The sequence below is a fragment of the Pipistrellus kuhlii genome, unplaced genomic scaffold, assembly GCF_014108245.1.
Source record: "Pipistrellus kuhlii isolate mPipKuh1 unplaced genomic scaffold, mPipKuh1.p scaffold_m20_p_55, whole genome shotgun sequence".
Classification (NCBI taxonomy): Eukaryota; Metazoa; Chordata; class Mammalia; order Chiroptera; family Vespertilionidae; genus Pipistrellus; species Pipistrellus kuhlii.
In genome coordinates, this window is record NW_023425557.1 from 1,937,732 (window position 1) to 2,003,861 (window position 66,130).

At 55.5% G+C, this 66,130-nt stretch overlaps 4 protein-coding genes and 1 long non-coding RNA gene across 9 annotated transcripts in view; 4 read left to right on the forward strand and 1 right to left on the reverse strand.

Annotated features, from left to right (window-relative positions):
- The first annotated feature begins 6,378 nt into the window (after nt 1–6,378).
- On the forward strand, nt 6,379–26,413 carry ERCC1 (ERCC excision repair 1, endonuclease non-catalytic subunit). 3 transcript variants are annotated; one of them, XM_045573720.1, is made up of 10 exons: nt 6,379–6,522; nt 7,024–7,135; nt 8,741–8,956; nt 13,287–13,390; nt 14,083–14,182; nt 15,625–15,701; nt 24,405–24,504; nt 25,708–25,779; nt 25,898–26,065; nt 26,308–26,413. In XM_045573720.1, exons 2-10 carry the CDS (start codon nt 7,043–7,045, stop codon nt 26,359–26,361), a joined length of 984 nt encoding a protein of 327 aa, XP_045429676.1. In that variant the 5' UTR covers nt 6,379–6,522; nt 7,024–7,042; the 3' UTR covers nt 26,362–26,413. The 3 variants fall into 3 exon arrangements, with proteins under 3 accessions (XP_045429676.1, XP_036272370.1, XP_036272368.1); XM_036416475.2 differs by having other exon boundaries at nt 6,385–6,522; nt 25,997–26,065; XM_036416477.2 differs by lacking the exon at nt 25,708–25,779 and having other exon boundaries at nt 6,380–6,522; nt 25,997–26,065.
- POLR1G (RNA polymerase I subunit G) lies at nt 26,264–28,870 on the reverse strand. The gene is made up of 3 exons (XM_036416449.2): nt 28,727–28,870; nt 28,028–28,169; nt 26,264–27,862 (listed from the first exon to the last, which is right to left on the reverse strand). Exons 1-3 carry the CDS (start codon nt 28,746–28,748, stop codon nt 26,518–26,520), a joined length of 1,509 nt encoding a protein of 502 aa, XP_036272342.1. The 5' UTR covers nt 28,749–28,870; the 3' UTR covers nt 26,264–26,517.
- A 2,324-nt stretch (nt 28,871–31,194) lies between these two features.
- Nucleotides 31,195–47,023, forward strand: PPP1R13L (protein phosphatase 1 regulatory subunit 13 like). Its single transcript, XM_036416429.2, has 13 exons — nt 31,195–31,321; nt 36,431–36,507; nt 36,599–36,741; nt 37,378–37,885; nt 37,985–38,083; nt 38,180–38,271; nt 38,565–39,048; nt 40,324–40,778; nt 43,081–43,212; nt 43,389–43,522; nt 43,609–43,775; nt 45,315–45,514; nt 46,453–47,023. The coding sequence occupies exons 2-13, from the start codon at nt 36,453–36,455 to the stop codon at nt 46,489–46,491; spliced, it is 2,508 nt and encodes an 835-aa protein (XP_036272322.1). The 5' UTR covers nt 31,195–31,321; nt 36,431–36,452; the 3' UTR covers nt 46,492–47,023.
- A 757-nt stretch (nt 47,024–47,780) lies between these two features.
- On the forward strand, nt 47,781–48,860 carry LOC118706843. Its single transcript, XR_004984134.2, has 2 exons — nt 47,781–47,855; nt 48,084–48,860. It is a non-coding gene; the product is annotated as an uncharacterized LOC118706843 (long non-coding RNA).
- Nucleotides 48,861–53,579: 4,719 nt separating this feature from the next.
- The window catches only part of ERCC2 (ERCC excision repair 2, TFIIH core complex helicase subunit), a 15,560-nt gene continuing 3,009 nt past the window's right edge, over nt 53,580–66,130 (forward strand). For 2 of the 3 annotated variants that reach the window (XM_045573678.1, XM_036416426.2), the window contains exons 1-17: nt 53,830–53,920; nt 54,001–54,100; nt 55,721–55,798; nt 55,868–55,930; nt 56,109–56,222; nt 58,287–58,403; nt 58,497–58,613; nt 58,904–59,027; nt 59,117–59,213; nt 59,338–59,471; nt 59,551–59,719; nt 60,887–61,005; nt 63,383–63,452; nt 63,535–63,604; nt 63,696–63,797; nt 64,979–65,042; nt 65,573–65,694. In XM_045573678.1, coding sequence (XP_045429634.1) covers nt 53,832–53,920; nt 54,001–54,100; nt 55,721–55,798; nt 55,868–55,930; nt 56,109–56,222; nt 58,287–58,403; nt 58,497–58,613; nt 58,904–59,027; nt 59,117–59,213; nt 59,338–59,471; nt 59,551–59,719; nt 60,887–61,005; nt 63,383–63,452; nt 63,535–63,604; nt 63,696–63,797; nt 64,979–65,042; nt 65,573–65,694 — 1,749 coding nt within the window. In that variant the 5' untranslated portion in view covers nt 53,830–53,831. Of the gene's footprint in view, nt 53,679–53,829; nt 53,921–54,000; nt 54,101–55,720; nt 55,799–55,867; nt 55,931–56,108; nt 56,223–58,286; nt 58,404–58,496; nt 58,614–58,903; nt 59,028–59,116; nt 59,214–59,337; nt 59,472–59,550; nt 59,720–60,886; nt 61,006–63,382; nt 63,453–63,534; nt 63,605–63,695; nt 63,798–64,978; nt 65,043–65,572; nt 65,695–66,130 lie in introns of those variants that run through there. The other variant, XM_036416427.2, reaches the window with a different exon arrangement.

Here is a 66,130-nt window from a genome sequence, read left to right on the forward strand (position 1 = left end):
GAGGGAAGTCCCGCCGCGGATCTCGGATCTCGGCCCGGCCTCTGGCGCCGCAGGCCCCGCGTGCTCTCCCTCCGTCCGCAGCGGGACCGCAGGGACCTGGGCAGGAGCGGCGCCCGGAGCGCGGGGTCGGGGCCGGACGCTCCGCTGCCCCCGCTCCCTCCGGAGCCGCCGCTCGGGCCGGCGGGCCGGGCGGGTGAGTCAGCCCCGCGGCGCCCGCGTCACCGGGCCGCTCGGCGCTATTTCGGGCTCCGGGCGCTATTAATAGCGGCTCCGGCCCCGCGCCCGGCCCGCGGCCGCCGCCCCGCGTCACCGGCTAAGTTTAGCGGCCGAGGGGACGCCGGCGGCCCGCGCCTCCCGCCGGCCCCGCTTCCAGAGCCTTCGGCCGCCTCCCTCCGCCCCCCGCCCGGCCGCCCCGAGCCGCCGGGAGGGGGTTATGGGGGGGTCCCCCCTTCTGCGCCTCCTCCGTCCCCCGTCCGCCCGCCCCGAGCCGCCGGGAGGGGTTATGGGGGCCCCCATTCTGCACCCCCTCCGCCCCCTGCCCGGCGCACAGGACACTGGAGGTTGGGGTCCCGGGAAGGTCTGGGAGGGGAGCGGGGATGGCACCTAAGTCTGCGCTTGGGACCTTCGGGAGGAGGACGCGGGTCCCGGGGGACCCGAACTCTCCACGCGGGGCGCGGGGGAGACTCGAATCCAGGACCCGAAAGCCCAGTTTGCGAATCTGGTGTGGAAATCAAACTTGCAAAAAAAAAACCGTAGGCCCAACGGCAACTCTCCCCGCACCGCCCCACCCCGCTAATCTAACGGGCTCAGAGTGACGGGAGCCGCACGCGCCTGGTCTTGGCAGCAAGTTTGCGGGATAAAAGCGAGGCAGAAGCGAGGCAGCCGCTTTCCGGGAGCCTCGTCCCGCGGGGTCCCGCCCCGCACAGCGGCTCTGCGGTCCCCACATCCAGCATCTTCTGCTGGGGCGCCGCCGCCCCCTGGCGGGAGAGGCCGGCGTTGCAGGTTTGCTGGGCGGCCACTCCCGCCCCGGCAGGTTGGAGGGGTCCCTCTGAGTCGCTGGGGCCAGTGTCTTCATTCCTCCACTGACCTGAGGGTCCGTAAGGGGAGGGTGGCGGGAGGCTTAGCTCAGAGGAAGAGCGCAGGCTCCAGCAGTCCTCCCCATGGCGGGCAGAGACCCCAGTGAATGGCTAAAAGGGGGATAGTACCCAACTCTCTGAATACTTTTTCCCTATGCATACCCATGTAAAGCTTAATTTAAAAGTTGGACATAGTAAGAGATTAGCAATAACAACGAACAAGCTGAAACCGGTTTGGCTCAGTGGATAGATCGTCCGCCTGCGGACTGAAGGGGCATGTGCCTTGGTTGCGGACACATCCCCAGGGGGGGGGGGGGAGGAGGCAGCTGACCGATGTTTCTCTCTCATCGATGTTTCTGACTCTATCCCTCTCCCCTCCTCTCTGTAAAAGATCAACTGCTAAAATAGAGCTCTAGCAAGATAGTGTAATGAAAGTTATGCGAATGTAGTCTCTGTATCTGAAGATAGTCTGCTGTGTGCTGTATTCAGCTTTTCCCTTAAAGGAAGCACTTCAGCGCTTCTCTGTGGCATGTCCGAGTGGCCATTCTCGCCCTTGGGGGCAATTATTAACGAAAACCTGGGGGACCGGAACGCAAGCCCCGGGTAACTCTCTGACCATCTGATGACGGAGCCACAGGAGTTCATTTCGCTACTCAGAACGCTGTGCAATGGAAGACTTATCAATTGTCCATTTCTGGAATTTTCCGTGTAATGCTTTGGGCCAAAGTGGAACGAAGGTAACTGAAATTGTAGAAAGCAAAAGCGCAGGTAATGAGTGGGGAGTGGGGGGCGGGGAGAACGACTGTGTTTTTTGTGTGTGTTTTGTTTTGTTTTTGTTAATCCTCACCCAAGGGTATTTCTCCATTGATTTTTAGGGGAAGTGGGGGAGAGAGGGAAAGGCAGAGAGAAACATCGATGTGAGAGAAACACATCGATTGGTTGCCTCTTACAGGGACCCCAACCAAGGCCTGGGCTGGGGAGGAGCCTGCAACCACGGTACATGCCCTTGACGGGAATCGAACCTGGGACCAGGCCCATGCTCTATCCACTGAGCCAAACCGGCTAGGGCTTGGCTTCTATCTTTCATTCCTTCACACAACATCCAGGTTGGTAGCGTCTGGGTGCCAGACCTGTGATACAGCAACAGCTACAATGGCGCCTGCCTGCCCAGGACTTGGTTAAGGCTGGTTTATTTATGTGACAAACCTGAATACAGAACATGCCAACTACTATTTTAGCTACTTTACATGTAACTCATCCCATCTTCATAATAATTATACTATTATTATCCTCATTTAAAATATATTTTCATTAATTTCAGAGAGGAAGGGAGAGGGAGGGATAGAAACATCAATAATGACAGAGAATCATTGATCTGCTGCCTCCTGCACGGCCCCCACTGGGAATTGAGCCTGCAACCCGGGGATGTGCCCTTGACTGGAATCGAACCTGGGACCCTTCAGTCCACAGACTGACGCTCTATCCACTGAGCCAAACCAGGGCTACTGTCCCCATTTTAGAGATGAGCAAACTCACACACACACACACACACACACACACACACACAGGCGCTGAGTTGCTGGTGCAAGGTCACACTGCTGGTGTAGTGTAAGCCCCAACTTACAAAGGACGCCTCAAAAACGTCGAACTATGGAGTCATTTATTAAAAGCCGGCGGCATACGAGGGAGCAAAGCACTCCAGACCTCACAGCCCCGAACAGCTTGCCACGCCTGGCTTATATTGGCAGAATATCACAAAAGCATGAATTACATCTTTGGGTCTGGAATGAGGAACCTGTTTCTCAAAAAAGCATTTTCACAGAAGCAGAAGCTGAGCAACTTAGTTATCTACGAATCACTGAATCACCAGAAACATTATGTGGGACCGGCCACCTGGACAATTTGGAATAATTATACTGTCCAGATTCTGGGATCACTGAGTCAACAGGAATGCAAGCACTCTCGGTAGCTACTGAGACCATTTAGGATCATTGATCTGACTTGGAATGTGCTTCGATGACCAGTGAGATCACAATCAATGGGACATTGAAACCATCATCGATGGAGTATTGATGATAAGTTCAGAAAATCAAAATAACTTTTATTTTATTTTATTTATTTTTTAAAATATATTTTATTGATTTTTCACAGGGAAGAAGAGAGAGGGATAGAGAGTTAGAAACATCGATGAAAGAGAAACATCCATCAGCTGCCTCCCGCACACCCCCACCGGGGACGCGCCCTTTCAGCTCGCAGGCCGACGCTCTATCCACTGAGCCAAACCGGTTTCGGCTCAAAATAACTTTTAAATGAGCACAGAACCCAAAACAGCAAGGCTAAAATATTAAGCAGCAATTTTTACCCAAGTATGGTTGCTACCATACTTCACTAGTCAGTGACCCTGGGAAAATTACGCCCGTGATGACACTGCTTATGGAGGAAAGAGAATCGGGGGATGGTAGAGTTCTCATCAGCAGCAGAGACGTCGGGGAGATGGAGGACCAGCACCTTCTAATTTTGCAAGGAAAACTGCCAGGAATCCAGAGTTTGAGATTCCAATGGGGAGGGTGGAATAAAGATATTTTCAGAGGAGGGACTGTCCACAATGGTCTGTGAATGAAGAGAAGAGCAGGTGCCCTCACATGAATAAAAAGGAACAGAATCATTAGGGGTTGAATTGTGTCCACTCAAATATATATATATATATTGAAGTCCTAACCTCACAAGGTGACCTTATTTGGAAATAAGGTCTTGGCAGAGATAATGAAGTTAAATTGCGGTCACCAGGGTGGGCTCTAATCCCATCTGACACAGACACACACACACAGAGGGAAGAGACACAGGAAAAAGATTGGCATCTAGCCGAATCCGGTTTGGCTCAGTGGTAGAGCATCGGTCTGCGACTGAAAGGTCCCAGGTTTGATTCCAGTCAAGGGCATGTATCTTGGTTGCGGGCACATCCGCAGTAGGGGGTGTGCAAGAGGCAGCTGATGGATGATTCTCTCTTATGGATGTTTCTAGCTCTCTAGCTCTCTCTCTTCCTCTCTGTAAAAAATCAATAAAATATATTTAAAAAAAGAAAAGAAAAAAGATTGGCATCTACAAGCCAAGAAACACGGAAGGCTGGCGGCTGGCTACCCCAAGCTGGGGGAGAGGCATGGTCCTACCAACACCTTGACTTTGGATTTCCAGAACTGTGAGACATACATTTCTGAAGTTAACCCCCCAGTCGTTGGTACCTTGCTACAGCAGTCCTGTCCTAGGAAACTAATACAAAAATGTATTCATGAATCAGTTGTGCAAATAAAAATTAATTAGAAAAATAGGCTCCTAACAAAAGCTGGAATCCGTGGATAGAGACATGTCCATGGATATGAAAAAAATGTCAATTCTCTCATAATTAAGCCATCAATTCAATGCAATTCCAATCTCAATCTCAATAGGGTAGGATTTATCATGGCACTAGAAAAGCAGCTGCTAAAATTCAGCCAGAAGAGGAAATGTACAAGAATGGTAAAGACAAATTTGAAACTGAATAGAGGGGGAACTTGCTTCATGTAAATAGCAAAACATATCAAACTAAAATAATTAAACAGTATGGGGTGGAGGCAAGAAACAGATATGGAGATCAATGAAACATAATAGAAATACACCTGTGTGTGTGTGTGTATATACACACACACACACACACACACACACACACACACATATATATATATATATGGAAACTTGGTACATGATAAAGATGGAATATTAAAACTGGGGCAAGGATTGACTTTTATATATATATTTTTAAAATTTATTTCAGAGATGAAGGGAGAAAGATAGAAACATTAATGATTATCATTGATCTGTGCCTCCCACATGCCCCACTCTGGGGATTGAGCCTGAAACCCAGGCATATGCCCTTGACCAGAATCAAACTTGGGACCCTTCAGTCTGCAGGCCAAGGCTCTTTCCACTGAGCCAAACTGGCTAGGGCAGGATTGACTTTTAAAATAAATGGTATTAGGACAACTGGCTGCATCCATTATAAATTCTGCCTTAGGCATTTTCTAATAAGTCTTGTGTAGGTTAAAGACAAAAGCAAAACTAGAAAAAGTCTTAAGAGAGCCGAAACAGGTTTGGCTCAGCGGTAGAGCGTCGGTCTGCGGACTGAAAGGTCCCAGGTTCGATTCCGGTCAAGGGCATGTGCGTTGGTTGCGGGCATATCCCCAGTAGGGGGTGTGCAAGAGGCAGCTGGTCGATGTTACTCTCTCATCGACATTTCTAATTCTCTATCTCTCTCCCTTCCTCTCTGTAAAAAATCAATAAAATATATTAAAAAAAACAAAAAAGAAAAAGTCTTAAAAGAAATGATAGAATATATTCATGACCTTGGGGTATGGCAGGCCTCTTAAACAATACACCAAAAGCAGAAGCTAGGATGGAACAGATTGGAAACAGCTATGAATAAACACTAAGAATTTATGAGAGACAGAAATAAATAAAATTAGAATACAAAGTACAAACTAGAAGGAAATATTTGGAAGATATGTAACTGACTAAGAGAATCGGAAACCATAAAGCACTCCTACAAATTAATAGTAATAAAGGAGGCGTAAAACCCCATTTAAAAAGTGGGCAAAGGATATGAGCAAGCGATTCACAACAGACAAAACACATAAAGCCAATAAACTCACGAAAACATGTTCTCTCTCCTTAGTAATCAGAGAGTTGCAAGTTAGAACAGCGTGGTACTATCCTTGCAGGAAATGACTAATCTGTAACTCATCAGCCAGGTCTGCTCGGATGTCCCTTCCTCCAGGAAGCCTTTTTCTGACCCTCAGGCTGGGGTGGGATCCTCCGTCACACACCCGGCCACGCACACCCACGCACCCCCTGCCTGGCCCGCAGGGCTCCCGGGCCCCAGCCCAGCCCTCCCTGAGCCGTGCACGGTTTGGGACCCCAGGCCTGCCTTTCCCCCTGGACCACGAGCTCCAGGCGCGGGGCTATCGTTAGTCATCGGTGTGTCACCAGCGCTGCCCGGCTCAGGGCCAGAACCGAGGAGGCGCTGGCTTGGGGAATGTGTGTAGAATACAGGAATGAATGGGGAAACTGAGGCCAAGTCAATGGCAGAGCTGGGATTCATTCAAACCCAGGGCAGTGCAGAGAGAAGGGACCTAGTTTGACCTCCCACCACCTCCCGCTCAGCGAGCCCTGCCCGGAGCCCCAGCACACAAGAGGCGCTCCATCGCGGCTTTGCAATCGAACTGATTGGCAACCTGAGCCGCTCAGGCCCGAGGACAGAGGGCTCTCTCCAGCCCGAACCTCCACAGTCCTCCAGGACCATAGAGCGCTGCGCGGGACCGCGCTCTGGGCTCGAGGGCTAGAGAGGCCGGAAGTGAAGCGAGCCTGGGGACGCTCTAGCCGCGCCGGTCTTTTCCCGGCGGCGCGGGGCGAGGAGGTGAGTCCTCCCGGCGCCGAGGCTGCGGGGCTGGGGCGGGAAGGGCAGTGAGCGGGGGGACAGGTGGAGGGAGGGGAGGGGGGCTGGAGGCTGCTGGAGGCGAATGGCAGCCGCGGAAGCCAATCCGTAGCTGCGGTGTCCGAGATGGACAGGAGGGAGGGCGGGGCGGGCATCCAGGTGCGCTCCGTGGGGCGGGGCGGACGGAGGTGGGGACCGCGGCCGGGCGGGCACTGAGAGGCGGGGTGCGGTGAGGGAGGGACGGAGGGAACCTAGGGGCCTTCTGGGCGGGGCGAGCCGCAGGGGGTGCACCCTCCGGACGGGGCTTTGGAGAAGCTGGGGCGCTGGGTGTTTGCAGTGGAGGCCTGGGATTTTTTTATTTTTGTTTTTATGTTTGGCGGGGGAGGAAGGGGGAGGTGGCTGTGAGGGGGGGTTCCTGCTGGGGGGATGGGGATGCAGACGCTGATGTCTCACTCGCTCCCGCCGCCCCGGCTTCACTCACAGGCCCCAGCAGAGCCTCGGGATGGACGAAGGGGGAGTGCGGCCGCCGGCGGAGCCGCCCACCAGGAAGAGATTCCTCATTCCCCTGGACGAGGACGCGGTCCCTCCCGCTGGGGTAGGACGGAGAGATGGGGGTGGGGGTGGGGATGGGGGTGGGGGTGGGCTCCCCCGGACCCCCCCGCTGGGAGGGCTGTGGGAGGAGGGGGACGGGAAGGGCCAGTGGGCTACAGTGTGGGTTAGGAAATGTTGGAGTCCTTTGCTTCCCATCTCAGTTTCTCTACCTGTAACATGTCACGGTGGTTCTAAGAGAGGCCTAAGGCAGGGGACGCAAACTGGCAGCAAACGTGTGGCCGGGGGATGTGTTTATGTGGCCAGCAACCTGCAAGGCCTGGATTTCTTGCTGACATTTAAGAATTGGAAGGTTTTGCCGAAACCGGTTTGGCTCAGTAGATAGAGCGTCGGCCTGCGGACTGAAGGGTCCTGGGTTCGATTCCGGTCAAGGGCATGTACCTTAGTTGCAGGCACATCCCAGGAGGCAGCTGATCGATGTTTCTCTCTCATTGATGTTTCTGGCTCTCTATTCCTCTTCCTTCCTCTCTGTAAAAAATCAAGAAAATATATTTAAAAAAAGAATTGGAAGGTTTTGCAATTTTAAAAGAAAGCTGGCACTTTTGACATCTTTTGGTCTGCTCCTTGGTCAATCGAAGGTCTGGCAACATGGAGATCTCTCACAGGAAAGCAGTTGGCTGATGCTGAGTACTGGCTGCTGCTCATGGGCTAGGAAGAAAAGAAAGTGCACTCAGCCAGTGTGGCTCAGTGGTTGAGCTTTGACCTATGAGCCGGGACATCACAGCTCTATTTAGGTCAGGGCACTGGGCTTGATCCCCAGTAAGGGGTGTGTGTGTGTGTGTGTGTGTGTGTGTGTGTGTGCAGGAGGTAGCTGATCAATGATTCTCTGTCATCATTATGTTTCTATCCCCCTCCTTTCCCTCTCCCTTCCTCTCTGAAATCAACAAAAACATATTTAAAAAAAGAAAGAGAGCCGAGACCGGTTTGGCTCAATGGATAGAGCATCAGCTTGGGGACTGAAGGGACCCGGGTTCGATTCCGGTCAAGGGCATCTACCTTGGTTGCGAGCATATCCCCAGTAGGGGGTGTGCAAGAGGCAGCTGATCGATGACTCTCTCTCATCGATGTTTCTAACTCTCTATCTCTCTCCCTTCCTCTCTGTACAAAATCAATAAAATATATTTTAAATAAATAAATAAAGAGAAATTAGACTAAGGATATAAGATGTGATGGAGGAGAGGTGGGGCCTGAGGTGGGGCAGTCAGAGGACTGCCTCCCGGAGAAGGTGACGTCGTGGCAGAGACGGGAGTAGGTGATGCAGCGAGCTGTGTGACATCTGGGTGCGGAGGCTCTGAGGTCAGAGGGAGCCTGGTGCAGTGAGGGCAGCACCAAGGCCAGCGGGCTGAGCAGAGAAAGCAGGGAGTGGGCTATGGCGACTGCTGTGGCTTTTACCCTGAGGCAGGCTCTGGGCAGAGGAGGGACAGGATATGACAGTGTGGGGGGCGGTGAGGGTTGGGCAGGGCACTGGTGAGGAGGTGATGACCGTGGTCCAAGGGAGAGAGGACGGTGACTGGGACCTAGGTGGAGGCTGAGAAGTTGGGAGAAGTGGAGAGATTCTGATTTTGATCCCTCCCACCCTCTCTCCTCACAGGTCAAGCCCTTATTCCGATCCGCTCGGAGCCATCCCACCACGGAGACCTCACCGCAGGCCGCCCCTCAGACCTACGCTGAGTATGCCATCTCCGGACCTGAAGGCGGGGCTGGCGCCGCGCCCCCCAGCGGGCCCGAACCCCAGGCAGGAGAGACCCCCAGCCAGGCTCCCAAACCAGGGGCGAAATCCAACAGCATCATTGTGAGCCCCCGGCAGGTGAGGAGGAGGATGGAGAAGTGGGGCTTTACGTTTTGGTGGGAAAAATAGTAATAAGGATGACTTTCTGGTATGCAGTGGAAGGAGGTGTAAGTTCTGGCCATTGTCCTGTCAGCAGCACAGTTCATTCATTCATTCATTCATCCATCCATTCATTCATTCATTCAACTACTGTGTGTAGATTGATGCCTCCCCACATGTCTTATTTTGCTATAACAAAAATGCCATAGACTGGGTGGCGTAGACAAACGTTTGGAATTATTCCTCACAGTTTTGGAGGCTGAGAAGTTCAAGATGAAGGCACGTACAGAATTGGGGTCTGCGGAGGTTCATAGAGGGCTGTCTGCCCACTGTCCTCACGGGGAAGGAGCTCTGGGGTCTCTTTTATAAGGGCACTAATCCCCTTCCTGAGGGCTCCACCCACATGACCTCATCACCTCCCCTCACCTCCTAATCCCATTCCATTGAGGGTCAGGTTTCAGTTTTGATGGGACACACACATTCCATCCACAACAGGCTGACTACTCCTGTTGGGGGTGTGATTGTGTTAGTGCACCTACATTTCCTAACCCCAGTTTTGCTCCTATATTCAAAGACTATTTATTGAACACAGACCCGAATTCAAATCCTGCTGGGCTGCATAGTCGTCGTGTGATCTTGGGCAAATGGTTTACCATCTGTGCTTTTAAAATGGGGTTCACACCCTAACTACTGGTTTGGCTCAGTGGATAGAGCGTCAGCCTGTGACTAAATGGTCCCGGGTTCAGTTCTGGTCAAGGGCGTGTACCTTGGTGGCAGGCTCGATCCCTAGTAGAGGGTGTGCAGGAGGCAGCCGAACGGTGTTTCTCTCTCTCTCTCTCTCCCCCTTCCTCTCTGTAAAATAATAAAATATACTTAAATAAATAAAATAAAATGAGGGTTCATCCACTTATAGTCCACAAATACATTCAGAGGTTGCCAGATGCTGTTCTAGGCTCTGGGGATAGAGTGATAGAAAGGAAACATACAGTCTCTACAATTGATGGAGCTGGTGTTCTTTATACAAAGACAATGATAGGACTCTAGAATGTGAAAAGATGGGTTGGGGCAGGGGCTGGGAAGAATTGGGGGATATCTGTAAAGCTGTCAGCAGTTAAAAAAAATAGGTGTGAAAAGATGCTCAATATCATTAGCCATCAGGGAAGTGCATATCAAAACTACAATGAGTGCCCAGCCAGTGTGGCTCAATGGTTTGATTTCCGGTCAGGGCATCTGCCCAGGTGTGCAGGAGGCAGCCAATCCATGATTCTCTCTCATTATTGATGTTCCTATCTCTCTTTCCGTCTCCCTTCCTTTTTGAAATCAATAAACGTATATTTTTTAAAAATAAACACAATGAGATTCCACCCACACCTACTGGAATGGCTACACTGGAAAGCACAGACGGGGATGAGTGCTGTGAGTCTGCGAAGGATCTGGAACCCTCAGACGCTGGTGGGAATGTAAAATGGCGCAGCCATGGAGAATGGTCTGGCAGTTCCTTAAATACTTAATAATAGAGTTAGCACATGACCCAGCAAGTCCACTGATGGGTACATATCGGAGGGTAATGAAAATGTACGTCCAGCCGAAACCGGTTTGCCTCTGTGGATAGAGCGTTGGACTGAGGACTGAAAGGTCCCGGGTTCGATTCCGGTCAAGGGCATGTACCTTGGTTGCGGGCACATCCCCAGTGGGGAGTGTGCAAGAGGCAGCTGATCGATGATTCTCTCTCATCGATGTTTCTAATTCTCTATCCCTCTCTCTTCCTCTCTGTAAGAAATCAATAAAATATATAATATTTAAAAAAAAAACAAGGAAAAAAAAACACGTACGCCCGCCAAAATCTTGTACGCAAATGTTCATAGCTGCATTATTCACAATAGCCAAAAAGTGGGTGAAACTCAAACGCCCATCACCTGATGCCTGGCTTCTTTCCCTGAGCTTGTTTAAGGTTCACTCATCCCTTTTCATTGCTGAGCAGTATTCCATTCTGTGCATTTGCCGCATCTTGTTTCTCCATTCATCCATTGCTGGACAGTCCACTGGGTTATGCGTACGTTTCTGTTATTATAAAAATGCTGTGAAGTTTTGTGCAGATGAGTGGTTCTCGTTCTCTTGGGTATTGATTTGGGCGTGGATTTGCTGGGTCACATGACCACTCCATGTTTAACTTTTTCAGGAACTCCCAGACTATTTTCTAAAAAGTTGCATTGTTTTACATTCCCACCAGTAATGTGTGAATGTCCCAGTTTCACCATATTCTCTCCATCTGTCGTTGTCTGACCTTTTGTTTTTGGTCATCCTATATAATAAAAGCCTAACACGCTAAGTGTCCAGTTGACTGGTCGGCTGTTCAACCAATCAAAGCATAATATGCTGTCGGGACCGGTTTGGCTGAGTGGATAGAGCGTTGGCTTGGGGACTGAAGGGCCCCGGGTTCGATTCCGGTTAAGGGCATGTACCTTGGTTGCGAGCATATCCCCAGTAGGGGGTGTGCAAGAGGCAGCTGATCAATGACTCTCTCTATTTGATGTTTCTAACTATCTCTCTCCCTTCTTCTCTGTACAAAAATCAATAAAATATATTGAAAAACAAACAAACAAACAAAAACCCAAAGCATAATATGCTAATGATACGCTAAGGCTGCTCAACTGCTTGTTATGACTAGCACTGACCACCAGGGGGCAGACAGGCAACCAGTCGCTATGATATGCACTGATCACCAGGGGGCAGATGCTCTGGCAGGTAGGTTAGCTTGCTGCTGGGGTCTGCTGATCAGGACTGAGTGAGACAGGCCAGACAGGCCCTGGAGCCCTCCCATTGTCCCTCCCAGGCTGGCCAACCTTCTGCATCTCTCCACTGCCCTCTCAGAATCCAGGGGCCCCTCGAGGGATGTCAGAGAGCTGGTTTTGGCCTGATCCCACGGGTCAGGCCGAGGGGCCGTACTAGTACATGAATTCTTGCACCAGGCCTCTAGTATCCTTTAAAAATTAAAACATGATCCTGCCCCTTTACATGGCTCCCGCCAGCCGCCAGTTAGATGGCCCAGGGCCTGTGTGACTGTGGACCCCTACAGACTTCCCGCCCCTCGGCTCTGGTCACCCACACCCACCCCGGGAGCAGGTCCCACCCTCTTAGATCCCAGTCCCCTCACTGGCAGTTACACCTTCATCCCTGAGATCGTCTTGTTGAATGGCTGTCCCGCAGGAGAGGAGGGGTTTGTCTGTCTGGGTTACTGCTGTATCCCCAGTTCTTAGGCCCATGGCTGGTGCTCATTAAATACTTACTGGATGTGCAAAACTGGATGGCTCAGTGGATAGAGACCGGTTTAGCTCAGTGGATAGAGCGTCGGTCTGTGGATTAAGGGGTCCCAGGTTCGATTCCGGTCAAGGGCATGTACATTGGTTGTGGGCACATCCCCAGTGAGGGGTGTGCAGGAGGCAGCTGGTCCATGTTTCTCTCTCATCAATGTTTCTAGCTCCCTTTTCCTCTCCCTTCCTCTCTGTAAAAAATCAATAAAAAACATATTTAAATAAATAAGTAAATACTTACTGGATGGATTGGAGCTTGACTTCCTCAGAGTCCTGCAGTTCTAGGCTACAGGGTAAGTTCAGGAAGAACGTGAGAGGAGCCTGCTGTGTGGAGCCACATGAGACTCCCCCTGAAGGCGCCGGGGAGCCACAGCGGGCTGTAGAGCCGGGAGGGGGAGGAGGTGTGAGGGCAGATGCTGAGGGCGTTTGGACACAGGGAGGTGGGCGTCCAGGGGAAGTGTCTGGTGGGCCACAGGACACCCACATTGGGCTGGGGAGTTAGAGACAGACACAGGGATCCTTCAGTTCTAGCCTGGGGCTCGGGGAGAGGAGCCAAGGTCAGAGCTGGAGTGCCAAGGACATGTTGGGCTCAGGGGGAGGAGAGCCTGCCTGGCCAGTGTGGGTCAGTGGTTGAGCATCGACCTACGAACCAGGAGGTCACAGTTCATTTCCGGTCAGGGCACATGCCCAGGATCCCCAGTGTGGGGCGTGCAGGAGGCAGCTGATCAGTGGTTCTCTCTCATCATTGATGATTCTCTCTCTCCCTCTCCCTTCCTCATGGGCATCAGGGAATCTAACCGTGGCCTCCTGCTTCATGGTTCCATGCTAACCACTGAGCCGAACTGGTCCGGCAGAGGAGAGAGAAGTTGCAAGACCCAGGCGCCGGGCAGGAGAAGGGTGGGGAGGTGCTGAGAGAGCTGGGGGGGGGGGGGGGCCTGGAGTGGCCGTGGCTCCAGGGTCCTCCCTGTTAATGGCTTCCGCTCTCCCTCCCTCCCCAGAGGGGCAACCCGGTGCTGAAGTTTGTGCGCAACGTGCCCTGGGAATTCGGCGACGTGGTTCCCGACTACGTGCTGGGCCAGAGCACCTGCGCCCTCTTCCTCAGGTGAGCGGGCTGGCCGCCTGCAGGAGGGCGCGGAGGGCGCGCCGGGTGCTGGGCTCTTCCCGGGGCCGCCGGGCATGGGGCTGAGGGCTCTGGGCCTGGGGTGCGAGGAAGAGGCCGGGCTGGGGGCGCCCGGAGTGACCAGAGCTGGGCCCAGACTCCTGTGCCTGAGCAGCCTGGGGCCGGGTCACTCATGCCTCAGACTGAGCGGCCCCAACATCCAGGCCTGAAGGTGACCAGACCCAGGATTTCCCTGTCCTCCGCCCCGTTACACCCTAGTCCCTCTCCAGAGGCCCCGGGGAAGTGAAGTTTCTAAGTTCCCGGCCCCCTGCAGGCGTGAGGGCCGGCGGCTCCGGGCAGAGATGTCCCTGGCTCCCAGGTGGAGATGCCCCCTCCGTCCCCACCAGCCAGAGCCCTGGGGTGGCCCCTGCTTCTCTGACCAGCCGCGCGGCGTCCCGGTCTTGCTCTCTAGGGCGCTGGCCTCCCCTCCTCAGGGAAGACCCGGGGCCGACAATGCAGGGAGCCCGAGCTGGGCAGCCCCTCTGCCAGCCCCGCTGTGCCCCTCCTGCAGGGGGAGGCAGTGACCCCGAGCCTCAGCGCCCGGCCAGGCTGCCCCGCTCCCCGCGTGTTAGAGTGAAGGGGGCTCCCTGGAACTCGGGCCAGGAGACCCCTCACTCCCGCCTCTCCCCTCCCAGCCTCCGCTACCACAACCTCCACCGGGACTACATCCACGAGCGGCTGCAGAGCCTGGGGAAGAGCTTCGCGCTGCGGGTGCTGCTGGTGCAGGTGGACGTGGTAAGCGGGGTGCTCCCCTCCGGCTCCGTCCCGCCTGCGCAGCGGGGGCCTCGGCCTCCTGGTCGCCAAGGGGACCGTCGAACCCCTTCCGAGGAGAAATGCCAGGGGAAGCCTCAGGGAGGACCCGTCTTCACATCTGACGGTGACACCCTGCGTTGTAAGGAGGTGGGAGGGTAAAGTGACCCATCTCCTTCTTCCCCAACCGGCTTTAACTAGTCCCGGCACTCCGCCCCTGCATCTTACTTGAATCTGTTTTATGTTCTCTGTCGGCACAGCCTGGCCCGATTTAGGCCCCTCTCATGCCTGGGTCCCTGCCCCAGCCTCTCCCTTTGTCCCCTGGCCTCCGGCCTTGACCCCTCTCCTCCTCAAAGCCGCCAGAGGGCCCTCCTAATGCACAGGTCTGGTGTTCAAACCCCTGAATGGGCCCTGGCCATTGTTGCCCAGTGGTAAGATCGTCGGCCCAAGCACTGAAGGGTCTCCGCTTTGATTTCTGGTCAAGGGTACGTACCTGGGTGGAAGGTTCGATCCCTGGCCCTAGTCAGGCAACCAGTCATTGTGTCTCTCGCACATCAGTGTTTCCCTCTCTCTGTCTCTTTGTCTCCCTCTCCCTGCCTCCCTTCCACTCTTTCTCAAAAATCAGTGGGAAAAATATCCTTGGGGGAGGATTGACAACAACCGAAAACACCCTAAGTGGCTTCCCGGTGCTCCCCACGGCCCGGAAGCTCTTGTTCTCACCCCGCTCTCTGCCCTCATGCCTGAGCTTCCGTGTGAAAACCCTCTCTGTTGCCCTGGCCAGCGGCTCCGTTGGTTAGAGGGTTATCTCAATATGTCAAGGTTGCAGGTCTGATCCCCGGTCAGGACATATACAAGAATCAGCCGATGAATGCATGAATAAGTGGAACAACACATCGATGTTTCTCCCCCTCCCTCTTTCCCCCTTTCTCTCTCTCTCTCTCTCTCTCAAATCAATTAAAAACAAACCTTTCTTTCCCATCCTCTGTCCCATTGCTCACGCCCTCTCCTTTCTCCCTTCCTGCACACGCTCTTCCCTGTTTAAGGTTCCCTTTTCTGCTCTCCTGAGCTGCCTCTCCTCCTCTTCATCCTCCGGAAGGTCTCAGCTCAGACGGCTCCTCCTCAGAAGCTCTCCCAGAACACTCTCCCAGGCCACATGCTCCTCTGGGGTCTCCACCTCCAGCCCCTCCAGCTCTGGCCACTGGTCCTCACTGTCTGAGGATGCATCTGTCCCTTCAGACGGCGAGCTCCTGGAGGAGAGAACCAGGCTGTCGCGGTCACTGCTGGCTCCCAGCACAGGCCAGCACCCATAGGAGCTTAGGGAGTGTCAATGAATGGAAGGTTCCCTGCATCCGAAGCCGCTGTGTTTTCAAGACTACAACGCCTTGCTTTCTCCCAGATCGCTCATTCTGATGTTCTTCTCTACCCAGAAAGACCCTCAGCAGGCCCTCAAGGAGCTGGCTAAGATGTGCATCCTGGCAGACTGCACGCTGGTCCTTGCCTGGAGGTGAGATCGAGGCTCCCGCCCAGGTCAGCTCTATCCCGAGAGTCATCCTCTCCCCCAACCTCCCAGCCCTTCCCTTCTCCTCCCTTCTCTCTCTGTGAGCCCGGCCCAGGCACTGCCTCTCTCTGGCCTCAGTGTCTCTGGCCTCATCTGTGACATAGGCCCTAATATCTTCTTTGTAGGGCTGTAGGCACAAAGGCAGGTAACATAGATCAAATCCCAGGCCCATACTAGTCACTTATGAATTAGACATAAAATCTAGCTGAACAATTCATTGAACTTCTGGTTCTCTAAAGACCATAGATTGGTTCTCCAAAAAAAAAGAAGCCTTCTTTCACACCATAAACAAAATGTAAATCCTGACAAGTGATTTTTATTTTATTTCTAGAGGCCCAGTGCATGAAATTCGTGCACAGGCAGGGGGTCCCCTCAGCCCAGCCTGTACCCTCTCCAATCTGGGACCCCTGGGGGGATGTCCGACTGCCGGTTTAGGCCCAATCCTGGGGATCAGGCCTAAACCGGTAGTCGGACATCCCTTTCACAATCCTAGAACTCTGGCTCCTAATTGCTTACCTGCCTGGTTGCCCCTAACTGGCCCCCCTGCCAGCCTGGTCACAGGCTGACACTCTATCCATTGAGCCAAACTGGCCAGGATAGTGACAAGTGATTTTTTAAAAAGTACGATACCGCTAGTTGGTTTGGCTTAATGGATAGAGTGTTGGCCTGTGAACTGAAGTGTCCCAGGTTTGATTCCGGTCAAGGGCACATGCCCAAGTTGAGGGCTCTGTGAAATCAATAAAAATATATTTTGGACAAAAAGGAAAGGACAGGAGCCCAGCGAGAGTGGTCGGTTGGTTGGACGTTGTCCTGTCACTGAAAGACTGCAGGTTCCGTTCCTGCAGGGCACATACCTGGGCTGAGGTTTCAGTCCTCATTTGGGGACATAAGGAAAGCAGCTGATCCATGTTTCTCTCTCTCTTCCTCTCTGCCCTCTCCCTCCCTCCCTTCTGCTCTCGCTAAAACTCAATGGGAATAAACATCAATGGAAAAAACCCTTGGGTGAGGATAGATAGCGTCAGGATAACTTACTTTAACCCCAAATCATATTTTTACAATAAGAGTGTTACAAGAAATTTAATGGGAGGATATTTTTTATAATCTGGGGTATGAAAAGTTCCAAAGCAAGACATAAGCCCCTAAATCCATGAAGGAAAAGTTGGGCTGATTTGAGAAGATTATAATTAGAGTCTTTCGAACGTTGAGAGATGCCGTAAACAAAGGTAAAGGCAATGACAACCGTAGCCTGTTGCTCAGTGGTTAGAGCATCTGTCTGAGGACTGAAGGGACTGGGTTCAATTCTGGTCAAAGGTATGCACTTCGGTTACATGCTTGATTCCTGGCCCCAACCGGGGGTGTGCAGGAGGCAGCCAATCATATGTTTCTCTCACATCGATGTTTCTCTCTGTCTCTCTCCCTTCCTTCCACTCTTTCTGAAAAACCAGTGGAAGAAATACCTTCGGGTGAAGATTAACACAACAACAAAAAGGCAAATGACAAACTAAGAAAAAAGACTTGGTGTGTATATAACAGATTTAAGAACCCTAATTTATACATGGTCATGCAAATTACATTTATGCTAGAGGCCCGGTACACAAAATTCATGCACAGGTACTACCGGTCCCTAGGCCTGGCCTGCGATCATAGTGACTGGTCGAGCGGTTGTTCTGCTGTTAGGGTCATTTTGCCTATTACCCTTTTATTATATAGGATAAGATGGTAAATATATATATATATATATATATATATATATATATATATATATATATATTTTATAGAGAGGAAGAGAGAGGGATAGAGAGTTAGAAACATCGATGAGAGAGAATCATCGATCAGCTGCCTCTTGCACATCCCCTACTGGGAATGTGCCTGCAACCAAGTACATGCCCTTGACCGGAATCGAACCCCGGGACTTTTCAGTCCGTAGGCCGACGCTCTGTCCACTGAGCCAAACGGGTTTCGGCAGGATGGTAAAATATATTTAAATTTTTGTTGTTGTTAACCCTTACCTGAGGACATTTCTTCCAATGATTCTTATGTTGTTGTTTCTTAAATCCTAAGTGTTGTTTTTTTTAATATTTTAAAACCACAGCCAACTTTATATTTTATTTATTTTAAAAATTAATCTTAGAGCCCTAGCCGGTTTGGCTCAATGGATAGAGCGTCAGCCTGTGGACTGAAGGGTCCTGGATTCCATTCTGGTCAAGGGCATGTTCCTCAGTTGCAGGCTCCTGACCTTGGTTAGGGGGCATGTAGGAAGCAACCAATTGATGTATTTCTCTCATATCAGTGTTTCTCTCTGTCTCTCCCTCTTCCTTCCACTGTCTTTAAAAAAAATCCTTGGGTGAGGATTTAAAAAATAATAATAAATTAATCTTAGAGAGATAAAGAGAGGGAGAGAGAGAAATATTGATGTGAGAGAGAAACATCCATCGGTTGCCTCCTGCACATGCCCCAATGGGGCATCAAACCCAAAACCTGGGTATGTGCCCTGACCTGGCATTCAGCCCGCCACCTTCTGGTGTATGGGATGAAACTACAGTCAACGGAGTCACACCAGCCAGGGCTAAATGTTTATATCATATTAATATGTTTATATTAATATTCACTGTTTATAAAGAACCTCCTACAAGTCAATAAGAAAAAGGTGACCCAGTTTTTAAAAAGTCTAATACAGGTAGCCAAAAACACCTAGAAAATTAATAAACCATATTATAATTTATCAGGAAAAGAGTAGAATATGAAAAATGATGCGCCATTTTTTACCCATTTATTCGGTGAAAACATCGAGACAGATAGTATGAAATAGGCACCTGCATGTTCGGTTGGCAGGAGACGTGATTGGCTATCAAAACATGGAGGTAGTGCCGAGACCGGTTTGGCTCAATGGATAGAGTCGGCTTGGGGACTGAAGGGTCCTGGGTTCGATTCCGGTCAAGGGCATGTACCTTGGTTGCAGGCATATCCCCAGTAGGGGGTGTGCAGGAGGCAGTTGATTGATGACTCTCTCATCAATGTTTCTAACTCTCTATCTCTCTCCCTTCCTCTCTGTACAGAATCAATAAAATATTGATATATTTAAAACAACAAAACAAAACAGGGAGGTAGTAATGGGTAAAGGAGGTCAAACATATGGTGACGGAAGGAGAGTGGACTTTGGGTGGTGAACATTCAATGTAATATACAGATGATGTATGACGTAATTGTGCACTTGAAACCTATATAATTTTTTAAAATATATTTTATTGACTTTTTACAGAGAGGAAGGGAGAGGGATAGAAAACTAGAAACATCGATGAGAGAGAAACATTGACCAGCTGCCTCTTGCACACCCTCTACCGGGGATGTGCCCGCAACCAACGTACATGCTCCTTGACCGGAATCAAACTTGGGACCTTTCAGTCCATAGACCGATGCTCTGCCACTGAGCCAAACCAGTTTCGGTGAGTGGCCAGATTATGATGATTTCTGAACACATAATAATCTGGCCATTTAATGTGTGTATATATAGTAGAGGCCCGGTGCATGAATTTGTGCATGGGTGGGTCCAGCCATCCTGGGCATGCAGAGGGGACATGGGTGGTTGGCCAGCCTGCCTCCTGGTTGAACTCCTGGTTGAGGGGACAATTTGCATATTAGTCTTTTTTTATATAGGATATACAGTGAGTGGCCAGATTATTATGCGTTCAGAGATCATAATACCGTAATCTGGCCACTCAGTGTATGTGTACACATATGCGCGCGCGCACACACACACACATTCTCAACAATATATATGGAGAAGTGTCTCCTCTCCTTCCCTCCTACTCCACTTCCCTGTTGTTGGTTTCTTGATTCCCTTTCAATGTTTCTGTAAGACACAAGCAGCCTGTGCGAAAACATCTTAGTTTCCTTCCTTTCTTAGACGTAAGCATGCTACATACAGATGCCCCTTGGCTTACGTTGGGGTTACAGCCCAATAACCCATTGGAAGTTGAAAATGCCGTAAGGTGGATGCTGTTCCTGCGCCTGCCCCGCAGAACGCCGCGGCTCAGCCCAGCGGTTTCTGCCGAGTGCGCATCGCTTCTGCACGTTGTAAAGTCGAAAAGCCATGAGTGGAGGCAGTGCGCTGGGCACTGCAGCCTGCTGTGCCCTGCGTTGTCATTATCTGCAGGTCTTTTCTATGTCCTGTAGAGAGCAGCCTCATTCATTTGTTTCATAGCCGTGCAGTAATCCAATATAGTATCCACATTTTAAAAAAGTAATACACATTATTATTTAAGAGCAGTTATTTTGTTTTTGTATTTTTTCTATAATTCTTTTTTTTTTTTTAATTTAAAGACCGAGCCTGCAACCCGGGCATGTGCCCTGATGGGGAATCGAACTGTGACCTCTGGTTCATAGGTTGACACTAAACCATTGAGCCATGCCAGCGGGCTCCTTCCACCTCTCCAAAGTCAATTAAAAATATATTTTATATATATTTTTTATTGATTTTTCACAGAGGAAGAGAGAGGGATAGAGAGTTAGAAACATCGATGAGAGAGAATCATCGATCAGCTGCCTCTTGCACCCCCCCTACTGGAGATGTTCCCGCAACCAAGGTACATGCCCTTGACTGGAATCGAACCCGGGACCTTTCAGTCCACAGGCCGATGCTCTATCCACTGAGCCAAACTGGTCCCGGCTCAATTAAAGATATATAGAGAGAGTTCCCACATACAATTTCTCCTAGTGTTTACATCTTGCATTAATTAGTGTGCTACATTGGTTACAGTTGTGTTGTGCATTCTGTAGGACTTGACAGAGGTATGACATGTGACCAGAATTCCTGCCTCCATGACTAACTCCATTTCCAGCTCCTCTCTGTCTCCGCTGGGTGGGGTGGGGCAGAAGCTTACAGAATAGTTTCATTGTCCTAAAGTCCCTGTGCTCTCCTGGTCATCCCTCCCCTACGCCCGGGAACCACTGCTCTTTGTCACCTTTGTCTCCATGGTTTGCCTTTTCCAGAACGTCCCCCTGGAATCAGACAGTTACCGCTGAAATGGGGAGAGCCCAGGCCTTCCTGTGCGGGGAGAACCCCGTTCTTCTCACCGTGGGCCTTTTTTTTTTTTTTTTTTTTTTTTTTTAATATATATTTTATTGATTGTTTACAGAGAGGAAGGGAGAGAGATAGAGAGCTAGACACATCGATGAGAGAGAAACATCGACCAGCTACCTCCTGCACGCCCCCTACTGGGAATGTGCCCGCAACCAATGCACATGCCCTTGACTGGGATCGAACCTGGGACCCTTCAGTCCGCAGACTGACACTCCACCGCTGAGCCAAACTGGTTTCGGCCTCACCATGGGTCTTTATCCTGTGTCTCCTTCTCTGCTCACAAAGCACTCCACACCCGCACCAGGCAGTCTTCTGCGGTGCCCACTGGGTTTCCTACAGTTTCACTCAGTCGTGGCGCTGTCTGTCTGGAGACGGCAGATCCCACACTCCGGGCGCGGCAGCCGGCACCCGTGCCCTGACCCAGCGGCTGTGGGGGGGCCCGCGCCCCCTCAGGTGTGACAGTTAGCTGGAGAGGCTCATCGCACTCCGGGAACACTGACGTTCACCAGTTATTTTTTAATTTAATCCTTGTCCGTGGATGTGTTTTTTAATTGATTTTATAGAGTGGGGAGTGGGGGTGGGAGAGAAACATGGATCGGCTGCCTCCCATACGCACCCCGACTGGGGATCCGGCCGAAACCAAGGCCTGCCTAGGATTGGAGCCGGCACCATCGGTGCTCAGGGCGAGCTCCACAGCGGAGACGCCCGCCCGCCGGGCTGTTTACCGGTTACCGAAGGACATAGACACCCGCCGGGCTGTTTACCGGTTACCGAAGGACATAGACACCCGCCGGGCTGTTTACCGGTTACCGAAGGACATAGACACCCGCCGGGCTGTTTACCGGTTACCGAAGGACATAGACACCCGCCGGCTGTTTACTGGTTACTGAAGGACATAGACACCCGCCGGCTGTTTACCGGTTACCGAAGGACATAGACACCCGCCGGGCTGTTTACCGGTTACCGAAGGACATAGACACCCGCCTGTTTACCGGTTACCGAAGGACATAGACACCCGCCGGCTGTTTACCGGTTACCGAAGGACATAGACACCCGCCGGCTGTTTACTGGTTACTGAAGGACATAGACACCCGCCGGCTGTTTACCGGTTACCGAAGGACATAGACACCCGCCGGGCTGTTTCCCGGTTACCGAAGGACATAGACACCCGCCGGCTGTTTACCGGTTACCGAAGGACATAGACACCCGCCGGCTGTTTCCCGGTTACCGAAGGACATAGACACCCGCCGGCTGTTTCCCGGTTACCGAAGGACATAGACACCCGCCGGCTGTTTACCGGTTACCGAAGGACATAGACACCCGCCGGCTGTTTACCGGTCACTGAAGGACATAGACACCCGCCGGCTGTTTACCGGTCACTGAAGGACATAGACACCCGCCGGCTGTTTACCGGTTACTGAAGGACATAGACACCCGCCGGCTGTTTCCCGGTTACCGAAGGACATACAATAGATGCACAGCCAGGGGAGGAGCTCTGAGGGCGCAGCCGGAGGAGCCTGGGCAGGACTGTCTGTGCTCGGGGAGCAGAGTGAGTCACGCTGGGTGGATGCATTCACGGCCCAGACGCTCTGTGAACCCTGTGCTTCCGAGAGGAAGGCAGCTCCTCACCTCGTTGGCCTGATCAATGATTAACTCCCGTCCAGCCCCTCGTCCCTGGAGGTGGGGCTGGGGTGGGGCGGAAACTTCCAAGTTTCTAATCATGGCTTGCACTTTCGGGGGACCGGCCCCATCCCGGAGCCCACCGAGAGCCCCTCACCAGAACGAGGACACTCTGGTGCTCTTAGCACTTTCACACTTACAGGGGCCGAGGGCAGCACCAGCCTAGATTCTGTGTTATCTCACAGCCTCTTCAGGTTGGCTCCTTCCACTGAGCTTGGAAGGTTCCTCCATGTCTTTTCGTGACTTGGTAACTCACTTTCTTTGTTTTTGTTGCTAATCCTCCCCCAAGGATATTTTTTCCATTGATTTCTTTAGAGAGAATGGAAGGGAGGGGGAGAAACACAGAGGAAGAGTGTGAAAGAGACACACCAATGGGTTGCCTCCTGCACGCTCCCTGACTGGTGCCAGGGACCTTTGACTGGGATTGAACCCGGGATCCTTCAGTCTGCAGGTTGACACTCTAAGCACTGAGCAACCGGCTAGGGCGGTCACTTGGTTTTAATCACTGAATATCAGCTCCTTGTCTGGATCCATGTTCTTTTCCAGCTGTTAAGCTACTCCCTTGTGTAGATGGAACAGGCCAGCCCCCTGTTGGTCTCTGTCTTTCGCTGTTACCCCCAGCACTCCTACTTCTGTCCTGAATCCCGGGAATGGGCTTTTAGGCCAAAGGATATTTGTAACTCTGTGCCTCCCCTCTGGGTATGCACCTCTATGCTGTTTATTTGGGGAAAATATATTTATGTATTAGTTGTATATTAAAACAAAAGCAAGTATAAAAATCACGCTATGGGGAAGTAGCACAGAGCCTGGCGGTGGCCCCGCCCACTGATGGAGTCTCCTCGCCAGCCGTGTAACCTGGACAGGGGACCCAGCCCTGACGGGATCTCTGCAGACAGTCCAGAAGCTTCTGACTGTAATGGGCGTAGGCCTGTGATGGCACACAGCGAGGCCCATGGGCTGTGGTGCAGCCATTTCATAAAGGAGACGGAGCTGTCTTCTGTGGAAGGGTCCTGGGCATAGTGTAGAACGCAGAGCCGAAAGCAAGTCACACACTGGATCCAGGTGCTAACCTGTGTGTCCTGAGCCGATGGCATTACAGTAATAACGCCTGCTGCTCAGAAAGAGGAGCTGCAAGCCCGTTTCATGGAAAACAACAGAATCAGGAAAATGACTGTTTCTTTCAAGAATGGAATAAAAAATGCAACCAACATTGAATCAACAAACATTTTTTGCCAGCGGGATTTTGAAGGCTAAGAAAACGCAAGACAGCCCTAGCTGGTGTGGCTCAATGGATAGAGTGTTGCCTGCGGACTGAAGGGTCCCGGGTTCAATTCTGGTCAAGGGCATGTACCTTGGTTGCGGGCACATACCCAGTAGGGTGTGTGCAGGAGGCAGCAGGTCGATGTTTCTCTCTCATCGATGTTTCTAACTTTCCCTCTCCGTTCCTCTCTGTAAAAAAATCAATAAAACATTTTTTTTTAATTTAAATCCATTAAAAAATAATAATAAAGCCCAAACTCTGGTCTTTAGCCTGAAAACATACCAGGGGGCATTTCGAGGAGGCTGAGAATGTTCACTTTAAAAAAAAAAAAATACTTTTATTGATTTCAGAGAGGAAGGGGGAGAGCAATGGAAACATCAGTGATGAGAATACGCCCCCTACTGGTGATGGAGCCTGTAACCTGGGCATTTGTCCTTGACCAGAATGGAACCTGGGACCCTTCAGTCCGCATGGCGATGCTCTATCCACTGTGCCAAACTGGCTAGGGCTGTTCATTTTTCTACAGTATATATTAGTTTGAAGTCAGCAGTTACTATCACCGTAACGAAATGAATCTAAAACATGGCCCCTCCCCAACCTGGCTGACCCGAATGTCCTCTCCCCCCAGCCCCGAGGAGGCCGGGCGGTACCTGGAGACCTACAAGGCCTATGAGCAGAAGCCGGCAGACCTGCTGATGGAGAAGCTGGAGCAGGACTTCGTGTCCCGGGTGAGGCCACGTCACCCCCTTCCCCGCCCTCCCCCAGCACCCTGCTGGGCGTTTGAGTTTCATTTCTGATCCCAGTCATGCCTCTCCTCCCCTCTCCCAGCTGAACAGCAGCTAGTGGGGTCTAAGCACAAACCTGACGCTTCCCTCCCCAGATCAACACCATCCTGTGGCTCCCCGTGCCCTCGGGGAGAGCCCGGCTTTCTTGCCATGCTCTGCCAGGCCCTGCCCGCCCCCTGCCTCACATTTTCTGTCCCTTCTCCCATGCCTACAAGCTTCTCCAGGTATCCCATCTTTCACATATGAGCTCTGTGTGCTCCCTCCTCCAGGAAGCCCTCCCTGACCCCCAGGCCAGGTCAGGTGTCCTCACTGGACCCCCCCCTATCCAAACCCATCTGAGTCAATACTGTCTGGAACTAATGTGTCTCCCACACTGTACTGGGACCCCAGGAGGGCAGAGCCAGGCTGTCTTAGTCCCTGCTGTGTCCCCAGCACCACCCAGCCTTCAGTGGGTACTTAGGGACTATCCGCTGAACGAGTGATTGAATCTGGGCTCCAGTCCCATCTATTAAAAGGGTAATATGCAAATCAACCAAACAGAACTACTGGTTGCTGTGATGCACACTGACCACCAGGGGGCAGATGTCAGTGCGCCCCATGGGGGAGTGCTGCTCAGCCAGAAGCCGTGCTCACAGCTGGCGAGCACAGCTTGGATGGCCACCTCGCTGGGCTCTGGGCTGAGGGACAACGCCCCCATCACGAATGTCATGCACCGGGCCTCTAGTGATGGAGTAATGGTGGATGCCTGCAGCCACCCTGAGGTGGGTACCGCCAGGACTCCCTGCAGCCTGGGAATGGAGGCCCAGAGATGACTTCCTCAGCCAGGACCTCCCAGGGAGTAAGCAGTGGGGCCTGGTGTGAACACAGCTCCGACTTCAGAGCTAGTCTTCCCCTGGACGGAACCAACTAAAAAAGTGGCATTTATTTATCTTCTCATCACACAACCGACACCCTTTCAGCTATTGGGGGGGTCACTCTAAGATGACCTCTTTGTCAGTATTAAAAAAAAAAAAAAAAAAAAAAGCATTTATTGAGCACCTCCTGCATGCCAGGCGGTCTGGGGACACAGCAGGAACAGCACTGCCCTCATGGGCTCAGCGCTGTTCGCTCTTCTCCCAACTCACTCTGCCTCCTCCCCCCTTCCAGGTGACTGAATGTCTGACCACTGTGAAGTCAGTCAACAAAACAGACAGTCAGACCCTCCTGACCACTTTCGGGGTAAGGAAGGCTTCCTGTGTCCCTACAGGCATTCCTGCCCCCGTGCCTTTTGGAGGAAGCCCCTACTGTTTCCCTGACCCCCCTGCCCTCTCTTCCTGCCCTCCCTGCCCTCCCACAGGCCCTCACCCTCTTCCGGGAATGTCTGAGATCCCTGGCCAGCTGGGGCAGGGCGGGTTTTATGGCCGCCTCCCCTGACCCTTCACTCCCACCCCCTCAGTCTCTGGAACAGCTCATAGCCGCATCGAGGGAAGATCTGGCCTTGTGCCCGGGCCTGGGGCCCCAGAAGGTAAGAGATCTGGAATGGGCTCGGGGCAGGGGCTGGAGGGGAGCCCCAAATAGATGGGACCCCAGATCCTAAAGTTCTAAGGTTTCCGAAGCCCCACAGTGCCTCTCCTCTAGATGGGGGAAACCGAGGCCCAGAGGGTGGGGACCAGCCCAGCCTCACAGCCAGCGGGGAGAAAAGGAACCACGGCCCACGCGGGTGCACCGAACAAATGGCTCATTTAATGACGGCTCCTCTCCCCCCAGGCCCGCAGGCTGTTTGACGTCCTCCACGAGCCCTTCCTGAAGGTGCCCGGGTGACCCCGCTGCCAGGGAGGCCTCTGTGCAACAATAAAGCGTCTTCCCGCCAAGCTCCCGCTGTGTGCTGCTGCGGCCACCGAAGGGGTTTTCTCTGCTCTGGGCTCTGGCGCCCAGGCGGCCCTCGGCTTTCTCAGTTGTCCGTGCCCCTGGAGGAGGCTACGCAGGCTCCTGCTGCAGCTTCTTTCTCTTCTTCTCCCGTCTCGTGGGAGCCCCCTCCCCGGACTCTGGATTCAGAGGCGGCTCTGGCATCTCCTCCTGGGATGGCGTCTCTGGCACCCCTCTCTCCTGGCCCCCCTTCTTCCTCTTCTCGGCGGTCCCTGGACCCGCCCTGGCCTCGGGCTCCGCCATCTCACCTTGTGGGCCAGCCGCCTCAGTCCCTGGCTCTGCCGCTCTGTGCCCTCTCTCTCTCTTCTTCTTCTTCTTGGGCGATGCCAGGGCTGCCTGAGGCTCGGGGTCGCCTGGCAGTGCCGGCACCGTCACCTCCTCCTGGGGCGCCACCACCTCCGTCTTCGGCTCCACCATCGGGCTTTGCCATTTTTCCTTCTTCTTCCTCTTTTTGGTGGACGCCAGCGCTGCCTCGGCCTGTGGCTCAGTCTCACCGAGTGGCAGCTCAGGCTCCACCGTCTCCCCCGGGAGCTCCCGAGTTCTCATCTCCGGCTCCACAGCCTCGGTCCCCGGCTCCCCGCACCCCTTTTCTTTCTTCTTCTTCTTCTTGGAGGACGGCAGTGGGATGGCTTCCTCCTGGGGCTCCTCCTTCACCTGTGGCTGAGGCTCCGCTGCCACCCCCTCCACGGCCTCCGTCCCTCCTGTGCCCTTGTGCCTCTTCCTCCTCTTAGCGGGGGTCAGGACTGGCTCCTGCAGAGGCTCCGTTTTAATCACGAGTTCCAGCTCCCCCGTGTCTGCCTCTTTAAGCTGCTGCTTCTTCTTGCTGGGGGACGGGAGCAGCACTCCCAGGGGTTCCAGCCCCTCAGCCTCAGGCTCCGGCTTCACCGCCTGCAGCTCACTGGGACGCTGCTTTTTCTTCTTCTTCCCCGCGTCCACCCCCGAGGACCCCACAGCCGTGTCCCCCTCCAGGGTCCCGGGCCCATTCACCGCGTCCCGAGGAACAGCGGCCTCAGAGACATGCCGCTGCCTTTTCCTCCTCGCCGAGGCCGGTGGCCCCGGGGCCACGGCGGCCCCAGGCCCTGGGACTGGCGGGCTGCCGCCAAAGGCACAGAAGCGAGGCCTCAGGCCGGGGGGGATCTGTGGCGGGGGGCTGGTGGGAATGGGATGCAGCGGGATCCCCGATGAGGACTCTCGGGGGCCCTCCAAGATCCTCAGGCTGCCCTTGGGGGCCGGCGCACAGGTGAGGCCGCCTTCTGCCTCTGCCGAGGGGGCCAGCAGAGTGGCGTCTCCAGCGTGGGGGCTGCCGCTGCTGAGGACCCGGTAGCGGTGCCGCCTGCCTGCCACCTTGCCCTTCACCACCTGGGAGCCGGAGAGCGGCACCAGCCGCCCGTTGAGGCTGAAAGGAGAAAGGGGAGGGCAGAAGCCGGGTCAGAGTCTTCCGGTGGCACGGGGAAGGAGCTGAGAAAATGCATTCCTAGGTTCAAAGCCCTCTAAATCCCCCCCCCCCAAGTCCATCTACGAGGGTGGCAGGAACTCCAGGGAGGCAGCTGGGCCCACTCACCAGTCTGGGACGAAGTCCACAGGGGCCTGGATAAGCCACAGTTCTGTGTCTGGGCCCGTCAGCGCCTCCAACGAGAAACGAGCGGACTCTGAGGATGGGGACGTCGCGGTAAAGTTGGGGGGACAAGAGAACCGAGCAGCACCTGCAGAGGGGAAAACGGGTCTGTTGACACTTGCCTGCCAGTCCAATCCTCCAGGCCCTGGATGGTAGAGCCTAAGTCCATCGGAAAACAGAGATTCACATTAGGATTCATTAACAGTAGCAACATTACAGCTACGAAGTAGTAACGAAAATAATTTTATGTTTGGGGGTCACCACAACATGAGGAACCGTATGAAAGGGTGGCGGCATTAGGAAGGTGTAGAACCGCTACTCCAGGGCGCCTATCGCACTGGTCCCAACCTCTTGACTACCCCAAAGGCCCGCAACCGGTCTCTCCAACGGTGGGTTCCACGGAGACCCCTTAATCTCCACTGATCCAAATCCTGGGGGGCTCTTTCCTACACTGGTAGCCCTCCCAAGATATCCTCTCCGGCCGAACCCCCTCCAGTGCCCCGACCCCCGCCTTCCACGGGGCATGCTTTTCGCAGGTCCTGTTTCCGGGGATGTTCCTTTTCCCGCCCAGACGCTCCCGGCGACCCTTTCTCCTCCCACCAGCCAGCCTTCTGCACCCCGACGGCCCGCCCTGAAGCAACTCACCTCCGGACGGGGCCCCCGCCATCCCGGTGCCCGCAGCTCACGCACAGACCGGCAGCTAAGCCGCCCCGGCCCCGCCGCCGACCACGTGGAGCCGGAGGGGCGGGGCCTGGCTCGGGAGCGCCCAAAGGGCGCGGGGCGGGGAGGCGCCTCTGGGAGCCCGCGGGCTTTGTGAGCAGAACTGCGGGAGATTTCCATTTGTGCGGAGCAGACAACCAAGGAGGATCTCTGTTCCTGCAAACCTGCTCCCAGATCCAGCTGGTTCGACGTCTGGAGGGAGGCAGAGCCCCACCCGGCCCCGGCGGGCACCCCCCTTAGTGTCTCAGACATTGTTGGCTCCAACGTCATCTTAAAGGGGCAGCCACATGGATGGAACCGAACTCTTAAAGAGACAGGAGGATCGATTGGTCTGAAATCCTTAAAGAGAGAGAGAGAGGTAAGCGTCTTGCTTGGCGTGGCTGTGCTGTCAGTGTTACCGTCCCTTCTGGGGAGGCCCCGGTGTCTCGGGAGTCCAGAACTTTGAGTGGGAAGGGAGGGGGAGTGAAGGAAAGGGGGTGATTCCTCTCAGGGGGTGAGGTACCAGCCAGGGGCGGGGCTTCTGGACCTCGGGGGAGCGGGAAACATGGGGGGGCGGAGCCTCCAGACTCGCGTGGGGCCGTGTGAGCTGAGGGATAGGGCCTGTGGGTCCAACCAGACAAGTAGCTGTCCTGGAGGATTTCATTTAAGGTGACCAGACGTCCCGCGCTTGGCGGGACAGCCCCGAATTCTTTTTTTTTTTTTTTTAATAATATATTTTATCGATTTTTTTTTTACAGAGAGGAAGAGAGAGGGATAGAGATTTAGAAATATCGATAAGAGAGAAACATCGATCAGCTGCCTCCTGCACACTTCCTACTAGGGATGTGCCCGCAACCAAGGCACATGCCCTCGACCGGAATCGAACCCGGGACCTTTCAGTCCGCAGGCTGAAGCTCTATACACTGAGCCAAACCGGTTTCGGCGACAGCCTCGAATTCGAAATGTGTCCCGCGTCCCGGAGGCGTTTTAAAAAAGTCGGGACTTTTTTAAAAGGCCGCCGGGACACGGGACAAATTGTTAGAAACCCGCACTTCTGGTCACCTTAAGGAGCACATTCCCGAAGGCGCTGGGGAAGGGAGAGGGAGAAGCCCAGAGCTCCCTCCCGGACCCGGGGCGCCTGTAAACAGTAGCACGTGGGCCCACCTTTGGGGGACGCGTCCACGCGCCCCCCCCCCCCTCGGCAGCGACCTCCTCCCGCGGGGCTGCGGGCCGAGCGGCGAGACAGCGGCGAGACAGGGTGACCCAGCCGCATTCCTGGCCGGTGTGTCAGCGCCGCGGCCCGCCCCCTCTGCCTGCCGCGACTTCGGATCCTGCTCCCGCATTGGGGTGCCCCTCTCTTTTCAGGGAGCGAGAGGCTCCCCGGAGCGGAGGGAGGGTCCCCGGACGCGTCCCCTCCACCGGGGACCCCCAGACGGTTACCGCGCGCGGGGTGGAGGGGAGACACCGGGGCGTCGCCCCTGCGGGCGCCGGGACTACAATTCCCAGAAGACCCCGCGGGGAAGCGCCCATCGGGGCTGTGGACGCCGTTGGGGACCGTAGTCCCAGCCCCGGCGCGGTTGCTGGGACATCTCGTAAGATCCAGTCCATTCCCCCCCCCCCCTTTTTTTTTTTTTTTTTAATAGGTTTTACTGACTTTTTACAGAGAGGAAGGGAGAGGGATTAGAGAGTCAGAAACATCCATGAGAGAGAAACATCAATCAGCTGCCGCCTGCACACCCCCTACTGGGGATGTGCCCGCAGCCAAGGTACATGCCCTTTTTTTTTTTTTTTTTGGAAGGATACCCCCTAATGGGAAAACCTCTTTTAAAAAAATATATTTTATTGATTTTGTACAGAGAGAAAGGGAGAGAGATAGTTAGAAACATCGATGGGAGAGAGTCATCGATCAGCTGCCTCTTGCACACACCCCACTGATGACATGCCCTTGACCGGAATGGAACCTGGGACCCTTGAGTCCGCAGGCCGACGCTCTATCCACTGAGCAACACCGGCCAGAGCCAGTCTGCCCTTTTTACCGACGGGGAGACTGAGGCTCAGGAACTCGAGGGGATCCTATTTGGGGAGACCTTTCGCTCTAGGGATAGGGCGTAGTCTCCCCCAGCCTGTAACCTTCCCCCCTCTGGCAGTGTCCTAACCGTTCAAGAAGGGGGACCCTGAGCTTGGAGGGGCGGGGCAGGGATTCGGGGGTCCGTCTTCCGCGGCCGCGGGGACGTGGACGTGTGGCCTCCGTTTCCGCGGCCAGGTCTCTCTGGGCTCCTGGGCCTCGCCCTTCCTGCCTGTGAAATGGACTTCGGATGCCTCTGAACGGGAACGGCTCGGTCCGCTCCTCCGGGACTACAAGTCCCAAGGTGCTCGAGGCGACCCCGGCTCCCGCTCCCCTCCCCTCGGGGACCCGCCTCCCTCCAGCCCGAGTCACGTTGTCCAACCTGTTCCCGGAGCCCGCCCCGCCCCGATCTCCGCTCCCGCCGCCGGAGCCGAAGCCGGAGGAAGACCCCTGGCGCCGGGATCGGCCCCTGACCCGTGAGTTCCGCCTCCCCCGGGGCCGGGGGCTCCAGAGGGGCCGGCCCCGCGTCCCCGGGGGGCCTGGGCGGGGAGCCGGACGCCGGGTCCCAGCGCGGAATTGGGGTGCGCTGCCGCAGGGTCCCGGAGGGAGAGAGCTTGGATACTGGGTTTGCTGGGCAGAAGGCAGGGGGGCCGGGGGGCCTGAGCTCTTGGAATTTAGGACTCGGACGCTGTGGCCCGGGGGGTACGTTGGAGCTGGGACTCCTGAGTCCCTCGAATTGGGGGCTCTCGGAACCCCGAGTCTTGAGTAGGGTTGGGGAAGCGGGTGCCTGAATCCGGGGCCAGAAATGGGAGGCCCGTGCGGCTGGGGCTCTGGGATGGGAGGCCATCCTACCCTCTCCTGCTGCCCTCTCCGCCCAGCCTGTAGGAGAAGAATTGGGGCGGGGAGGGGGCAGTGGAGCCCCGGTTCCTGAAACGGAGCGAGACCAATACCCGGGGGTCCCTCCGGAGGCCGTGTGGCGCTCCCCAAGCTCCCCGGCTCTGCGGTGGGGGCTGGGGTGGGAGGGCCGGCGCAGTTCTCCAAACTCCCCGGTGCCGCTGCGCGATCCCCAACATGTCATTAGCCGAGGCGTCAGACCTGCCTAACCAGAGAGGACCTCCGCCCAAGGGCGCCCCCTGGCGCGGGCGTGGTGCCTCCGATTGCCCCATGGAGGTGGGAAACCACTGGGGTTTGCAGAGGGCGGGCGTTCTAGGTAGAACCCAGGGCAGAATTCCAGAAGGTGGGGTTGGAGTCTGAGGGGCTTGCGGAGCTGGGCACCACACAGTCGTTACACAGAGAAGATGGGGGGGGGGGCACCAAGCTCAGAGGTCAGAGTGGAGGGGAAACCAAGATTTGGCATCTCCCCCCCCGCCCCCCCCCGCAGCTCTCTGGGGTGCAGAATTCCTTGCACTCCCACAGGGTTTTCTGACTAACCTTTCCCCTCCCAGGGCTCCTGGCCCTGACCCTGAAGTGAGAAATGTCACCTCCGCCCCCATCTGTCTGACCTGAGGTAGCGTGGGAGATAAGGGAGGGGTAGAGGCTAATTCTGGAGGTGTGTGTCTGTCCTGGAAATGGGGAAGGGGGAGGGGAGGGCAGGGCCCCGAATGTCCCTCCGTCTGTCTGTCTCCCCCTTCTCTCCACCCACACGTGTCATGGGAAAGGATTAAACAAGGGGGTGGGGAGGCAAGGAGCTCCGGTGAGAGAGGGAAGAACTTCCTCAAAGTTTCGGCTTGAAGGGCGTTTGGGTACAGCCTGTGATGACATTAAAAATAATAGGCATGGCTGCCAAGACGGAGCTCACCGCATGCCAGGCTCAGGGCTGGCAGGCTGACCGGACGGCTCCCATTGTCTCCGGCAACTGTTCCAGGTGTCGCTTCCAGTGAGGTTTGCTGACCCCACCCCGGGAAACGTGCCGGAGAGCAGGCACAGCCCGCACCCTGGGCTTCTGCCGCCTTCTCTCTGGAACCTTCCAGGGCTCCTCTGTGCTTAAACGATGGTGGATGACCCCTGGCCAGAACTCAGGAATGTACATGGAGAGTTCAGAGCTCAGGAAGTGAAGACGCCAGAGGCCCCAAGGCAGGGCTTTTAGAATCTCAGAGAGAGAGGAAGGGGAAATTACTTTGGGTATTAAGCCCTCACTCTATGCCAGACCCTGTGGTATCTTAGTGAGAAGCAAAGGAAGACCGGGACGAAGAATCCCATATGTGTGAACTTCATTTGGTGCCCGGCACTGTTCTGAACGCCGTTTTAAACACATAAGTTATGTCACTCAAACCTCACACCCCTGTAAAGTGGAGGTTTCAATCGCCCCATTATACACACGAGAAAACTGAGACACGGAGAAGCTAACTAGCTGCTAGTCCAAGGAAGAGGCTTAGAGAGGGGAAGGTCCCAGCCCAGCTGTCCCCAGAGGCGGGTACCCGGTCCCAGAGAGGGTGGGGCTTCTCCTAGCGTCCGTCTGTCCACACACCTGGGTATTCCCAGGCCAGCCTGACGCCCTGACGCTCTGGCATGGTTTCTACCAACGATGATTGCTCTGGGACGACCCCACCCCCACCCCACCTCCTGCCTGGATTCTTAACCCAGAGAACCCGGTAGGAGTGCGGAGGAGGGAGCCTGGGAAAGAGAGATGGGGGCAGAGGGCAGGGGAGAAGCGGGAGCTCGGGTCGGAGTGTACCCGGGGGTGAAGGGCTGGGGCCTGGGAGCAGAGGCGCCGCCCGCCCGCCCCGCCCCGCTCCTCCGCCCGGGAGGCGCTGCACCTGCCCAGACCCGCGCCGCATTCCCCGGGCCTGAGCTCAGGTGCCGTCCGCCCGCTGGGCTGCGGTCGGGCGTGGCTCGGAGCGCCCCCTGGCGGTCCCGACGCTCCCTCCGCCCGCACCAGCCCCGGGTCGGGCCCCCCACGCCCAGCGTCGGCATTTCCTCTGAACCAGAGGATGTCAGCGTGGGATCTGAGCGTCTTAGAAATTTGGAAATCACGAGATCCCCAAAAGAACCGTTCGCTGCCAAAATGCTGGCACAGGAGGCTGCGTAGAATGGTTCCATTTTTATACTTTAACAGTCGCAGGGTGTTTCCTGTGTCTCTAAGATTCTAAAAGACCAGGTTTGACCCCTGTAAGTCTCTCCTGCCTGCGGCCTCAGTTCACAGACCCTTAGCTCCGCTCGCACCTTCTGGCCGGTTGGGTCCCCACAGCAGTCCTCTGAGGGCGGCTGCTGTTCCTCCTCATTTTACGGATCAGGAAACCCAGGCACTTGTCAGGGTCCTGGGATAGCCAAATTGGAGAATTCTAGAATGTTCCAAAGATAGCATCTTGGACTTAGAACTTTGGAACAATAGACTCTCCAGCTGAGGGTTTGGGGCTCTGTGGACAATCTCAAGGTCCTTACAGTTTCAGAATCTAGGCCTCTGAGAGACTGAAGAGCTGACAGCACAGCTGACTTACCTCCTCCCCTCGTTTTGGGGGAAACTGAGGCCCAAAGAGTGGAGGGGACTCGTTGCCCAACGTTCTACACTCCCAACACACCCGTATGAGCCACCAGCTCCAGCAGGTTCTGTCCTGAGGTTTTCAGACGGAGGCCCGGGATGGCATGCCCCAGCCCGCCTGCTGCCCACGCCGAGCTAAGCTGTAGGTGAAGCCTGAGGAAGTGGCAGAGCTGGTGGGCGTGGCAGCTGCTGTGGGATGGCGATAGTGCTGGCCTGACTGGTTCCTGGTGGCCTGGCTCCCATCCACTGGGCTAATGACCACAGCAGCCCAGCCACCACCCCTCTCCCCCCTCTCCCGCCACTTCCCTGGTCTTCCTGTTGACATTGGGTCCCTATGTGCTAGGTCTCCTCTGGGTGGGGACTCTGAGGAAATGAAGCTGAGTGGTCCCTGCCCTCTGGGACCCAAAATAACGAGGTAGATCCGGTGTCGAACGTCGTACTTTGGGCTTCTTGGCAGGTGACCTTGAACAAATGTTGCTGGTTTGACAATCACATGAGCTATTGGGTGCAGAGCATTTGGCAGATTTCTAGGAGGCAGCAGCTCATCAGTACATGGTTGTTTCATTTTATTGTATTATACCACAGAACTAGCACAGGTCCTCGCACACACTAGGCAGCACAATTATCATTCTTATTTGTTTTTAAACAGAGAGGGAGAGAGAGAGAGAAACACTGATTTGTTGTTCCACTTATTTATGCATTCACCAGTTGATTCTTTTTTTAAAAATATATTTTTATTGATTTCAGAGAGGAAGGGGGAGAGAGAGAGAAACATCAAGGATGAGAGAGAATCTTGACCTGAGTCGAACCAGGAACCCTTCAGTCCCCAGCCCAACGCTCCATCCACTGAGCCACATCAGCCGGGGCTCACTGGTTGATTCTTGTTGTGCCCTGACTGGGGAGCGAATCCCCAACCTTAGCATGTGGGAACGATGCTCTAACCAACTGAGCTACCTGGTTGGGGCCAGCGAACCCCAAGATTGAGGGTTTGCTCCCCAGACAGAGCACATACCAGAATGAACCAGTGGGTGGGTGGAGCACAGGCAGATGTTTTTCTCCTTCTCTCAAAAGCAATACATTAAACATTTTAAAAGCCCTAACAGGTCTGGCTCAGTGGATAGAGCGTCAGCCTTCGGACCAAAGGGTTCCAGGTTCGATTCCAGTCAAGGGCATGTTCCTTGGTTGTGGGCACATCCCCAGTAGGGGGTGTGCAGGAGGCAGCTGATCGAGGTCTCATCGATGTTTCTGTCTATCCCTCTCACTTCTTCTCTGTAAGAAAATCAATAAAATATATATTTTTAAATTTAAAAATATCCTCAGCATCTAGCACACTGTTTCCTGGTCCCTAGTTAGGTCTTCAGTAATTAATAGTTATTCTTTTTGTTGTTGTTATTTATTATTATTATATTGACTTTTAGAGAGAGAGAGAGAGAGAGAGAGAGAGAAACATCGGTTTGTTGTTTCACGCGTTCACGTGTTCAGCAGCTGACTCTCGTATTGTGCCGTCACCAGGGATGGAACTCACAACGTAGGCGATGCTCTAACTAACTCAGACACGCAACCAGGGCTTGGTGGCTATGTTATTGCATCTCTCTTCACTATAATGCCTGGCACATAGTAGGTGGCCAACGGATCAATTGTAGGAAGGAATTACTCAAATCTTTTTAAAAAATATATCTTATTGATTTTTTTACAGAGAGGAAGGGAGAGGCATAGAGTTAGAAAACATCGATGAGCGAGAAACATCTATCAGCTGCCTCCTGCACACCCCCTACTGGGCATGTGCCTGCCACCAACATGCCCTTGACAGGAATCGAACCTGGGACCCTTGAGTCCGAAGGCCGACGCTCTATCCACTGAGCCAAACGGGTCAGGGCTATTCAAGTCTTATTAGGGCTGAAATAGAGAGATGGGCAGAGTCACATCGAGTTCATTGCCCTGCGCCTCCCCGGAGGTTTTGAAGGAGCTGGCATTTCCCAGCCGGAGCGCGGAGGGGCTTGGTGCTTCCAGGGGAAGGAGCTGGCAACGCCCCAGCTTCCCTGCGGGCGGGCGGGGTTGGGGGTTCGGTCGGGCGGTGTCTGAGAACCTCCCCGCTCCCCCGACGCAGGCGTCCCGCCCCGGCCGGCACCATGGACAGCGAGGCGTTCCAGAGCTCGGGGGACCTCCTGGACCTGAACTTCCAGTGTGAGCTGGGGGAGGGGGCGGGCCGGGGGGCGGGCCAGGGCCCCTGCTCGGAGGTCCGGGTCCTCACCGCCGCCCCCGCCCGCCCGCCCAGCTCTGGCCATGAAGCACATGGACCTGAAGCAGATGGAGCTGGACACGGCGGCGGCCAAGGTGGACGAACTGACCAAGCAGCTGGAGTCGCTGTGGTCAGACTCGCCGACACCACCGGGCTCTCAGGCCGGAGCCCCCGCGAGGGTGAGCCGGCTGGTCCGGTTTCCCACCCTAATCCCCCACCCCCACCCCCACCCCACCCCCACCCCCACCCCAAGCCCGCTGCTTTCCGCAGGGAGTTCAGGCCAGGCTGCTTGGGACGGCTGTGTGTGTGTGGGGGGGGGGGGGGGACACTCTTGCCACTTTAGAGGGGACCCATGGATCCTGCCAGGACCCGTGGAAGAAAGGGGGCATCTTTCTTTTTTTAAAATATATTTTATTGACTTTTTACAGAGAGGGATAGAGTTAGAAACATCGATGAGAGAGAATCATCGGATCAGCTGCCTCCTGCACCCCCCCTACTGGGGATATGCCCACAACCAAGGTACATGCCCTTGACCGGAATCGAACCTGGGACCCTTGAGTCCGTAGGCTGACGCTCTCTCCATTGAGCCAAACCTGCTTTGGCAAAGGGGCCTCTTCCTCAGGGGCTCAGAGCGCTGCATGGACCCGCCTGAGCCGTCTCCAGCCCTCTCTCTCTCCCCACGCGCTCCCCCGGGCTCTGTGCCTGAGTCTCCAGCCCTGGTCCAGCTTTTGTGGGTTGGTTTTCCATGATCCCCTTTGCCCTCCCCCCAGCCCTCTCGTAATGTCTGACCCCTCGACGGCCCGGTCTCTCCCCAGCTGCCCCGGTACAGCTCCAGCCCGGTCCCAGAGCCCTTCGGCAGCCGCGGGTCCCCCCGGAAGGCGCCCGGCGACGGCGCGGACTCCCCGTTCGGACGCTCGGAGAGCGCCCCGGCGCTGCTCCCCTACAGCTCGCTGTCCCCCAAGGGCCGGCCGTCGTCGCCGCGCACCTCGCTCTACCTGCAGCCCGACGCCTTCGGCGGCCTGGACCGCGCGCCCTCGCCCCGGCCCCGCGCCTACGACGGCGGCGCCGGCGGCTCCCTGGGCCGTGCGCCGTCCCCGCGGCCCGGCTCCGGCCCGCTCCGCCAGCAGGGCGCCCCGACGCCCTTCGACCTGCTGGCCCGCGCCAGCTCCCCGCGCGGCAGCCCCCTGGCCGAGGGCCCGCAGGCCTTCTTCCCGGAGCGCGGGCCCTCGCCGCGCCCCGCCGCCTACGACCCCCCGGCCGCCTTCGGGCTCCCGCTGCTGGGCGCTGGCGGCAGCGCCTTCGCCCCGCCGCTGCGAGCGCAAGGTGAGCGCGGGCCGGGCGGACGCGGGGGTGGGAGTGGGGGGTGCGGGACCTGGGGCCAACCTCCTCCCGCATCCTCATTCGCCACCCCCGCCCCCTCAGACGACCTGATGCTGCGCCGGCGGCCCCCCAAAGCCTGGAACGAGTCGGACCTGGACGTGGCGTACGAGAAGAAGTCTTCGCACGCCGTTAGCTACGAGCGTCAGTGATGGGAAGCCAGGGGAGGGGGGTGGGGGGGAGCATGTGGAAGCCGGAGAGGCGAGCCCCAGACCCTAACGACCCCCCCCCCCCCCGCAGGCCTGGACGCCTTCGGGAGGCCCTCCTCCCCGGGCCTGCAGCTGTTACCCTGGAGGGAGAGCAGCCTGGACGGGCTGGGGGCCGCCGGCAAGGTGAGGGGCCGGAGGGGCTTGGGAGGGGGCTCTCGGGCAAGGGCCGGGGGCGGGGTCAGGACTAGTCTCCCCCTCCAGGCCGTGCCCTCCCCCCCCCCCCGTTTTCTGTGCCCTTCCCTCAAGCTCTTCCTTCTTCATCCTGCATTTCCCACCTTCCCTCGATTTCTCCGGCTTCCCTCACCTCCTTCTCTCCCTTCTCATCTTTTGCTCCCCGCCCCCCGCCCAACCTTCCCTTCCCTCATCTTCCTCCCACCTGAGCCCCTCTCCTTCCCTCCTCCCCCCTTTCTCCCCAGGACAACCTCACCAGCGCCACCCTGCCCCGCAATTACAAGGTCTCCCCTCTGGCCAATGACAGGCGCTCTGACGTGGGCAGCTACCGCCGGTCGCTGGGCTCCGCGGGGCCATCGGGCACTTTGCCGCGAAGCTGGCAGCCCGTCAGCCGCATCCCCATGCCTCCTTCCAACCCCCAGCCCCGGGGCGCCCCCCGCCAGCGCCCCATCCCCCTCAGCATGATCTTTAAGCTGCAGAACGCCTTCTGGGAGCACGGGGCCAGCAGAGCCATGTTCCCTGGCTCCCCCATCTTCTCCCGACCTCCGCAGCCCAAGCTGCCTCCCCAGCCCCAAGCACCTCCCCAGCCCCAGCTGCTACCCCAGACCCAGACCCAGCCCCAGCCCCAGGTGCCCCCACAGCCCCAGTCACAGCCACAATCCCAGCCTGGGCTCCAGCTCCAACACCCTGCCCCAATGCCCCAGGTCCCCCAACAGACTTGGAGTGAAGGTGAGTCAGCCATGCGGGTCGCAGAGGGCGTGGTGAAGGGAGGTCCAGTGGTGGGGACCAGACCAGCAGAGGGTGCCATCGCGGCCCAACACCTGCAGAGAGCAAGGCCAGATAAGCTGGGGATTTGCTGGGGAGTGAGGGACAGACAGCAGGATGGTTAAGTATGGACTCGAGTCAGACTGCCCGGCTCCATGCTGAGCGTCTGAGCAGGTCACTCCACCTCTGAATCTCCGTTTCCTTGAGCATAAAGGGAGATGAAAGAACCCGTCTTACTTAAAATGGGGCCTAATGTATAGTCATCTCACAGCTATCTTATTCGTTATGGTAATTATTAATGTTTTCTGGGGTGAGACCAGTGCAGGGCCCGGAGTTGGGTAGACTGGGTTTTGAGCCTCTCTCTCCCTCTCTGATGCTGTGAGATGCAGGATAAATTAGCTAACCTATCTGAGCTTCTCTTCTCTCATCTGTGAAGAGAGATGGATAATATCTATTGCACACGTTCCATTGGGAATTCGGTGTATTATAAGAGAAATGTGTATAAAGTGATCATTATTATTTCTACCTGTTTTTAACGCTCTGGTGGAGAGGAATCAGGCAGCCAGAAGAGACTGGCAAGGCCAGGATTCTAGTCCCAGCAGGAGTTTTCTCCTGACATGCTGGGAGGAGAAGCACTTAGATTCTTTTTTTTTTTTTTTAATATATATATTTTATTGATTTCATACAGAAAGGAAGAGAGAGGGATAGAGAGTTAGAAACATAGATGAGAGAGAATCATTGGATCAGCTGCCTCCTGTACACCCACTACTGGGGATGTGCCCGCAACCAAGGTACATGCCCTTGACTGGAATCGAACCTGGGACCTTTCAGTCCGTAGGCGGACGCTCTATCCACTGAGCCAAGCCGGTTTTGGCAACACTTAGATTCTTACAACTTCAAGTCTATCACGATGGTAGGAGTCCAGAGTCAGAACTGAGGTTGTCACTGGGCAGCTGGTTTGCTGCCTCTGAGGCTGAGTTTCCCTTTCTGGGAAGGAGGTGATAATAAGGATAGTGAGGTGAGAGTTCAACCAGACAGGCATGTTGTAGCACCAGCCACATGCTAAGTGCTTGACAGAGGAAAAAGGCACCGCAGCCCAGGGACAGTGTCGTCCAGAGAGCGGGAACTGCCCTAAGGCCACACAGCGAATCGGGTGCTGCTTGCAGGTTTTGGAGGCTGTGGGACGGGAGTCTTGGGGGTCTCCTGAGAACCCCTCTGATCTGCCTCTGTTCCTTCTAGGCACCCCCAAAGCCCCTGCTGAGCTGGAGCCCGAACCAGAGCTGGAGGGGCTGCTGGCTCCGGTGCTGGAGGCCGGCGACGCAGATGAAGGCCCTGTACCTCGGCCCCTCAGCCCCACGCGGCTGCAGCCAGCGCTGCCCCCCGAGGCACAGTCGGTGCCCGAGCTGGAGGAGGTGGCGCGGGTGCTGGCGGAGATTCCTCGTCCCCTCAAACGAAGGGGTTCCATGGAACAGAGCCCCGCTGTAGCCCTGCCCCCCACCCACAAGAAGCAGTACCAGCAGATCATCAGCCGCCTCTTCCATCGTCATGGGGGGCCTGGGGGCCCTGAGCCTGAGCTGTCCGCCATCTCTGAGGGATCTGAGGCCAGGGCAGGCCCCCCTGCTCCTGCCCCACCAGCTCCCCTACCGCCTCCGGCCCCGCCCCAGAGCAGCCCACCAGAGCAGCTGCAGAGCATGGTAAGTGATGGAGGAGGAAAGTGAGGCACATTAGCACCTGGGAGGCGCCCCTTCCCTTATAGAGCAGAACTTGGGAATTGGGCCCATCACGTCTGCCGCATCCCATTGGCTAGGAACCCAGGTGCAAGGGAGGCTGGGAAATGTAGTTTTTATCCCTAGTATGCTCACGTTCAAAAGAAAGGAAGAACACTTGGAGAGACAACCCAGACTCTCCGGGTTCCTCTCCAATACATCCCCACCACGCCAGAGCATCCTTTCAGGAATCCTGGAGTTTTGTTTGTGTTTTTTTATTTTTTTAATTGATTTTAGAAACATTGATTTGTTGTTCCACCTATTTATGCATTCCTTGGTTGATTCTTTTTTTTTTTTTTTTTAAGAAGGCTGTCAAGTTTGTTTATTTACTTTTAAGATATTTTTATTGATTTCAGAGAGGAAGGGAGAGGGAGAGAGAAATAGAAACATCAATGATGAGAGAGGATCATTGATAGGCTGCCTCCTGCACACCCCATACTGGGTATTGAGCCCACAACCGAGGCATGTGCCCGTGACCGGAATCAACCAGGGATCCTTCAGTCCTGACGATCTACCCACTGAGCCAAAACAGACTGACGATCTACCCACTGAGCCAAACCGGCTACGGCCCTTGGTTGGTTCTTATATGTTCCCTGACCATCGATTGAACCTGAAACCTTGGCATATCAGGATGGCACTCTCCCTGGCCAGGGCTAGGAATTGTGGAGTCTTCTCACCTGGAAATGACCGTGTCTTGGCAGACAGAGGTTTTATTCTGGGGCTTGAAAAGCCTGTCTGAGCAAGGCGCTTTATTAACTCCCTGGCTGCTACGCAGGCTCTTGTGTCTGCCTTCTCTCCTCTCAAACCTCAGCAAGCCCATGGCTAGAAATGGCCAGCCAGCCCTGACTCAGAATGACTTCTTAGTGCAAGCCCATGGAGTCCTCTGACTCTCCTGGGAGCTTCTATTCAGATTTCCCAGAGCAAGCCTCTGGTTCCTACGACTGTGGCTGCTGTGATTCAGTGCCCAGCGAGGCTTGCCAGGCTCAGATACCAGTTCCACAGCACCAACCCGCTGTGCAGCCTTAGGCAAGACACTTACCCTCTCTGGGCTTGTCTTCTGTAAAATGGGGTGAGGATAATGGTAGGGCTGCTATGAAGATGAACTATATTAACATATTGCTTGGCCTTTGCCTGTGAACTGCTATTACTGCTATTATTTGGCAGGAGGGTGACCTCCTGCTGATCTTGTCTAGTCTTTGCATCATAGCTGGGATTGGGTGTGTGGTCGCATAAAACAGTCCTGATCGCTCAGTGTGGGGAGATGGAGGGGAACAATCCCCAGAGAAGTGAGGGCACCTCTAAATGCCTACTCCCAGGCCCTCCTGAGGGTGGAGCCAAGAACTGTTGAGGCTTAGGATCTTGGCGTCATGAAGATGGCCCAGTTGCCTCATTGTGGAATCACAAAATGCTGGCCACAGAGAAACTTGAAGACTCACAGAATTCAGTAATTCAATCCTGGAATCACAATCACAATTCTAGAATCTTATAGCACAAAGGATTGGAGAATAGGATTTTAGAATTTGGGCCAGGGCTAATTCCTGATTCTTAAAGTCCCTAGAACTTGTCACTTGAATCATAAAAACATAGATTAGTGCACTATATGTTGTTATAGAGATTTATATTCGATATTTTAAGTGAATATTTCCACTAGAAAGGAATACCCAAACACCATTGAAACTTAAGGAAATAGGTAAGATTAAAGAGGCCAAAATCAGGCCCACATGGCTCAGTAGTTGAACCTCAACTTATGAACCCTTCGATTCCGGTCAGGACACGTGCCTAGGTTGTGGGCTCCATCCTCAGTGGGGGCCATGCAGGAGGCAGCCGATCGATGATTCTCATCATTGATAAATATATTTTTAGCCCTAATTAGTTTGGCTCAGTGGAAAGAGTACGGGCCTGTGGACTGAAAGGTCCCAGGTTCTATTCCGGTCAAGGGCATGTACCTTGGTTGCGAGCACATCCCTATAGGAGGTGTGCAAGAGACAGCTGATTGATATTTCTCTCTGATCGATGTTTCTAACTATCCTTCCTTCGCCCCTGTAAAAAATCAATTATATATATATATATATGATACATATATTATATATATATTTTTTTAATTAATTAATTAATTTTTTTTTTAAGAGACCCCAAAATCACAGCACTCAGAGAGAACTCTGGCTTAACATTTTGAGCATTTCTTTCCCAAACTTTTGGAAGTCACTGACGCCCCCACCCTGTCGCCCAGGAGATGCGTTCGGTGCTGCGGAAGGCAGGCTCTCCGCGCAAGGCCCGCCGAGCGCGGCTCAACCCGCTGGTGCTGCTGCTGGACGCGGCGCTGACCGGGGAGCTGGACGTGGTGCAGCAGGCGGTGAAGGAGGTGAGCGGCGGGGCGCGGGGCGGCGGGGCGCGGGGCGGCGGGGCGCGGGGCGGCGGGGCGCGGGGCGGCGGGGCGCGGGGCGGCGGGGCGCGGGGCGGCGGGGCGCGGGGCGGCGGGGCGGCGGGGCAGGCGGGACCGCGGAGGCGCGGACTGAGCCTGGCTCTCTGGGCGCCCAGATGAACGACCCGAGCCAGCCCAACGAGGAGGGCATCACCGCCCTGCACAACGCCATCTGCGGCGCCAACTACCCCATCGTGGACTTTCTCATCGCGGCCGGCGCCAACGTCAACTCCCCCGACAGCCACGGCTGGTGAGCGGGGCCCGCGGGGGCGGGGCGGGCGGGGGCGGCGGCGGCGGACCGGGACCGGGCGGCCGCTCACCCGCCTCCCCGCCCAGGACCCCGCTGCACTGCGCCGCCTCCTGCAACGACACGGCCATCTGCACGGCGCTGGTGCAGCACGGCGCGGCCATCTTCGCCACCACGCTCAGCGACGGCGCCACCGCCATCGAGAAGTGCGACCCCTACCGGGAGGGCTACGCCGACTGCGCCACGTACCTGGCAGGTGCGAGGCGGGGCGGGGCCTGCGGCGGGCTGGTGGGCGGGGCCTGTTTGTGGGCTGGTGGGCGGAGCCGCCTCGGAAGGGGGAGGGGAAGGGGGAGAGGGCAGGGGAGAGGCCCGAAGATGCCACGCACACTGGTCAGAGAGAGGACTTGGGGTCTGTTCCAGCCATGTAGCTCAGGCCCCCAGGTGCAAGCAGGGGGTGGGAGGCAGAGGGTGCTACCTGGGAGGGAGAGAGGTACCGTGGGGGCTGTGTCTTGCAAGTTGGACTCCACTGGGGAGAAAAGTGGTCCTAGGAGTTGCGGAGTTCATCTCCTTTCTCACGGAGGGGGAAGGAGGGGCTGGACTTTCCTGGCCCCCTCTATGCCATCTCCCTGGCATAGGAGGGGCCGGGCAGGTGGCCTGTACTACCCGTGGGAGATCCAGTGCACGCAGCTGGTGGGTGAGCAGCCATGGCTTCTGCAGAGGGGCTTGGGGACTCCTCCACTTGTAGGGAGAGAGGAGACTGTACCATGTCCCTCCAGGAGGGGGGCGCCTCACCTCACCAAGTACGTGAGGAACTGGGCAGGCTGGACCCCGGGGTGTGCACACGCACCTGGAGGGGCATAGGGCAGGATTAGGAACTTAACTGATGGGTAAGGCAGGCTGGAGGACGGGGCTGGGACTGGGACTGGGCGTTTAGGAGAGGAGCCTCGAGGGCGAGGCAAGCCAGCTGTGCCAGCTGTGCCTGCTGTGTCTGCTGTGTCAGAGGTGGGTGAGAGCCACGGGCTGTGACATCGGCCCTAGGTGACTGGGCAGAGGGGATCTGACCATTTGTGGATAAGTAGATGTTCAGCAGAGAGAGGAGGGGCTGTGGCCTCCGGGGAGGGGGTGGGCCATTCACCTTTGTCCTGTCCACCCTGACGGAGCACTGACGGAGCACGGAGAGTTCTGTGAGGGCGGAGGCTGGCCAGCGCACCGGGAGGGAGGGGGGGAGAAATCGGAACTCCGAGGCTGCAGCGCTGAAGAGGCGGGAGGTGGTGGGCTGCAGGGCGGAGGTGTGGGTGGGCTGTGCCATCCAGAGAGCTTTCTGCAGCCTTTTTGGAAACTTCATCACTTAGGGAGGTGGAGTGGTGTGGACTGCATCATCGGGAGAGGGGAGATGGGACTGCGGAGGGGAAGGCGGAGCAGGGCTGTACCATGTGAAGGAGCCCTCTGTGGAGACTGTACCCCTTAAATGGCGGGGGTGGGGGGGAGCGCAGACGACTCTATCTCTTACTGTCCGGAGGGAATGTAACAGCTGGAAGGGGGGCTCACTGTACAAGAGGCATGGAGGCCTCTGGCCCTGTCTTGGGAGTTGGGCCAGCTTGAGGCACCCCAACGTTCTCCAGTTTTAGAGACTCCCAGTCCTGGCAGCTGACTCCAGCTCAGGTGGCTTCCTCTCTCTCCCCCGACCCCCCGAGCTGGGGCAGCACCAACCCCAGGCCTGTGCCTGTCCCGTGTCCCTGAGTGTCCCAGCCCCCCGGGCCTGCCCTCACCGCCCTGCCCGCCCTTCCGGTTGCAGACGTGGAGCAGAGCATGGGGCTGATGCACAACGGCATGGTGTACGCGCTCTGGGACTACAGCGCCGAGTTCGGGGACGAGCTGTCCTTCCGCGAGGGCGAGTCGGTGACGGTGCTGCGCAGGGACGGCCCGGAGGAGACGGACTGGTGGTGGGCCGCGCTGCACGGCCAGGAGGGCTACGTGCCCCGCAACTACTTCGGGGTGAGCCCAGGGGAGGGGGGGGGGGGCTGATGGCTGTTGGGGGGACGGGGAGACCCCACTGGGAAAAGGAGGGCGAGAGGGATAGCCCATTACTGGGGAGGGGCGGGGTTCAGTAAAGCCCGTCCGGGCCTGGGAAGGTGAGGGAGTCCGGCTAGTAACAGGGTAAGGAACAGCGCCCCCTGGTGGTGCTGCGTGGGGTAGCACCGATCCTGCCTCCCTGGCTATTTGATTGGCTCGTGCTCAGATAGTTTTATTATCGTCCCTTATTATATTCGCTAGAGGCCTGGTGCACGAATTCGTGCACAGGTGGGGTAGGGTCGGCTGCCCCATGGGGGTGAGGAGGACTGGGGGGGGCGCCGAGTGCGGTTGGGGGGCTGGTCACACTCAGGCCAAACTCCTGGGTGAGGAGACAATTTGCATATTCCCTCTTATTATATAGGATGGGAGGCAGAGAGTGTATTTTAGCCAAGGGGAGAGACGGACAGTGCCATTGTCATGCTGGGGCCAACGTTAACGAGTTCTGTTACAGATGGGGAAACTTTCATTGCCCTGAACTGGGCAGGATGAGGAAGAATCCGTTAACAAAACGAGGGAAGCATTGAGGGAGAGATCCCACAAGGGTCGTGAAGGAGACCAGGAGGATCCCAGGGTGTCTGGGAGAGGAGATTCCTTTGATTTGGGGGTGGGTGGAGGCGGGTCCCAGCCAGTCAGCCACGGGGCGGGGGAGAGGCAGGCGGGGTGGGGGACTCAGAACCTTCCAGCTCAGCAAGCAGGCTGCTGACTGGCGGGCTCCGTGCGGTGCCTGACGGTGACCGGGACTCGGAGGGCTCCAGAGCAATGGGATGATGGAGCCTGTCTCATGTTTGGGGTGGATAGGCGACTCCCACCAATTGGGGGGAGTGGGTGCTCCTGGTGTCTGAAGCTCTTGTCTCCCTCAGCTCTTCCCCAGGGTGAAGGCTCAGAGGAGTAAGGTGTAGCCGGAGAGAAGGACGTTTTCGGGGAAGACGGAGGAGGCGGCGTGGCCTTGGCTCAGACCGCGATCGGTTACCGCTGCGCCGCCCCGCACCCCACGCAGGGGGGTGGGCTCCTCCCGCCAGCGCTCCGCTCTCCTGGGAGCCCGGGGAGAGGGAGAACCCCAGCCTTACGTTCAGGAACCTGCCTTACCTGGGGGAGGTCCTTGGGGGGCAAAAGAGAGCCCCCCGTTGGCCAAATCAGATTCTGTCCAAAGCGCCCTCCACCCCTAACTGTCCCTCAAAGCAAGCCAACCCATCACCCCAGTGGGATGGGTCCACCTCCAGTGGCTTCACCTGGGAGTCATCTCTGCCCCCGTTTCTCCCAGCGGCCTTGGGGGGCCCCGGTGAGGCACCCTGATCTCTCCACCGGAATGGCTGCACCCTCCCCCCACCCCCACCCCGCACCTGCCTACCGACCAAGTGCCTTCACACAGTGCTGGTTTGATAACAAAATGGGGGCGTTCTTCTTTATAAATAAAGGTAGTTTGCACAGAAATCGGCTTCCTTCTCTTTGGATCCCATTCCGGCTTAATCAGCGATCGTCACCGTCACCGTTTCTGGCAGAGCAGTCTCAAAGTGGCCTCCTTCGGAGCGATGTCCCTCGTGTGGATCCCGTCCTTCCTCTGTCAGCTGCCTGTGCTTTTGTTTTTGGTAGCGCCTTGATCCTTTTTCGTGTTCTTGGTTCTTCTCGAACATCTGTAGGCATCTGAAGCACAGCGCAGTGGTAGGTCCGGTGATCCTGGTGTTTGGGCCATCACCCCTGCCCCCCTGTCTGCTGGTTCTGCCTCCTGCGGGGTTGTTTTCCTCCGGTGTGTTGGCATGGATTGGGAGATCCTTCCCAACAGGCTTCACCAGAAATCCGTGTGGCCTTGTGGAGAGTATGACCTTGAAGAATGTGCCACTTTTTTTTTTTTTAATTGATTTTTTACAGAGAGGAAGGGAGAGGAATAGAGAGTTAGAAACATCAATGGAAGAGAAACATTGATCAGCTGCCTCCTGCACATGCCTTACTGGGGACGTGCCCGCAACCAAGGCACATGCCCTTGACCGGAGTCGAACCTGGGACCCTTCAGTCCGAAGGTTGGTGCTTTATCCACTGAGCCAAACCAGTTTTGGCTGAAATCAATAAAAATTTTAAAACTTTTGCTGAAACTGGTTTGGCTCGGTGGATTGCGGCACATCCCTCAGTAGGGGGTGTGCAGGAGGCAGCTGATCAGTGTTTCTAACTCTCTGTCCCTCTCTCTTCCTCTCTGAAAAAAAATCAATAAAAATATATTTTAAAAAATAAAAACCTTTGACAAAGCATGAGCTTCTATCTCTTCTGAGCAGTTTTTTAAAAAAAATATATTTTATTGATTTTTTTACAGAGAGGAAGGGAGAGAGATAGAGAGCTAGAAACGTCCATGGGAGTGTCATCGACCAGCTGCCTCCTGCACGACCCCCACTGGGGATGTGCCCGCAACCAAGGTACATGCCCTTGACCGGAATCGAACCCGGGACCCTTCAGTCCACAGGCCGACGCTCTATCCACTGAGCCAAACCGGTTTCGACCTGAGTAGTTTTTGATAAATCATAAAGCTACATCATTGTATTTGCTGTGCAACATGAGCACCACCACCCTCTTCTCCCTCTCCCTTCTCTCTTCAGTAAAGACATTTAAAGACAATAATTGACTGGTGCTGTAACAGTGGGGATTGTAACCCACCCCACCATTCTTTTGACATTGTTTCTGTAAATGATGACTCTACTAAGTAGCTTGTAGAAAAACAGCATGTTTGTAAAAGAATCTTAGGAATTAATTTCAGAAGATACAGACTCTGACCTTTAGTCATTGCAGTTCTGAGAAATTTTCTGACCTTCAGCCATGGAACCAGGATGACAGAGACCAGGATAACGCATACCAGACTGTCACTTGACTGATTCTTTGAGATTCCTCATAGGAGTGGATGGCGCTGACCTGTACGCAGAGAATTTTTAGCGGCCTCCCTTTGTTTCTTTGTTCTTCTTTGCCTCTCCCGCCTTATAAAAACCTCTGCCTGCACTGAGATAGGGAGTGGGCTTTCTGATCAGGGTCCCCCATCACCTGAGGTGACCGGCACTTGAATAAACCTCTCCTTTCTCACCAGCATTTGTCTCGGGAGTCTGGTTTTCTCTGGCAGCAGGTAGCCAGACTTGGGTTCTGGGTACAGTGGGAGGGGAAGTGGCTGGCATGTAGGCAAACGAGATGGGCCCTGTGTTAAAAACGGATGAAGCTTAGTGTATGTGGAGCATTCTTATATTATTCTCTCCACTTAGGTGTCTGTGTGAAACTATCCTTAATAAACAAAAATGAGTAGATTGGTTTTATTTTAGTTTAAATTAATTGAATTTTTAAAAATCACAAAGAATGGGGAACGAGGTGATTATTCTAATAGTAGGAGCCAGCTTAAAGAAGAGAATAAAAATCCCTAAATTCTGGATAGAGGTCCTCTCTACATGCACTGAGAGTGAAATAAATCAGAAAAGCTTGCTCAGAGGGAGTTATGTGTATTTATGGTCTTTAATATTTTAAGCATTGAGATGTGAACAGTGAACTAGGGTACTGTTGATAATAAACATTTCTGGAATTTTTCAAAATTCTACGAAAGCAGAGACTAATGAAAGAACATCATCCATGTATCCACATCTTACATTAAAAAATTATCACCGACACCGGTTTGGCTCAGTGGATAGAGCGTCAGCCTGTGGACTGAAAGGTCCTAGGTTCGATTCTAGTCAAGGGCATGTACCTTGGTTGAAGGCACATACCTAATAGGGGGTGTGCAAGAAGCAGCTGATCGATGATTCTCTCTCATCGATGTTTCTAACTCTCTATCCCTCTCTCTTCCTCTCTGTAAAAAAAAATATATATATATATATTAAAAATAAATTAATAAAAATAAATTAACCTATAAATGATTTGGTTTCTGTTCCCATTGAATGGACTTGCAGTGGGTTCCTGAGAGCCCATCATTCTCTCTGTACCTGTTAAGAACTGGGATATCTTCTGAGAAATGCAACAATAGGCAATGTCATTGTTGTGCACACAACACAACACAAACCTAGATGGTCTCGTCTACCACATAGCTGGGTTACTTGATCTAGCCTACCGCAGCTATGCTACAGGCTCTGCAGCTTGTGACTGTACAAAACAACATGAGATTAAATCAAGCACAAAAGAAAATGATGCTATCAAGATACAAGGTAGCCCGGCGGTGTGGCTCAGTGGTTGAGTGTTGACCCATGAATCGAGAGGTCACTGGTTCAATTCCCGGTCAGGGCACATGCCCAGGTTGCAGACTTGATTCCCAGGGTAGGGCATGCAGGAGGCAGCCAACTGATGAATGGTGTTTCTCTCTCATCAATGTTTCTTTCCCTCTGTCCTTCTCCCTTCCCTCCCCCTCAAAATCAATAAAAACGTTTTTTTAAAAAGAGAGACAAGGTAAAGGAGATGTGTGAGGCTGCTGTTGGTGTAACACAGAATACTGTATTACAGCAAACCTTATTTTTTTTTTAATAAATTGAAAGAGTACACTCTAAAATAAAAAATATGTATATGACATAATATGCCTTAATCAGTTTGGCTCAGTGGATAGAGTGTCTGCCTGTGGGCTGAAGGGTCCCAGGTTCGATTCTGGTCAAGGGCATGTACCTTGGTTGTGGGATCATACCCAGTACCTTCCAGTAGGGAGTGTGCAGGAGGCAGATGATGGATGTTCCTAACTCTCTATTCCTCTCTCTTCCACTCGGTAAAAAACACAATAAAAAATTTTAAAAATGGCATAATAAACCAGTACCAGAGTTATTTACTGTCATTAGCAAGTATTACGTACTGTGCTATACTATTATATGACTGGCAGCACAGTCGGTGTGTTGACTCCAGCATCACCACAAACACGTGAGTAATGCATGAGCTACATGTTAAGGTGGCTCTGATGTCACCAGACGATAGAAATGTTTCAGCTTTGCAGTGAGAGATAACCGGTTGGAATCCCGGTCGGGGCACATACCCAGGTGGCCAGCCTCGATTCCCAGACGGGGGCATGCAGGAGGTGGCTGATCTTTGGCTCTCACATCGATGGTTCTCTCTCTCCCTCTCCCTTCTTCTCTAAAAATCAACAATAATAAAAAAGCACTTACTTTTGTTTTCACTTCCGAAGGTCAGGAATCTGAACTCAGTCTCGCTGGGCTGACATCAAGGTGCTGGCGGGGCTGAGAGCCCTCAGGTCTCCGGGAGGAATCTGTCTGTTCCCTGGCCTCTTCCAGCTTCCAGAGCTACATTCCCTGCATTCATTGCCTCTGCCCCCCCTCCCCTCCTCCATCTTCAAAGCCTGCAGGCAGCGTCCTCCTTCAGGGTCACCCTGTACAGTTAGGGAGCACTTGCTTAGCTTTGTCACACCCGCGAAGTGAAAGATGAAATAGAGAGGGCAGGAGACCGGCATGCCAGGACACAGGCTTTATTGAAGAGAAGAGATCCACTGCCGGCTGCTTCCAGAGAGAGAACAGAAGAGAGCGAGTGAGGGCCGGGGTACAAGCACCTTTAAGGGGAGGATAGAGAGGGGACGGGGCTTAGGGCACTCAGCACACGCTGATTGGTGGTTCCATGTAAGGCCTATGATGAGGGACCTAGGGACTTAGGAATCGGGGGCTTAGGGTGTTTGGCAGGTGCTGATTGCTGGTTCAGTGCTCAGGAATGTCCGGCTGCAGGTGGAGTTTACTTCCTTCCATCAGTTGGAGGAAGGGAGGATCTATCACAGAGTCCCTTTTGCCATGTGAGGGGACATTCACGGGGTCCAGGGATCAGTGCCTGCAGGTCTCTGGGGACCATTATTCAGCCTGCCCAGAGAATATGACAACCCAAATAAGGTGGTCAGGAGAGGCCTCAGAGAGGAAAGGACTTTTGAGGGAGGAAGCCACGCAGAGATCTGGGAAAGAAGCTTCCAGACAGACGGAGGAGCAACTACAAAGGCCAGGAGGAGGAGGAGGCAGTCATTCTAAGATGGCTCCCAACCCTCGGCCTCCTGTGTTCACGCCCTGGAGTGACCCCGCCCTGCGCACGGGCTGCATGCAGTCACGTATCCTAAGGAATAAAATACAGCAAAAGCGATGGACTGTCCCTTCTGACATTAGGTTATGAAAGACGGTGACTTCCATCTGTTCCCCTCTCTCTGGCTCTGCTTGCTTTCTTGCTTTGATGAAGCCAGCCAGGGGCCTCAGAGAATTCCCTGCTGACATCCAGCAAGGAAATGAATCCTGCCAGCGCCCCGTGAGCTTGGTGGTAGATTGTAAGTTGAGCTGAAGACCTGCCTTGGCTGGGGGCCTGCGGGCTGGGGAAGCTCCTGCATTGAGCGTCTGCCCCCTGCTGGTCAGTACACATCATAGCGACTAGTCTTTCCACCATTTGATCTACGCACTTGCATATTAGGCTTTGATTATATAGGATATTTTTTTATTGATTTTAAAGAGGAAGGGAGAAGGAGAGAGAGGAACATCAATGATAAGAGACAATCATTGACCGACTGCCTCCTGCACACCCCTACTGGGGATCAAGTCTGGCATGTGCTCTGACCAGGAATCAAACCCTGACTTCCTGGTTTATAGGTTGATGCTTAATTGCTGAGCCATGCAGCCAGGCTGGTTTTTTGTTTTGTTTTGTGTGTGTGTGTGTGTGCGCGCGCGCTGTTTTTTTATTAATCCTTATTTGAGGATATTTTTCCTTTTTTTTCTTTTTTCTTTTTTTTAATACATATTTTATTGATTTTGGACAGAGAGTTAGAAATATTGATGAGAGAGTCATCGATCAGCTGCCTCCTGCACTGCCCTCCACCAAAGTACATGCCCTTGACCGGAATCGAACCCGGGTCCCTTCAGTCCCCAAGCCGACGCTCTATCCATTGAGCCAAACCGGTTTCGGCCATTTGAGGATATTTTTCCATTGATTTTTAGAGAGAGTGGAAAGGTGAGGAAGAGTCAGAGAGAACCATCAATGTGAGAAAGACATATCGATTGGTTGCCTCCAGTATGCAGCCCGACCATGGCTGGAGAACATGCCCTTGACTGAATCAGTCCACCGGCCTACACTCTATCCACTGAGCCAAACCTGCTAGGGCGCCCCACAGCTATTTCTGAAGCAAACACATAAAAGCGAGCATTTATTGAAATCTTAATATGTGCTAAACCCAGTTTTAGCAGCTTTATGTGGGTTAGTTTAAGTGTCACCTACACTGTAGATAACCTAATTTTACATGCTTCGAATATAAGAAAAGGCAACACCAGAGAAGTTAAGTAATATCAGGGTCATGCAGGTAGTGGAGTAGAGTCAGGATTTGGACCCAAGCATTCTGGTTCCAAAGTCCACAACTTAACCACCAAACCACAGTGCCTTGGTATTACTGCCTGATTAAGACAGTATGTGGCAGCCAAGACTGGTTTGGCTCAATGGATAGAGCGTCGGCTTGGGGACTGAGAGGTCCTGGGTTCAATTCCGGTCAAGGACATGTACCTTGGTTGCGGGCATGTCCCCAGTAGGGGGTGTGCAAGAGGCAGCTTATCGATGACCCTCTCTCATCGATGTTTCTAATTCTCTATCTCTCTCCCTACGTCTCTGTACAAAATCAATAAAATATATTAAAAAAAAAAAAAGACAGTATGTGGCAAAGAGTAGGAGCTCAATAAATGAGGAGAGTTATTAATCCCAGAGAAGTTTAGGACACAGCAGGTATTTTATAAGTGCATGTTTGTCTGGTACGGTGAAGCCATTCCTAACTCCCCAATTTCCCTATCATTTCCCCCTAGACTCTCTCTGCTCCTCAGATAATCTGGGCAGAAGCCGGAAGACCAAATCCTAATGAATGGGATCGATTCTCTCGGTTCTCTTCCTTCCCTGTTTTGTTCTTGGTCCTCGGTGATCCCTCCGCGGCGCGGGCCTCTCTCGGGAGCCCGCCCCCGCATTGCCGTGCGCACGCGCATCATCCCGATTGGCTCCACTCCAGCGGAGTGACGGGCGGGATCTGCCAATGGCGTTGTGAGGAAGGTGGAGCGGCGCCTCGAGGACGCCCCGTGGGCCCTGCCTCACTGAATATTCATGAGGGGGGCGGGCTGACGCCGCTTCCAGCCGCGACCGGCGCCATGAAGTGAGAGGGGGCCGGGGTTCGCGGCTCGCTGGCGGGAGCGGGGCCCTGGAAGATGGGGGGACCGGTGGGCGCGCTCGGAGCCGCTGCGGGGCCAGGGGTGCCCGAGGGGGTGAGGTGGGGATAGACTCGGGGACCTACGGTGCGGTTACGGGGATGGGCAGCGAGGCGATGCGAGGGGAGACCCGGAGGCTCCTGGGGACGGGGCGTACGTCCGGGGGGCCCCGACGGGCCGCGCCCGGCAGGTAACCCCTTCCGGCCCGACGACCGGGGACGGATGGGGGGCGGAGGGGACACGGAACTAACCGGACAGCCCCGCCGCCAGGCTCAACGTGGACGGGCTGCTGGTCTACTTCCCGTACGATTACATCTACCCGGAGCAGTTCTCCTACATGCTGGAGCTCAAGCGCACGCTCGACGCCAAGGTGCGTGGGGCCCGCGCCGCCCGCCGACGGAGGGGCTGCCCCGGGGACGCAGGAGGCCTAGACGGAAGCCCGGGGTCCCAGACCCCTCAGCCAAAGCGATGCAGCAGCGGAGGCTCAGGGAGGCGGAGCTGCCCGTGGTTAGGGATGCGTAGACGTTGGGGTGGGCTCTCTGAGTTGGAGTCCTGGCTGCACCACTGTGTGCCTTTGGGAAAATCACCTAACCTCCCTGGTCCGTAGGTTTCACCCCCGCGAAATGGGTGTAAGCCACACCGCCTGCCTCAGAGGGCTACATGGGTGAATTGGCCAAGTCAGGGAGCGGTTCTCAACTGGGGATGGGTCTTTGACACCCCCCACCCGCCCCGAGGACATGCGGATACCTTTCTGGGTGGCAGATGGGTGGAGTGAGGTGCTGCTGGCATCTGGTAGGTAAAGCCCATTGATGCTGATAAACATCTTAGAGTGCGCAGGGCAGCCCTCTCCGACCACGTATTATCCCGCCCCCAAATGTCAATAAAGCCCAAGATGGCAAACCCTGATGTAAGACACTTAGAAATACTGCCAGAAAAAAAAAAAGAAAGAAAAGAAATGAAATACAGCCAGGTGCACAGTAAGTGGTGGAAGTTTTGCTAAATTAAAAGAAAAAAAGGCTCTCCCTAGCCTGTGGCTCCGCTGGTTGAGCCCCCTCTCATGCCCTGGTCGCTGGTTCGATTCCCAGTCAGGGCACATCCTGGTTGTGGCTGGGTCCCCAGTAGGGGGCGTGCAGGAAGCAGCCCATCCATGTTTCTCTCATTGATGCTTCTCCCTGTGCTTTCCTCTCTCTAAAATCAATAAAAAACATATTTATTTGTTTCTTAAAATATACTTTATTGATTTTTTACAGAGAAGAAGGGAGAGGGATAGTTAGAAACATCAATGAGAGGGACATCGATCAGCTGCCTCCTGCACACTTCCCACTGGGGATGTGCCCGCAACCAAGGTACATGCCCTTGACCAGAATCAAACCTGGGACTTTTCACTCTGCAGGCTGATGCTCTATCCACTGAGCCAAACCGGTTTTGGCAATAAAAAAACATTAAAAAACAAAAAGAAAGAAAGAAAGAAAGAAAGATCACTATATTCAGATACTGTGCTGATTGTTTAGCCCACGGTTTCTCAATAGAGCTTATTAGGCCCATTTTATTTTATTTTTTAAGATATATTTTATTGACTTTCTTTACAGAGAGTAAGGGAGAGGGAGAGAGAGCTAGAAACATCTATCAGCTGCCTCCTGCGCACCTCCTAATGGGGATGTGCCCACAACCAAGGTACATGCCTTTGACTGGAATCGAACCTGGGACCTTTCAGTCCGCTCTATCCACTGAGCCAGACCAGTTAGACTAGACCCATTTTAGAGATGAGGCTACTGAGGCCAGAGAGGTGAAGGCACTTGCCAAGGACCCCTCAACAGAGAGGTGGCAGAAATGGGGTTCAAATCCACTGCTCCTGGGGCCCAGGCTTTCCACTGCTGTGTTGTCCTGCTGTTCCAAGATGGAGGTATCATTGGGGAGGGGGCGTTCCGAGGGTTTATGCCCCTGAAGTTCTGGGAGCCTGTGTCTTGTTCCTCTCACTCCCAACGCGCAGGGTCATGGTGTGCTGGAGATGCCCTCAGGAACTGGGAAGACAGTGTCCCTGTTGGCCCTGATCATGGCCTATCAGCGGGTAAGTGACCCTCTGGGCCTTGGAGGGGAAGGGGGGAGGGGCCGGGGCTGAGCCCACTGTCGTCGGCAGGCGTATCCTCTGGAGGTGACTAAACTCATCTATTGCTCAAGGACAGTGCCCGAGATTGAGAAGGTGAGCTGGGGCCCATCTCCGAGCTCCCCCCGTTTCCTGGGCCCATGGTCTCCCCCCGGGGGTTGCCATCACCGCTGGGGGTGGGTGTTGGGGAAGCCGAGGAAGGGGCTGGGGCCTGGCTGGGAGGGGGCTTGCGCTTTCAGGGAGGCCCAGTCCCCTGCCTCCTGGGCCGGCACAGGTGATTGAGGAGCTTCGGAAGCTGCTCAACTTTTACGAGAAGCAGGAGGGTGAGAAGCTGCCGTTCCTGGGGCTGGCGCTGAGCTCCCGGAAGAACCTGTGCATCCACCCGGAGGTGAGTGCCCAGCCTCCCCTGGCCGAGGCCCGGGGCGAGGAACCTTTATCCACCAGGGGTTTCTCCGGGAGGGCAGCAGGGGCCACACACAATTCTCCTCTCACTTTTCAAAGTCAACTCATTGCTCGTGGCCAGGGCAAGCACACTTCTTTCGGGGCGCCTTTCCTCTCCCCCCAGCCTGGGAGAGGTTACAAAAGCACTTCCTGGAGTCCAGCAGGCCTGGGTTCCTGGCTCTGGAGCACTGGTTGTGTAAATTTTTAAAAAAATATATTTTATTGATTTTTTACAGAGAGGAGGAGAGAGGGATAGAGAGTTAGAAACATCAATGAGAGAGAATCATCGATCAGTTGCCTCTTGCACACCCCCTACTGGGAATGTGCCTGCAACCAAGGTACATGCCCTTGACCTGAATCGAACCTGGGACCTTTCAGTCCGGAGGCCCATGCTCTATCCACTGAGCCAAACCGGTTTCGGCTAGTTGTGTAAATTTTTAAAAAATATATTTTTATTGATTTCAAGAAGAAGGGAAAGAGAGAGAGAGAGAAAGAGAGAGATACATCAAGATGAGAATCATTGATCGGCTGCCTCCTGCATGCCCACACAGGGGATTGAGCCCACAACCTGGGCATGTGCCCTAACAGGGAATTGAACCGTGACCTCCTGGTTCATGGGTCGATGTGCAACCACTGAGCCACACCGGCTAGGCAGTTGTGTACTTTTGCGTAGGTGATTCCTGGAGTCTAGGCCTCAGTTTTTCCTTTCTGTTAAATAAGTAAAATAAGTACCTGTTTCAAACAGTTGATAAGATTGGGTGAGATGAGGTATGTATAGTCCTTAGCATGTACAAAGAGCAGGAAGAATATGAGAAATTTTCATGATATTAATAGATATATGACAAGTAGAATATTCATTTTTATTTAATTATGTTATAAAGGCACAGAGCTCACTGCACCAGAAATTGTTCTCAGCACTTTACGTGTAACTCGTGGAAGAGATATTCTGTAAAATTATTGGTAAGAATATGTCAGAAATAATAGAGACGGTGGAGGATAATGAGAGAGCAGCCCAGGCCGAGGCGGCTGACGTGGGAAAGCGGGAGGGCAGGTCGGCAGCCTCACGCCTTCCTGTTGGTGAAGGGGGTTCTGTGTTGGGCAGAGGCAGCCCTGGCTGTGAGCCGCCCCCAGCAGAGCCTCAGAGGGCACAGAGCCGGGCGGCACGGCAGTCTGTCAGGCCGTGTGACCGGATCCTCTTGGAATCCTAAGACCTGCCAAGGCCCTGGTTGTTTGCACTTTAAAAGATGGAGCAGTCACCCTCAATCTACACACTGAAGAATCTTCAAGGCTTCGTGGTGTGCGGGTTTGCTTTTTTAGTTTAATGGACATAGTACTCATTTTGGGTGTACAACATAATGATTTGATATTTGTGTACATCTCGGAATGATTACGCAATAAGTCCAGTTTCTGTCCATCACCTTACATATTATAATTTTTTGTGTCTGATGTGAACTTCTAAGATCTATTCTCTTAGCAACTTTCAAGTATGCATATAGTATAAACTGTAGTCACACGCTGTGCGTCCCCAGGACTTTTTCTTTTAACTGGGAGTTTGTACCTTTTGACCACTTGCGCCCATTTCGCCCATCCCAAGCCCACCTCTGGCAGCACCAATCTCTCTCTCTATGAGCTTGGTTATTTCTTTTTTCTTTCTTTCTTTCTTTCTTTTTCTTTTTTTTAGATTCTCTACATAAATGAGGTCATCTGAGTGACTTATTCACTCAGCGTAATGCCCTGCAGGTCCACCCGCACTGTCACAATGTCTCCTTGTCCATTGCATACAGGGCTTAATGTTTCCAAAGTAATAACTTTAGAGGAACAGTTTGCAGTAAGTTCCCAAGAGTCTTAACTGTTTATTATTGAAGCAGGTTGAGGTGTGAGTTTTCCAAAAATCCCCTCGCTCCACCCTTGAGAGAGCAGCTTCCCACCCAGGGGTGAGGGGGACCAGGTCCCGGGAGTCGGCTCCTCAGCCTGTGTGGGTGCTGAGGGGCACACCCGCCCTGCCCCCCAGGTGACACCCCTGCGCTTTGGGAAGGATGTGGACGGGAAATGCCACAGCCTCACGGCCTCCTACGTGCGGGCGCAGTACCAGCGGGACGCCAGCCTGCCGCACTGCCGCTTTTACGAGGTGCCCGCCGGGCGGGGCGGAGGGCGGGCGGGCGGGCGGGCAGCAGCCTGTGCGGGCCCCCTCTGACCCCCGGCCCCTCTCGCTCTGCCCCAGGAGTTTGACATCCACGGGCGCCAGGTGCCCCTCCCTGCTGGCGTCTACAACCTGGATGACCTGAAGGCCGTGGGGCGGCGCCAGGGCTGGTGCCCCTACTTCCTCGCCCGGTACTCGGTGAGGAGGCTGGCAGGGGTGGGCAGAGGGCATGTGTGAGGAGTGCAGGCTGCCTGCCCATCTGACGGCCTGTCTGCCTGCCTGTAACTCCCTGTGGGCCTGGGCCTCTGTCTGTCTCTGTCAGCTTGCTTATTGTTGTGCCTGGCCTGTTTGCCTGGCCTCGCCTCGCCTCTGGGCCTGCGAGGAGGTGGCGTGTAGTGTGGGTCGGGGGGGAGGTAGCCTGGTTCAGGGATTGGGGTGGCAGGCAGGCTTGGCGTAACCCTCCCTCCCCGCCCCCCTCTCCCCCTCAGATCCTGCACGCCAACGTGGTGGTTTACAGCTACCACTACCTCCTGGACCCCAAGATCGCAGACCTGGTGTCCAAGGAGCTGGCCCGCAAGGCCGTTGTGGTCTTCGACGAGGCCCACAACATTGGTGAGGAGGGCGCCGGGGGGTGATCCCAGCCCCTCCGGTGCCACCCAGCCCCTGCCCGCCTGAGCCGGCCTCCCCCTCTTCCCCTCCAGACAATGTCTGCATCGACTCCATGAGTGTCAACCTCACCCGCCGGACCCTGGACAGATGCCAGGGCAACCTGGAGACCCTGCAGAAGACAGTGCTCAGGTGGGGGACCCCGTGCCCGCCTTGCCCCTGCCCTCCGGCCCCTCCTGACCCGGCTCCGGGGACGCCAGCCCTGTCCCACGTCCCCCGAGGCGTCACCCCTCTCCCTGCCCCCGTCTCCCCGCAGGATCAAGGAGACGGACGAGCAGCGCCTGCGGGACGAGTACCGCCGCCTGGTGGAGGGGCTGCGCGAGGCCAGTGTCGCCCGGGAGACGGACGCCCACCTGGCCAACCCGGTGCTGCCCGACGAGGTGCTGCAGGGTGAGCTGCCGCCGCCGCCCGCTCGGCGCTCCCGGGCCCTCCCCGCGGGCGGCCGCTCACCCCGTGCCCCACCCCGCAGAGGCGGTGCCGGGCTCCATCCGCACGGCCGAGCACTTCCTGGGCTTCCTGCGGCGGCTGCTGGAGTTCGTCAAGTGGCGGCTGCGCGTGCAGCACGTGGTGCAGGAGAGCCCCCCCGCCTTCCTGAGCGGCCTGGCCCAGCGCGTGTGCATCCAGCGCAAGCCCCTCAGGTGCGCCCGCGGCCCTGCACCCGCGGCCTGGGGTCTCCATGTAGCCCGTGTCCGGCATGTAAGGGAGGGGGGCGAGGGCGCACGCCCGCACCTGTCGGGGTGAGAGGCGGGTCCCAGGGCCCCTGTGCTGGGCAGGCCGCCTGGCCTGATGGGAGGATTTTCCTGAGGCGTTGGGTGGGGACACTGTGCAGAGGGTGGGCCGGGCGAGGAGCCAGCAGGGCACCCGGGAGAGCTAAGGGGTAGTTCCACCCTAGGCCCTGAGGAGGGCTCCTGACACCACCCGGCAGGTGGGGGCTTGGAGGAAAGGCCCTAGGCCCCCTGGGCCCCTCCGGTGCCTCTCACCGTCCCCCACCCCCAGCCTGAGGGCGAGAACGGATCTGGCAGGAAGGCAGGGCTCCAAAGTCAGGCCTGGGGGCGCGGAGACCCTGGCTGCTCTGCCTCTCAGGGGTGGGGCAGCCCTTGGTGTGGCCTTGCCTGCTCCCCCCAGAAGGGAGGCTTGTGAGGGCAGAGATGGGGTCCCAGCACCCCCCACATGTTCCCGAGACCTGTTTTGTGCTGAGGACACGGGGTGACAGAGAGCGCTGGCCCTGCCCTCTGGGCTCACCGTCTTCGTGGGAGACACACCGTCTCCAGACAGAGACCAGCTGAGAAGCCGGGATGGAGAGGCTGGGCAGGGCACACCGATCCAGCGGGAGTTGGGGTGGGAGGGGGTGCAGACTTGAAGAAATGACAGTCAGGAGCAGATTCCAAACTCTGGAGCCAGGCGGTCCTGCTCCGTGACCTGCCTGTCCCCGAGGGAGAGAGCCTGAGGCCCGGGGGTCAGTGTGACAGCGTACGTGAGACTGCGAGCGTGTGAGCACTGGGGCTGTGGTGCCGGGTGTCAGCAGCGTGGCCGAGTGTGACAGAGACGGGATGAGGTTCTGGGTACACGTGTGTGACGTGTGGCCGAGCAGCAGTCACGTGGCTGGGGTTCTGGGTGTGGCTGTGGATCTCCGACTTTGACTGAGAACCTGTGTGTGAGGTTGTGTGCCCATGTGTGACGCGGGACCCCATGACTGGGTGTGGCTTCTCTCTCTGTGCCCGTGGAGATGGGAATTCTGGCAGCGGAGGAGCAGAGGTCCTGACTGTCCCTCCCCCTCCCCCTCCCCCATCTGGCCTCCCCGCCAGGTTCTGCGCCGAGCGCCTCCGCTCCCTCCTGCACACCCTGGAGATCGCAGACCTCGCCGACTTCTCCCCGCTCACGCTGCTGGCTAACTTCGCCACCCTGGTCAGCACCTACGCCAAGGGTAGGTGCGCCTCCTGCCTCGCCGGGCCCCTGCAGCTGGAACCCGGGTCCCAGTGGAGCCGGGGGTTGTCTGTGGGACTTGGACCCTCGGGAGCTTGTAGAGCTGGGCTTTGAGGCACTGGGGAGTGTCCGACAGTGCTGAGTGAGCGAGCCTCCTGCTCAGCTCTGTGCTTTCAGAGTGGAGAAGGGGGGAGTGTCGATGGTATGAGAACCATTGATGGGCTGCCTCCTGCACGCCCCCTGCTGGGGATGGAGCCCGCAATCTGGGCATGTGCCCCTGACGAATTGAACCCAGGACCCATCAGTCCACAGGCTTACGCTCTATCCACTGCGCCTCACCGGCCAGGGCAGGACCTGGTTGTTGAGTTCCTGTTGGCACTGGGGGCCGTGGCAGATTCTGAGCAAGGGAGGGGCAGGGGCAGTTTGCACTTTAGAAGTGTGCTTTCCGAGGGGCTGGGGGCAGGATAGACGGGGCCTGGCCAGGGCTGGACGAGGGGGAGGGTTGGGGGGGGAGGAGGAGGTAAGGAGGCCAGGACTGACTTGGCGCCTGGGTGTGGGCGCCTGGGTGTGGGCAGCGCGGGGGAGGAGCTGAGGAGGACGCTCAGATTTCCAGCCGGCGAGGGGAAGTGCCCAGAGGCGCTCGCCTTTGTCAGTCAGCACCCCCCTTCCTCCTTTGTCAGTCAGCACCCCCCTTCCTCCTTTGTCAGTCAGCACCCCCCCTCCTCCTTTGTCAGTCAGCACCCCCCTTCCTTTGTCAGTCAGCACCCCCCTTCCTCCTCTGTCAGTCAGCACCCCCCTTCCTCCTTTGTCAGTCAGCATCCCCCCTTCCTCCTTTGTCAGTCAGCACCCTCCTTCCTCCTTTGTCAGTCAGCACCCCGCTTCCTCCGCGTTAAACCGGCCCAGGCCCAGGCTGGCCCCCGGGGATCACTCCTCTGTCCGGAAACCAGGTCAGGCTGCCGGACGGGGCCCGGCCTGCGGAGGACAGAGCTGGGCTCGGGAGTTGGGCCGTCCCCCACCCAGGGCCCATCGGAAGCAATCCCACTGAAGATTCCATGCTGCCTTCCTCCTCTCCTCCCATCTGCCGACACCTCACTTCTCTCTCTCTCTTTTTTTTTTTTTTTTTTTTTAATAGATTTTATTGATTTTGTACAGAGAGGAAGGGAGAGAGATAGAGAGTTAGAAATATCGATGAGAGAGAGTCATCCATCAGCTGCCTCCTGCATACTCCCTACTGGGGATGTGCCTGCAACTAATGTACATGCCCTTGATCGGAATCGAACCTGGGACCTTTCAGTCCACAAACCGACGCTCTATCCACTGAGTCAAACCTCCTGCTACACCTCACTTCTTTTAAAAGAAATATATATATATATATATATATATTTTTTTTTTTTTTAATTGATTTTTTACAGAGAGGAAGGGAGAAGGATAGAAAGCTAGAAACATCGATGAGAAACATCGACCAGTTGCCTCCTGCACCCTCCCCCACTGGGGATGTGCCCGCAACCAACGTACATGCCCTTGACCGGAATCGAACCCGGGACCCTTCAGTCCGCAGACCGACGCTCTATCCATTGAGCCAAACCGGTTTCGGCTACACCTCACTTTCTTAATACGTGCTGCTTTTGTTTGTTCTTTACTGATTTCAGAGAGGAAGGAAGGGGGAGAAAGGGATGGAAACATCAATGATGAGAGAGAATCATTGATTAGCTGCCTCTGCACGCCCCCTACTGGGGCAAAACCCTGACTGGGAATTGAACCTTGTCCTTCTGGTTCGTGGATCAGTGCTCCACCACTGAGCCACACCGGCCAGGCCTCACCTCACTTTCTTTTACCTGGAACACCCTCCCCCTCCCCTCAGCCCCAGACACCACCTCCTCCTCTCGATCCCGGCTCAGCAGGATGTCCTTTCTCCGCGCAGCCCTCTGCCTTCCAGGCTGGCCCGGCCTCCTCTTCGGGGCTCTTCGTCCCAGCGCTGCCTCTCGGGGGGTCATTGTCTTGGGACAGGTCTGTGTCCCCGTCACTGAGCTGTGAGCCCTGAGAGGGCAGGGCCGGAGCTGTCCTGGCCTCTGCTGTGTCCCCAGCACAACGGGTGGGACCTGCGAGCCCAGCGAGGGAGGCCACCACCGGGGTTCAGGGAGGACTGGTGGGGAACAAGGGGGGCAGATGGCAGATGGACATCGGAGCAGAGCTGCCAGCCTCCTGGTGGTCAGACGGAGGCGAGGGGGAGGACCCCCTGGCTGCAGGTGTTGGTTCTGAGCACAGCGGCAGGCTGGGTGTATTTGGACTCGGGTGGCTGGCCCATTCACCATGGGGGTGGGGACTGGCGAGTGGGCGTGGTCATCACTGGCACCCAGCACTCTCACCGCCTCCTGCAGGTTTCACCATCATCATCGAGCCCTTTGATGACAGGACCCCGACCATTGCCAACCCCATCCTGCACTTCAGGTGAGCCCCAAGCCAGAGGGTCCGAATGGACTCTGGGCCCCGCCCCGGCCTGGCCTTCACCACCCCCGTCTGCTTCCCACAGCTGCATGGACGCCTCGCTGGCCATCAAACCCGTCTTCGAGCGCTTCCAGTCTGTCATCATCACGTCTGGGGTGAAGGCCTTCTCTGTCCTCCCCCACTCCCCTCGGGGGCTCCTGGTTCTGCCCAGTCCTGCTAAGATCCCTCCTGTCGTTCCCACTACAGACGCTGTCCCCACTGGACATCTACCCCAAGATCCTGGACTTCCACCCTGTCACCATGGCAACCTTCACCATGACCCTGGCCCGAGTCTGCCTGTGCCCCATGGTACTGGGAGAGGGGTGGGTGACGGGTGGGAAGATGGAAGCGAGTGGCTGTCTTTCCTCGGTCTGCTCCCTCCTCTGATCAGGCAGGAGAGCTTTGCAGCTCAGGGCACAGAGTCTGGGTGCAGACAGACCTGGGCACTCCCTGCGGGCATGCTCTCCCAGTCTCAGCTTTCTCATCTGTGAAATGGGCATGCCTCCTCTGACCTCCCAAGGCGGCGGAGGGGAGAGTGAGCTGTGGGCGTAAAACGTGGTTTTGCCTGGTTCATTGTCTGGCTGTGACCTTGGCAAGTGACCCTTCTGCTCTGAGTCGTGCCCTCTGTAAACGGCATCACAGCACGAACCCGGGTCCTTCATCTGAAGCTCTTGGGCCGGGGTGTTTGAGAATTGAGGATTTCCCTGACTTTAGAAACAAGATCTGTGCTGTGTCAGACCCACAGGCCTGAGCAGCATCCTCTGGTCAAAGTCATGATTATTTCAGCAATGAAATATTTTATTTCTAAAAATGTTTTGTTTTTAAGAGAGAGAGGAGGAGAGAGAGAAACACTGATGAGAGATAAACAGATCGCTGCCTCCCAAATGCCCCCCACTGGGGACAAAGCCCACAACCAGAGCATGTGCCCTGATCGGGAATCGAACCGCTGACCTCTTGGTGCATGGGACGATGCTCAATCTACTGAGCCACACCAGCTGGGCAGCAGTGAAACCTTTCAAAGAGTCAAAAGGGGAGATCAGTCAGGACTTTGGGTCTGGCTGGGCAGGTTCCGCTCCGCTGTTTGTGCAGACTTCAGTGTCTGGGCTTCCCGGAGTGCTGGGCGGTGGGAACTGTTTTTCCCCGACCGGCCATGCAGGCAGCATGGTTCTGTGAGGGCCAGGGGGGAGCAGCAGTGGCGGTCAAGGTCACGGTGAGAAGCGTTCTCCCGGAACCGCCCGGCTGGCGTGTGCGTGCTGGCTGGGAGCGCGGGCAGACGTGAGCTCAGCTCCGTCTCCGCTGCTTGTTTGCCGCGTGGCCTCGGGCGGACAACTCGCCTTTTCTGCGCCTTCGGAGCCTTTCTGTGCAGCATGGTAATGTTAGCCGAGCAGGGACACCGAGTCTGAAGGCTCAGGACAGCACTGGCTGCAGCCAGACCCCACGCCAGGGCGGCTGCTGCTGCTTCGCTCATTGTGACGTCTCCCGCTCCTCAGATCATCGGCCGCGGCAACGACCAGGTGGCCATCAGCTCCAAATTCGAGACCCGGGAAGACATGGGTAGGCCCCCGCGGGAGCTGGTGGCGGGCTGGTTGGGTTCCCACGGGAGCGGTAGCAGTCAGTGTGGCCTGTCTTGCTGCCGTAACAAACACTCCCAGGCCCAAGTGGCTTCACATAGAGGCTGCTCCTGGCCCCGGGCCCGTGCCCTGGGGATCGCTGGGGGCCGCCCGAGGTCGCCTCTGGGAGCCTCCGCCTCTGGGCGCGTCACGGCCGTGGTGAGACGTGACGAGGGATCGTGGTGACCGTGGTGAGTGGCACACTGGCTACAGAGGTGCCCACCTGGGAGTGGCACACGGCTCTTCCCTCCTTTCCTTGGCCATGGCAGTCACAGGCCAGGCCAACTGCGGGGACGGGGGTGCTGTGCTCCCACCGGCCTGCAAGGAGAGGTGGAGTGTGTGTGTGAACAGCCCTACAGAGGCTCCCTGGGGCTTCTGTGAGCCCCAAGGTCAAGACCAGGCGTTAGACAGGCATGCTGACAGGGAGGGGGAGGGGGCCCAGGCCAGCGAGGGGGTAACCTCTGACCCCCGCAGCGGTGATCCGGAACTATGGGAACCTCCTGCTGGAGATGTCCGCCGTGGTCCCCGACGGCATCGTGGCCTTCTTCACCAGCTACCAGTACATGGAGAGCACCGTGGCCTCCTGGTACGAGCAGGTACGCCCGCCGCCCACTCCCGGGAAGGCCCTGGCTCCTCAGTCCTGGCTCTGCCCGGCTGGGTCAGGTGCAGGAGAGACACAGGACACAGAAATAGTTTAAAGAACCAATAGTGGGTACCCGAGGCCCTTCCCCCTCCTCCAGGCTAAGAACCAGCATTACAGCCTCTGGGCCCTCAAAGGCCGCCCTGTTCGTGGTTCCCGTGCTGCTTTTTGGGGTGACACCATGCCTGTGCCCCCAGCGCATATGGCTTGACCTGGTAGCAGCCAAGACTCGCTGGGTGCTGTGCTGTAAGAGGAAGGTTCTGGAGAACTAAGGCTGGACAGACACTCGGGCAGGGAGTGCCCTGGGCGAGTGGGCAGGTCACGGCATTCTGGAAATGGGACCGGGACTGGGGGTGCAGGATGCAGGAGGGCAGGGCTGCTCTGTCCTCTGC

Excerpts from the sequence above, each read along its gene's own strand:
- PPP1R13L (XM_036416429.2), top strand. The coding sequence starts at position 36,453 with ATGGACAGCGAGGCGTTCCAGAGCTCGGGGGACCTCCTGGACCTGAAC. Across the intron at positions 37,886-37,984 it reads CCCGCCGCTGCGAGCGCAAG|ACGACCTGATGCTGCGCCGG; the intron begins GTGAGCGCGGGC and ends CCGCCCCCTCAG. Across the intron at positions 43,213-43,388 it reads TGCAGCAGGCGGTGAAGGAG|ATGAACGACCCGAGCCAGCC; the intron begins GTGAGCGGCGGG and ends CTGGGCGCCCAG.
- ERCC1 (XM_045573720.1), top strand. The coding sequence starts at position 7,043 with ATGGACGAAGGGGGAGTGCGGCCGCCGGCGGAGCCGCCCACCAGGAAG. Across the intron at positions 7,136-8,740 it reads ACGCGGTCCCTCCCGCTGGG|GTCAAGCCCTTATTCCGATC; the intron begins GTAGGACGGAGA and ends CTCTCCTCACAG. Across the intron at positions 8,957-13,286 it reads TCATTGTGAGCCCCCGGCAG|AGGGGCAACCCGGTGCTGAA; the intron begins GTGAGGAGGAGG and ends CTCCCTCCCCAG.
- POLR1G (XM_036416449.2), bottom strand. The coding sequence starts at position 28,748 with ATGGCGGGGGCCCCGTCCGGAG. Across the intron at positions 28,170-28,726 it reads GGCGGGGGCCCCGTCCGGAG|GTGCTGCTCGGTTCTCTTGT; the intron begins GTGAGTTGCTTC and ends TCCCCTCTGCAG. Across the intron at positions 27,863-28,027 it reads GTGGACTTCGTCCCAGACTG|CCTCAACGGGCGGCTGGTGC; the intron begins GTGAGTGGGCCC and ends TTCTCCTTTCAG.